The sequence below is a fragment of the Lissotriton vulgaris genome, chromosome 5, assembly GCF_964263255.1.
Source record: "Lissotriton vulgaris chromosome 5, aLisVul1.2, whole genome shotgun sequence".
Lineage (NCBI taxonomy): Eukaryota > Metazoa > Chordata > Amphibia > Caudata > Salamandridae > Lissotriton > Lissotriton vulgaris.
This window is the reverse complement of record NC_141693.1, coordinates 727,520,002-727,592,090: the sequence shown is the minus strand read 5'-3', so window position 1 is coordinate 727,592,090 and position 72,089 is coordinate 727,520,002.

Here is a 72,089-nt window from a genome sequence, read left to right as displayed (position 1 = left end):
TCTGATGAAAAACGATGACTCCGGAGCTGTTGAACGTTCCCAAAATGTTCAATATGGATGAAATTTTTAACATTTAATCTTTTGACTCTAAATGACTGTTGGGTGTGAATTATGACTTTTTCAACTAAAATAAGTGTGTTTAAAGTCATTTCTGTGCCTGAAATTGGTCAAAATTAAAGCTTTTGAGCAAGCAAAACTCTGTAAAAATGGCAATTTTGGTCACTGTGAGGGTTTAAAAAGTGGTTATTCAACATGAGGCACGATCCAATTGACATTTTGAATCATTTTTGGTACAGTCCCAAAAATCAATTTTCTGATGAAAAACTATGACTTTCGACCTGTCGAACGTTCCCAAAATGGTCAATATGGATGAATTTTTAACATTTAATCTTTTGACTCTATATGACTGTTGGATGTGAATTATGACTTTTTCAACTAAAATAAGTGTGTTTAAAGTTATTTCTGTGCCTGAAATTAGAATAAATTGAAGCTTTTGAGTAAGCAAAACTCTGTAAAAATGGCAATTTCGGTCACTGTGAGGGTTTAAAAAGTGGTAATTCAACATAAGGGACGATCCAATTGACATTTTGAATCATTTTTGGTACAGTCCAAAAAACTATTTTCTGATGAAAAACGATGACTCGGCACCTGTCGAACGTTCCCAAAATGGTCAATATGGATGAAATTTTAACATTTAATCTTTTGACTCTAAATAACTTTGGGATGTGAATTGAGACTTTTTCAACTAAAATAAGTGTGTTTAAAGTCATTTCTGTGCCTGAATTTGGACAAAATTGAAGCTTTTGAGTAAGCAAAACTCTGTAAAAATGGCAATTTTGGTCACTGTGAGGGTTTAAAAAGTGGTTATTCAACATGAGGCATGATCCAATTGACATTTTGAATCATTTTTGGTACAGTCCAAAAAATCCATTTTCTGATTCAAAACGAGGACTTCGGACCTGTCGAACTTTCCCAAAATGATCAATATGGATAAATTTTAACATTTAATCTTTTGACTCTAAATGACTGTTGGATGTGAATTATGACTTTTTCAACTAAAATAAGTGTGTCTAAAGTCATTTCTGTTGCCTACGTTGGTCAAAATTGAAGCTTTTGAGTAAGCAAAACTGTAAAAATGGCAATTTTGGTCACTGTGAAAGTTTAAAAAGTGGTTATTCAAAACGAGGCATGATCCAATTGACATTTTGAATCATTTTTGGTACAGTCCAAAAAATCAAGTTTCTGATGAAAAACGATTATTCCGGATCGGTCGAACGTTCCCAAAATGGTCAGTATGGATGAAATTTTTACATTTAATCTTGTGACTCTAAATAACTGTTGGATGTGAATTATTACTTTTTCAACTAAAATAAGTGTGTTTAAAGTTATTTCTGTGCCTGAAATTAGAATAAATTGAAGCTTTTGAGTAAGCAAAACTCTGTAAAAATGGCAATTTCGGTCACTGTGAGGGTTTAAAAAGTGGTTATTCAACATAAGGGACGATCCAATCGACATTTTGAATCATTTTTGGTACAGTCCAAAAAACAATTTTCTGATGAAAAACGATGACTCGGCACCTGTCGAACGTTCCCAAAATGGTCAATATGGATGAAATTTTAACATTTAATCTTTTGACTCTAAATAACTTTGGGATGTGAATTGAGACTTTTTCAACTAAAATAAGTGTGTTTAAAGTCATTTCTGTGCCTGAATTTGGACAAAATTGAAGCTTTTGAGTAAGCAAAACTCTGTAAAAATGGCAATTTTGGTCACTGTGAGGGTTTAAAAAGTGGTTATTCAACATGAGGCATGATCCAATTGACATTTTGAATAATTTTTGGTACAGTCCCAAAAATCAATTTTCTGATGAAAAACTATGACTTCCGACCTGTCGAACGTTCCCAAAATGGTCAATATGGATGAAATTTTAACATATAATCTTTTGACTCTATATGACTGTTGGATGTGAATTATGACTTTTTCAACTAAAATAAGTGTGTTTAAAGTTATTTCTGTGCCTGAAATTAGAATAAATTGAAGCTTTTGAGTAAGCAAAACTCTGTAAAAATGGCAATTTCGGTCACTGTGAGGGTTTAAAAAGTGGTTATTCAACATAAGGGACGATCCAATTGACATTTTGAATCATTTTTGGTACAGTCCAAAAAATCAATTTTCTGATGAAAAACGAGGACTTCGGACCTGTCGAACTTTCCCAAAATGATCAATATGGATACATTTTAACATTTAATCTTTTGACTCTAAATGACTGTTGGGTGTGAATTATGACTTTTTCAACTAAAATAATTGTGTCTAAAGTCATTTCTGTTGCCTACGTTGGTCAAAATTGAAGCTTTTGAGTAAGCAAAACTCTGTAAAAATGGCAATTTTGGTCACTGTGAGGGTTTAAAAAGTGGATATTCAACATGAGGCACGATCCAATTGACATTTTGAATCATTTTTGGTACAGTCCAAAAAATCCATTTTCTGATTCAAAACGAGGACTTCGGACCTGTCGAACTTTCCCAAAATGATCAATATGGATAAATTTTAACATTTAATCTTTTGACTCTAAATGACTGTTGGGTGTGAATTATGACTTTTTCAACTAAAATAAGTGTGTCTAAAGTCATTTCTGTTGCCTACGTTGGTCAAAATTGAAGCTTTTGAGTAAGCAAAACTGTAAAAATGGCAATTTTGGTCACTGTGAAAGTTTAAAAAGTGGTTATTCAAAACGAGGCATGATCCAATTGACATTTTGAATCATTTTTGGTACAGTCCAAAAAATCAAGTTTCTGATGAAAAACGATGATTCCGGATCGGTCGAACGTTCCCAAAATGGTCAGTATGGATGAAATTTTTACATTTAATCTTGTGACTCTAAATAACTGTTGGATGTGAATTATTACTTTTTCAATTAATATAAGTGTGTTTAAAGTCATTTCTGTGCCTGAAATTGGACAAAATTGAAGCTTTTGAGTAAGCAAAACTCTGTAAAAATGGCAATTTTGGTCACTGTGAGGGTTTAAAAAGTGGTTATTCAACATGAGGCACGATCCAATTGACATTTTGAATCACTTTTGGTACAGTCAAAAAAACTCAATTTTCTGATGAAAAACGATGACTCCGGAGCTGTTGAACGTTCCCAAAATGTTCAATATGGATGAAATTTTTAACATTTAATCTTTTGACTCTAAATGACTGTTGGGTGTGAATTATGACTTTTTCAACTAAAATAAGTGTGTTTAAAGTCATTTCTGTGCCTGAAATTGGTCAAAATTAAAGCTTTTGAGCAAGCAAAACTCTGTAAAAATGGCAATTTTGGTCACTGTGAGGGTTTAAAAAGTGGTTATTCAACATGAGGCACGATCCAATTGACATTTTGAATCATTTTTGGTACAGTCCCAAAAATCAATTTTCTGATGAAAAACTATGACTTTCGACCTGTCGAACGTTCCCAAAATGGTCAATATGGATGAATTTTTAACATTTAATCTTTTGACTCTATATGACTGTTGGATGTGAATTATGACTTTTTCAACTAAAATAAGTGTGTTTAAAGTTATTTCTGTGCCTGAAATTAGAATAAATTGAAGCTTTTGAGTAAGCAAAACTCTGTAAAAATGGCAATTTCGGTCACTGTGAGGGTTTAAAAAGTGGTAATTCAACATAAGGGACGATCCAATTGACATTTTGAATCATTTTTGGTACAGTCCAAAAAACTATTTTCTGATGAAAAACGATGACTCGGCACCTGTCGAACGTTCCCAAAATGGTCAATATGGATGAAATTTTAACATTTAATCTTTTGACTCTAAATAACTTTGGGATGTGAATTGAGACTTTTTCAACTAAAATAAGTGTGTTTAAAGTCATTTCTGTGCCTGAATTTGGACAAAATTGAAGCTTTTGAGTAAGCAAAACTCTGTAAAAATGGCAATTTTGGTCACTGTGAGGGTTTAAAAAGTGGTTATTCAACATGAGGCATGATCCAATTGACATTTTGAATCATTTTTGGTACAGTCCAAAAAATCCATTTTCTGATTCAAAACGAGGACTTCGGACCTGTCGAACTTTCCCAAAATGATCAATATGGATAAATTTTAACATTTAATCTTTTGACTCTAAATGACTGTTGGATGTGAATTATGACTTTTTCAACTAAAATAAGTGTGTCTAAAGTCATTTCTGTTGCCTACGTTGGTCAAAATTGAAGCTTTTGAGTAAGCAAAACTGTAAAAATGGCAATTTTGGTCACTGTGAAAGTTTAAAAAGTGGTTATTCAAAACGAGGCATGATCCAATTGACATTTTGAATCATTTTTGGTACAGTCCAAAAAATCAAGTTTCTGATGAAAAACGATTATTCCGGATCGGTCGAACGTTCCCAAAATGGTCAGTATGGATGAAATTTTTACATTTAATCTTGTGACTCTAAATAACTGTTGGATGTGAATTATTACTTTTTCAACTAAAATAAGTGTGTTTAAAGTTATTTCTGTGCCTGAAATTAGAATAAATTGAAGCTTTTGAGTAAGCAAAACTCTGTAAAAATGGCAATTTCGGTCACTGTGAGGGTTTAAAAGTGGTTATTCAACATAAGGGACGATCCAATCGACATTTTGAATCATTTTTGGTACAGTCCAAAAAACAATTTTCTGATGAAAAACGATGACTCGGCACCTGTCGAACGTTCCCAAAATGGTCAATATGGATGAAATTTTAACATTTAATCTTTTGACTCTAAATAACTTTGGGATGTGAATTGAGACTTTTTCAACTAAAATAAGTGTGTTTAAAGTCATTTCTGTGCCTGAATTTGGACAAAATTGAAGCTTTTGAGTAAGCAAAACTCTGTAAAAATGGCAATTTTGGTCACTGTGAGGGTTTAAAAAGTGGTTATTCAACATGAGGCATGATCCAATTGACATTTTGAATAATTTTTGGTACAGTCCCAAAAATCAATTTTCTGATGAAAAACTATGACTTCCGACCTGTCGAACGTTCCCAAAATGGTCAATATGGATGAAATTTTAACATATAATCTTTTGACTCTATATGACTGTTGGATGTGAATTATGACTTTTTCAACTAAAATAAGTGTGTTTAAAGTTATTTCTGTGCCTGAAATTAGAATAAATTGAAGCTTTTGAGTAAGCAAAACTCTGTAAAAATGGCAATTTCGGTCACTGTGAAGGTTTAAAAAGTGGTTATTCAACATAAGGGACGATCCAATTGACATTTTGAATCATTTTTGGTACAGTCCAAAAAATCAATTTTCTGATGAAAAACGAGGACTTCGGACCTGTCGAACTTTCCCAAAATGATCAATATGGATAAATTTTAACATTTAATCTTTTGACTCTAAATGACTGTTGGGTGTGAATTATGACTTTTTCAACTAAAATAATTGTGTCTAAAGTCATTTCTGTTGCCTACGTTGGTCAAAATTGAAGCTTTTGAGTAAGCAAAACTCTGTAAAAATGGCAATTTTGGTCACTGTGAGGGTTTAAAAAGTGGATATTCAACATGAGGCACGATCCAATTGACATTTTGAATCATTTTTGGTACAGTCCAAAAAATCCATTTTCTGATTCAAAACGAGGACTTCGGACCTGTCGAACTTTCCCAAAATGATCAATATGGATACATTTTAACATTTAATCTTTTGACTCTAAATGACTGTTGGGTGTGAATTATGACTTTTTCAACTAAAATAAGTGTGTCTAAAGTCATTTCTGTTGCCTACGTTGGTCAAAATTGAAGCTTTTGAGTAAGCAAAACTGTAAAAATGGCAATTTTGGTCACTGTGAAAGTTTAAAAAGTGGTTATTCAAAACGAGGCATGATCCAATTGACATTTTGAATCATTTTTGGTACAGTCCAAAAAATCAAGTTTCTGATGAAAAACGATGATTCCGGATCGGTCGAACGTTCCCAAAATGGTCAGTATGGATGAAATTTTTACATTTAATCTTGTGACTCTAAATAACTGTTGGATGTGAATTATTACTTTTTCAATTAATATAAGTGTGTTTAAAGTCATTTCTGTGCCTGAAATTGGACAAAATTGAAGCTTTTGAGTAAGCAAAACTCTGTAAAAATGGCAATTTTGGTCACTGTGAGGGTTTAAAAAGTGGTTATTCAACATGAGGCACGATCCAATTGACATTTTGAATCACTTTTGGTACAGTCAAAAAAACTCAATTTTCTGATGAAAAACGATGACTCCGGAGCTGTTGAACGTTCCCAAAATGTTCAATATGGATGAAATTTTTAACATTTAATCTTTTGACTCTAAATGACTGTTGGGTGTGAATTATGACTTTTTCAACTGAAATAAGTGTGTTTAAAGTCATTTCTGTGCCTGAAATTGGACAAAATTGAAGCTTTTGAGTAAGCAAAACTCTGTAAAAATGGCAATTTTGGTCACTGTGAGGGTTTAAAAAGTGGTTATTCAACATGAGGCACGATCCAATTGACATTTTGAATCATGTTTGGTACAGACCAAAAAATCAATTTTCTGATACAAAACGAGGACTTCGGACCTGTCGAACTTTCCCAAAATTATCAATATGGATGAAATTTTAACATTTAATCTTTTGACTCTAAATGACGATTGGATGTGAATTATGACTTTTTCAACTAAAATAAGTGTGTTTAAAGTAATTTCTGTGCCTGAAATTGGACAAAATTGAAGCTTTTGAGTAAGCAAAACTCTGTAAAAATGGCAATTTTCGTCACTGTGAGGGTTTAAAAAGTGGTTATTCAACATGAGGCATGATCCAATTGACATTTTGAATCATTTTTGGTACAGTCCCAAAAATCAATTTTCTGATGAAAAACTATGACTTCCGACCTGTCAAACGTTCCCAAAATGGTCAATATGGATGAAATTTTAACATTTAATCTTTTGACTCTATATGACTGTTGGATGTGAATTATGACTTTTTCAACTAAAATAAGTGTGTTTAAAGTTATTTCTGTGCCTGAAATTAGAATAAATTGAAGCTTTTGAGTAAGCAAAACTCTGTAAAAATGGCAATTTCGGTCACTGTGAGGGTTTAAAAAGTGGTTATTCAACATAAGGGACGATCCAATTGACATTTTGAATCATTTTTGGTACAGTCCAAAAAACAATTTTCTGATGAAAAACGATGACTCGGCACCTGTCGAACGTTCCCAAAATGGTCAATATGGATGAAATTTTAACATTTAATCTTTTGACTCTAAATAACTTTTGGATGTGAATTGAAACTTTTTCAACTAAAATAAGTGTGTTTAAAGTCATTTCTGTGCCTGAATTTGGACAAAATTGAAGCTTTTGAGTAAGCAAAACTCTGTAAAAATGGCAATTTTGGTCACTGTGAGGGTTTAAAAAGTGGTTATTCAACATGAGGCATGATCCAATTGACATTTTGAATCATTTTTGGTACAGTCCCAAAAATCAATTTTCTGATGAAAAACTATGACTTCCGACCTGTCGAACGTTCCCAAAATGGTCAATATGGATGAAATTTTAACATTTAATCTTTTGACTCTATATGACTGTTGGATGTGAATTATGACTTTTTCAACTAAAATAAGTGTGTTTAAAGTCATTTCTGTTGCCTACGTTGGTCAAAATTGAAGCTTTTGAGTAAGCAAAACTGTAAAAATGGCAATTTTGGTCACTGTGAAAGTTTAAAAAGTGGTTATTCAAAACGAGGCATGATCCAATTGACATTTTGAATCATTTTTGGTACAGTCCAAAAAATCAAGTTTCTGATGAAAAACGATGATTCCGGATCGGTCGAACGTTCCCAAAATGGTCAGTATGGATGAAATTTTTACATTTAATCTTGTGACTCTAAATAACTGTTGGATGTGAATTATTACTTTTTCAATTAATATAAGTGTGTTTAAAGTCATTTCTGTGCCTGAAATTGGACAAAATTGAAGCTTTTGAGTAAGCAAAACTCTGTAAAAATGGCAATTTTGGTCACTGTGAGGGTTTAAAAAGTGGTTATTCAACATGAGGCACGATCCAATTGACATTTTGAATCATTTTTGGTACAGTCAAAAAAAGCTCAATTTTCTGATGAAAAACGATGACTCCGGAGCTGTTGAACGTTCCCAAAATGTTCAATATGGATGAAATTTTTAACATTTAATCTTTTGACTCTAAATGACTGTTGGGTGTGAATTATGACTTTTTCAACTGAAATAAGTGTGTTTAAAGTCATTTCTGTGCCTGAAATTGGACAAAATTGAAGCTTTTGAGTAAGCAAAACCTGTCGAACGTTCCCAAAATGGTCAATATAGATGAAATTTTAACATTTAATCTTTTGACTCTATATGACTGTTGGATGTAAATTATGAATTTTTCAACTAAAATAAGTGTGTTTAAAGTTATTTCTGTGCCTGAAATTAGAATAAATTGAAGCTTTTGAGTAAGCAAAACTCTGTAAAAATGGCAATTTCGGTCACTGTGAGGGTTTAAAAAGTGGTTATTCAACATAAGGGACGATCCAATTGACATTTTGAATCATTTTTGGTACAGTCCAAAAAACAATTTTCTGATGAAAAACGATGACTCAGCACCTGTCGAACGTTCCCAAAATGGTCAATATGGATGAAATTTTAACATTTAATCTTTTGACTCTAAATAACTTTTGGATGTGAATTGAGACTTTTTCAACTAAAATAAGTGTGTTTGAAGTCATTTCTGTGCCTGAATTTGGACAAAATTGAAGCTTTTGAGTAAGCAAAACTCTGTAAAAATGGCAATTTTGGTCACTGTGAGGGTTTAAAAAGTGGTTATTCAACATGAGGCATGATCCAATTGACATTTTGAATCATTTTTGGTACAGTCTCAAAAATCAATTTTCTGATGAAAAACTATGACTTCCGACCTGTCGAACGTTCCCAAAATGGTCAATATGGATGAAATTTTAACATTTAATCTTTTGACTCTATATGACTGTTGGATGTGAATTATGACTTTTTCAACTAAAATAAGTGTGTTTAAAGTCATTTCTGTGCCTAAATTGGTCAAAATTGAAGCTTTTGAGTAAGCAAAACTATAAAAATGGCAATTTTGGTCACTGTAAAAGTTTAAAAAGTGGTTATTCAAAACAAGGCATGATCCAATTGACATTTTGAATCATTTTTGTTACATTCCAAAAAATCATGTTTTTGATGAAAACGATGATTTCGGACCGGTCGAACGTTCCCAAAATGGTCAATATGGATGAAATTTTAACATTTAATCTTGTGACTCTAAATGACTGTTGGATGTGAATTATGACTTTTTCAACTAAAATAAGTGTGTTTAAAGTCATTTCTGTGCCTAAAAATCGGACAAAATTGAAGCTTTTGAGTAAGCAAAACTCTGTAAAAATAGCAATTTTGGTCACTGTGAGGGTTTAAAAAGTGGTTATTCAACATGAGGCACGATCCAATTGACATTTTGAATCATTTTTGGTACAGTCCAAAAAATCAATTTTCTGATGAAAAACGATGACTCCGGAGCTGTTGAACGTTCCCAAAATGGTCAATATGGATGAAATTTTTAACATTTAATCTTTTGACTCTAAATGACTGTTGGGTGTGAATTATGACTTTTTCAACTAAAATAAGTGTGTTTAAAGTCATTTCTGTGTCTGAAATCGTTCAAAATTGAAGCTTTTGAGTAAGCAAAACTGTAAAACTGGCAATTTAGGTCACTATGAGGGTTTAAAAAGTGGTTATTCAACATGAGGCATGATCCAATTGACACTTTGAATCATTTTTGGTACAGTCCAAAAAATCAACTTTCCGATGAAAAACGATGACTCCGGACATGTCAAACGTTCCCAAAATGGTCAATATGGATGAAATTTTAACATTTAGGGGCATATTATCAAGGGGGTTTATCTCCGCTTTTTTGGCTTTAAAAGCCAAGAAAGCGGAGATAAAATTATCTCCCTATTACCAAGCTGTCGCTAACACCAGTTAGTGACAGCTAATAGGAGATAGCGACCATCTTGGGCCTTGCTTTGCATGTCAGTGATATTTATCACTAATGACATGCAAAGTGGGCGTGCCAAGATGTTAGCGACTGGAAACAGTCCCTAACATCGCTATCTCCTATTACCAACTTTTGGAGATATTCGCGCTAAGCGCGAATATCTCCAAAAGCTAACACCTGCCCTGAGCAGTTCTTAGCCATGTTATCCAATGGGAGGTGGATAACATGGCTAAGAGCATTTGCTCGATAATGCATGAATATCGCTGACTTTTCAGCGATATTCATGCATTTCGGCCGTTTTTTATCGCATTTGCGATAAACCTTGTTAATAGCAAGGTTTATCTGCGATAAAAATCGCCGATGTGCGGCGATAATTTTTGTCTCTAAACAAGTTAGAGACAAAAATTATCGCTAGTTGTTGGTAATATGCCCCTTAATCTTTTGACTCTGTATGACTGTTGGATGTGAATTATGACTTTTTCAACTAAAATAAGTGAGTTTAAAGTTATTCCTGCGCCTGAAATTGGTCACAATTGAAGCTTTTGAGTAAGCAAAACTCTGTAAAAATGGCAATTTTGGTCACTGTGAGGGTATAAAAACTGGTTATTCAACATGAGGCTTGATCCAATTGACATTTGAATCATTTTTGGTACAGTCCAAAAAATCAATTTTCTGATACAAAACGATGACTCCGGACCTGTTGAACATTCCCAAAATGGTCAATATGGATGAAATTTTAACATTTAATCTTTTGACCCTAAACGACTGTTGGAAGTGAATTATGACTTTTTCAACTACAAAAAGTTTGTTTACAGTCATTTATGTGTCTGAAATTGGTCAAAATTGAAGCTTTTGAGTAATCAAAACTATAAAAATGGCAATTTAAGCCACTTTGAGGGTTTAAAAAGTGGTTATTCAACATGAGGCACGATACAATTGACATTTTGAATCATTTTTTGTGCAGTCCAAAAAATCAATTTTCTGATGAAAAACTATGACTCCGCTCCCAAAATGGTCAATATGGATGACATTTTTACATTTAATCTTTTGTCTCTAAATGACTGTTGGATGTGAATTATGACTTTTTCATCTAAAATAAGTGTGCTTAAAGTCATTTCTGTGTCCCCGAAATTGGTCAAAATTGAAGCTTTTGAGTAGCGCAAAACTATAAAAATGGCGATTTAGGTCACTATGAGGGTTAAAAAGTGGTTATTCAACATGAGGCATGATCCAATTGACATTTTGAATCATTTTTGGTACAGTCCAAAAAATAAATTTTCTGATGAAAAACGTTCCCAAAATGGTCAATATGGATGAAATTTTAACATTTAATCTTTTGACTCTATATGACTGTTGGATGTGAACTAAAATAAGTGTGTCTAAAGTCATTTCTGTTGCCTACGTTGTTCAAAATTGAAGCTTTTGAGAAAGCAAAACTGTAAAAATGGCAATTTTGGACACTGTGAAAGTTTAAAAAGTGGTTATTCAAAACGAGGCATGATCCAATTGACATTTTGAATCATTTTTGGTACAGTCCAAAAAATCAAGTTTCTGATGAAAAACGAGGATTCCGGACCGGTCGAACGTTCCCAAAATGGTCAATATGGATGAAATTTTAACATTTAATCTTGTGACTCTAAATAACTGTTGGATGTGAATTATTACTTTTTCAACTAATATAAGTGTGTTTAAAGTCATTTCTGTGCCTGAAATTGGACAAAATTGAAGCTTTTGAGTAAGCAAAACTCTGTAAAAATGGCAATTTTGGTCACTGTGAGGGTTTAAAAAGTGGTTATTCAACATGAGGCACGATCCAATTGACATTTTGAATCATTTTTGGTACAGTCAAAAAAACTCAATTTTCTGATGAAAAACGATGACTCCGGAGCTGTTGAACGTTCCCAAAATGTTCAATATGGATGAAATTTTTAACATTTAATCTTTTGACTCTAAATGACTGTTGGGTGTGAATTATGACTTTTTCAACTAAAATAAGTGTGTTTAAAGTCATTTCTGTGCCTGAAATTGGTCAAAATTAAAGCTTTTGAGCAAGCAAAACTCTGTAAAAATGGCAATTTTGGTCACTGTGAGGGTTTAAAAAGTGGTTATTCAACATGAGGCACGATCCAATTGACATTTTGAATCATTTTTGGTACAGTCCCAAAAATCAATTTTCTGATGAAAAACTATGACTTTCGACCTGTCGAACGTTCCCAAAATGGTCAATATGGATGAATTTTTAACATTTAATCTTTTGACTCTATATGACTGTTGGATGTGAATTATGACTTTTTCAACTAAAATAAGTGTGTTTAAAGTTATTTCTGTGCCTGAAATTAGAATAAATTGAAGCTTTTGAGTAAGCAAAACTCTGTAAAAATGGCAATTTCGGTCACTGTGAGGGTTTAAAAAGTGGTAATTCAACATAAGGGACGATCCAATTGACATTTTGAATCATTTTTGGTACAGTCCAAAAAACTATTTTCTGATGAAAAACGATGACTCGGCACCTGTCGAACGTTCCCAAAATGGTCAATATGGATGAAATTTTAACATTTAATCTTTTGACTCTAAATAACTTTGGGATGTGAATTGAGACTTTTTCAACTAAAATAAGTGTGTTTAAAGTCATTTCTGTGCCTGAATTTGGACAAAATTGAAGCTTTTGAGTAAGCAAAACTCTGTAAAAATGGCAATTTTGGTCACTGTGAGGGTTTAAAAAGTGGTTATTCAACATGAGGCATGATCCAATTGACATTTTGAATCATTTTTGGTACAGTCCAAAAAATCCATTTTCTGATTCAAAACGAGGACTTCGGACCTGTCGAACTTTCCCAAAATGATCAATATGGATAAATTTTAACATTTAATCTTTTGACTCTAAATGACTGTTGGATGTGAATTATGACTTTTTCAACTAAAATAAGTGTGTCTAAAGTCATTTCTGTTGCCTACGTTGGTCAAAATTGAAGCTTTTGAGTAAGCAAAACTGTAAAAATGGCAATTTTGGTCACTGTGAAAGTTTAAAAAGTGGTTATTCAAAACGAGGCATGATCCAATTGACATTTTGAATCATTTTTGGTACAGTCCAAAAAATCAAGTTTCTGATGAAAAACGATTATTCCGGATCGGTCGAACGTTCCCAAAATGGTCAGTATGGATGAAATTTTTACATTTAATCTTGTGACTCTAAATAACTGTTGGATGTGAATTATTACTTTTTCAACTAAAATAAGTGTGTTTAAAGTTATTTCTGTGCCTGAAATTAGAATAAATTGAAGCTTTTGAGTAAGCAAAACTCTGTAAAAATGGCAATTTCGGTCACTGTGAGGGTTTAAAAAGTGGTTATTCAACATAAGGGACGATCCAATCGACATTTTGAATCATTTTTGGTACAGTCCAAAAAACAATTTTCTGATGAAAAACGATGACTCGGCACCTGTCGAACGTTCCCAAAATGGTCAATATGGATGAAATTTTAACATTTAATCTTTTGACTCTAAATAACTTTGGGATGTGAATTGAGACTTTTTCAACTAAAATAAGTGTGTTTAAAGTCATTTCTGTGCCTGAATTTGGACAAAATTGAAGCTTTTGAGTAAGCAAAACTCTGTAAAAATGGCAATTTTGGTCACTGTGAGGGTTTAAAAAGTGGTTATTCAACATGAGGCATGATCCAATTGACATTTTGAATAATTTTTGGTACAGTCCCAAAAATCAATTTTCTGATGAAAAACTATGACTTCCGACCTGTCGAACGTTCCCAAAATGGTCAATATGGATGAAATTTTAACATATAATCTTTTGACTCTATATGACTGTTGGATGTGAATTATGACTTTTTCAACTAAAATAAGTGTGTTTAAAGTTATTTCTGTGCCTGAAATTAGAATAAATTGAAGCTTTTGAGTAAGCAAAACTCTGTAAAAATGGCAATTTCGGTCACTGTGAGGGTTTAAAAAGTGGTTATTCAACATAAGGGACGATCCAATTGACATTTTGAATCATTTTTGGTACAGTCCAAAAAATCAATTTTCTGATGAAAAACGATGACTCGGCACCTGTCGAACGTTCCCAAAATGGTCAATATGGATGAAATTTTAACATTTAATCTTTTGACTCTAAATAACTTTTGGATGTGAATTGAGACTTTTTCAACTAAAATAAGTGTGTTTAAAGTCATTTCTGTGCCTAAAATTGGTCAAAATTGAAGCTTTTGAGTAAGCAAAACTCTGTAAAAATGGCAATTTTGGTCACTGTGAGGGTTTAAAAAGTGGATATTCAACATGAGGCACGATCCAATTGACATTTTGAATCATTTTTGGTACAGTCCAAAAAATCCATTTTCTGATTCAAAACGAGGACTTCGGACCTGTCGAACTTTCCCAAAATGATCAATATGGATAAATTTTAACATTTAATCTTTTGACTCTAAATGACTGTTGGGTGTGAATTATGACTTTTTCAACTAAAATAAGTGTGTCTAAAGTCATTTCTGTTGCCTACGTTGGTCAAAATTGAAGCTTTTGAGTAAGCAAAACTGTAAAAATGGCAATTTTGGTCACTGTGAAAGTTTAAAAAGTGGTTATTCAAAACGAGGCATGATCCAATTGACATTTTGAATCATTTTTGGTACAGTCCAAAAAATCAAGTTTCTGATGAAAAACGATGATTCCGGATCGGTCGAACGTTCCCAAAATGGTCAGTATGGATGAAATTTTTAACATTTAATCTTTTGACTCTAAATGACTGTTGGGTGTGAATTATGACTTTTTCAACTACAATAAGTGTGTTTAAAGTCATGTCTGTGCCTGAAATTGGTCAAAATTGAAGCTTTTGAGTAAGCAAAACTCTGTAAAAATGGCAATTTTGGTCACTGTGAGGGTTTAAAAAGTGGTTATTCAACATGAGGCATGATCCAATTGACATTTTGAATCATTTTTGGTACAGTCCCAAAAATCAATTTTCTGATGAAGAACTATGACTTCCGACCTGTCGAACGTTCCCAAAATGGTCAATATGGATGAAATTTTAACATTTAATCTTTTGACTCTATATGACTGTTGGGTGTGAATTATGACTTTTTCAACTGAAATAAGTGTGTTTAAAGTCATTTCTGTGCCTGAAATTGGACAAAATTGAAGCTTTTGAGTAAGCAAAACTCTGTAAAAATGGCAATTTTGGTCACTGTGAGGGTTTAAAAAGTGGTTATTCAACATGAGGCACGATCCAATTGACATTTTGAATCATGTTTGGTACAGACCAAAAAATCAATTTTCTGATACAAAACGAGGACTTCGGACCTGTCGAACTTTCCCAAAATTATCAATATGGATGAAATTTTAACATTTAATCTTTTGACTCTAAATGACGATTGGATGTGAATTATGACTTTTTCAACTAAAATAAGTGTGTTTAAAGTAATTTCTGTGCCTGAAATTGGACAAAATTGAAGCTTTTGAGTAAGCAAAACTCTGTAAAAATGGCAATTTTCGTCACTGTGAGGGTTTAAAAAGTGGTTATTCAACATGAGGCATGATCCAATTGACATTTTGAATCATTTTTGGTACAGTCCCAAAAATCAATTTTCTGATGAAAAACTATGACTTCCGACCTGTCAAACGTTCCCAAAATGGTCAATATGGATGAAATTTTAACATTTAATCTTTTGACTCTATATGACTGTTGGATGTGAATTATGACTTTTTCAACTAAAATAAGTGTGTTTAAAGTTATTTCTGTGCCTGAAATTAGAATAAATTGAAGCTTTTGAGTAAGCAAAACTCTGTAAAAATGGCAATTTCGGTCACTGTGAGGGTTTAAAAAGTGGTTATTCAACATAAGGGACGATCCAATTGACATTTTGAATCATTTTTGGTACAGTCCAAAAAACAATTTTCTGATGAAAAACGATGACTCGGCACCTGTCGAACGTTCCCAAAATGGTCAATATGGATGAAATTTTAACATTTAATCTTTTGACTCTAAATAACTTTTGGATGTGAATTGAAACTTTTTCAACTAAAATAAGTGTGTTTAAAGTCATTTCTGTGCCTGAATTTGGACAAAATTGAAGCTTTTGAGTAAGCAAAACTCTGTAAAAATGGCAATTTTGGTCACTGTGAGGGTTTAAAAAGTGGTTATTCAACATGAGGCATGATCCAATTGACATTTTGAATCATTTTTGGTACAGTCCCAAAAATCAATTTTCTGATGAAAAACTATGACTTCCGACCTGTCGAACGTTCCCAAAATGGTCAATATGGATGAAATTTTAACATTTAATCTTTTGACTCTATATGACTGTTGGATGTGAATTATGACTTTTTCAACTAAAATAAGTGTGTTTAAAGTCATTTCTGTTGCCTACGTTGGTCAAAATTGAAGCTTTTGAGTAAGCAAAACTGTAAAAATGGCAATTTTGGTCACTGTGAAAGTTTAAAAAGTGGTTATTCAAAACGAGGCATGATCCAATTGACATTTTGAATCATTTTTGGTACAGTCCAAAAAATCAAGTTTCTGATGAAAAACGATGATTCCGGATCGGTCGAACGTTCCCAAAATGGTCAGTATGGATGAAATTTTTACATTTAATCTTGTGACTCTAAATAACTGTTGGATGTGAATTATTACTTTTTCAATTAATATAAGTGTGTTTAAAGTCATTTCTGTGCCTGAAATTGGACAAAATTGAAGCTTTTGAGTAAGCAAAACTCTGTAAAAATGGCAATTTTGGTCACTGTGAGGGTTTAAAAAGTGGTTATTCAACATGAGGCACGATCCAATTGACATTTTGAATCATTTTTGGTACAGTCAAAAAAAGCTCAATTTTCTGATGAAAAACGATGACTCCGGAGCTGTTGAACGTTCCCAAAATGTTCAATATGGATGAAATTTTTAACATTTAATCTTTTGACTCTAAATGACTGTTGGGTGTGAATTATGACTTTTTCAACTGAAATAAGTGTGTTTAAAGTCATTTCTGTGCCTGAAATTGGACAAAATTGAAGCTTTTGAGTAAGCAAAACCTGTCGAACGTTCCCAAAATGGTCAATATGGATGAAATTTTAACATTTAATCTTTTGACTCTATATGACTGTTGGATGTAAATTATGAATTTTTCAACTAAAATAAGTGTGTTTAAAGTTATTTCTGTGCCTGAAATTAGAATAAATTGAAGCTTTTGAGTAAGCAAAACTCTGTAAAAATGGCAATTTCGGTCACTGTGAGGGTTTAAAAAGTGGTTATTCAACATAAGGGACGATCCAATTGACATTTTGAATCATTTTTGGTACAGTCCAAAAAACAATTTTCTGATGAAAAACGATGACTCAGCACCTGTCGAACGTTCCCAAAATGGTCAATATGGATGAAATTTTAACATTTAATCTTTTGACTCTAAATAACTTTTGGATGTGAATTGAGACTTTTTCAACTAAAATAAGTGTGTTTGAAGTCATTTCTGTGCCTGAATTTGGACAAAATTGAAGCTTTTGAGTAAGCAAAACTCTGTAAAAATGGCAATTTTGGTCACTGTGAGGGTTTAAAAAGTGGTTATTCAACATGAGGCATGATCCAATTGACATTTTGAATCATTTTTGGTACAGTCTCAAAAATCAATTTTCTGATGAAAAACTATGACTTCCGACCTGTCGAACGTTCCCAAAATGGTCAATATGGATGAAATTTTAACATTTAATCTTTTGACTCTATATGACTGTTGGATGTGAATTATGACTTTTTCAACTAAAATAAGTGTGTTTAAAGTCATTTCTGTGCCTAAAATTGGTCAAAATTGAAGCTTTTGAGTAAGCAAAACTCTGTAAAAATGGCAATTTTGGTCACTGTGAGGGTTTAAAAAGTGGTTATTCAACATGAGGCACGATCCAATTGACATTTTGAATCATTTTTGGTACAGTCCAAAAAATCAATTTTCTGATGAAAAACGATGACTTCGGAGCTGTTGATCGTTCCCAAAATGTTCAATATGGATGAAATAATTTAACATTTAATCTTTTGACTCTAAATGACTGTTGGGTGTGAATTATGACTTTTTCAACTAAAATAAGTGTGTTTAAAGTAATTTCTGTGCCTGAAATTGGACAAAATTGAAGCTTTTGAGTAAGCAAAACTCTGTAAAAATGGCAATTTTGGTCACTGTGAGGGTTTAAAAAGTGGTTATTCAACATGAGGCATGATCCAATTGACATTTTGAATCTTTTTTGGTACAGTCCCAAAAATCAATTTTCTGATGAAAAAATATGACTTCGGACCTGTCGAACGTTCCCAAAATGGTCAATATGGATGAAATTTTAACATTTAATCTTTTGACTCTATATGACTGTTGGATGTGAATTATGACTTTTTCAACTAAAATAAGAGATTTTAAAGTTATTTCTGTGCCTGAAATTGGTCACAATTGAAGCTTTTGAGTAAGCAAAACTCTGTAAAAATGGCAATTTTGGTCACTGTGAGGGTTAATAAGTGGTTATTCAACATGAGGCACAAACCAATTCACATTTTGAATCATTTTTGGTACAGTCTAAAAAATCAATTTTCTGATGAAAAACGATGACTCCGGACCTGTCTAACGTTCCCAATATGGTCAATATGGATGAAATTTGAACATTTAATCTTTTGACTGTTGGATGTGAATTATGACTTTTTCAACTACAATAAGTTTGTTTAAAGTCATTTCTGTGTCTGAATTTGGTCAAAATTGAAGCTTTTGAGTAATCAAAACTGTAAAAATGGCAATTTAGGTCACTATGTGGGTTAAAAAGTGGTTATTCAACATGAGGCATGATCCAATTGACATTTTGAATCATTTTTGGTACAGTCCAAAAAATCAATTTTCTGATGAAAAACGTTCCCAAAATGGTCAATATGGATGAAATTTTAACATTTAATCTTTTGACTCTATATGACTGTTGGATATGAATTATGACTTTTTCAACTGAAATAAGTGTGTTTAAAGTTATTTCTGTGCCTGAAATTGGAATAAATTGAAGCTTTTGCGTAAGCAAAACTCTGTAAAAATGGCAATTTTGGTCACTGTGAGGGTTTAAAAAGTGGTTATTCAACATAAGGGACGATCCAATTGACATTTTTGGTACAGTCCAAAAAATCAATTTTCTGATGAAAAACGATGACTCCGGACCTGTCTAACGTTCCCAAAAATGGTCAATATGGATGAAATTTGAACATTTAATGTTTTGACTGTTGGATGTGAATTATGACTTTTTCAACTAAAATAAGTGTGTTTAAAGTCATGTCTGTGCCTGAAATTGGTCAAAATTGAAGCTTTTGAGTAAGCAAAACTCTGTAAAAATGGCAATTTTGATCACTGTGAGGGTTTAAAAAGTGGTTATTCAACATGAGGCATGATCCAATTGACATTTTGAATACTTTTTGGTACAGTCCCAAAAATCCATTTTCTGATGAAAAACTATGACTTCCGACCTGTCGAACGTTCCCAAAATGGTCAATATGGATGAAATTTTAACATTTAATCTTTTGACTCTATATGACTGTTGGATGTGAATTATGACTTTTTCAACTAAAATAAGTGTGTTTAAAGTTATTTCTGTGCCTGAAATTAGAATAAATTGAAGCTTTTGAGTAAGCAAAACTCTGTAAAAATGGCAATTTCGGTCACTGTGAGGGTTTAAAAAGTGGTTATTCAACATAAGGGACGATCCAATTGACATTTTAAATCATTTTTGGTACAGTCAAAAAAACTCAATTTTCTGATGAAAAACGATGACTCCGCAGCTGTTGAACGTTCCCAAAATGTTCAATATGGATGACATTTTTAACATTTAATCTTTTGACTCTAAATGACTGTTGGGTGTGAATTATGACTTTTTCAACTAAAATAAGTGTGTTTAAAGTAATTTCTGTGCCTGAAATTGGACAAAATTGAAGCTTTTGAGTAAGCAAAACTCTGTAAAAATGGCAATTTTGGTCACTGTGAGGGTTTAAAAAGTGGTTATTCAACATGAGGCATGATCCAATTGACATTTTGAATCTTTTTTGGTACAGTCCCAAAAATCATTTTTCTGATGAAAAAATATGACTTCGGACCTGTCGAACGTTCCCAAAATGGTCAATATGGATGAAATTTTAACATTTAATCTTTTGACTCTATATGACTGTTGGATGTGAATTATGACTTTTTCAACTAAAATAAGAGAGTTTAAAGTTATTTCTGTGCCTGAAATTGGTCACAATTGAAGCTTTTGAGTAAGCAAAACTCTGTAAAAATGGCAATTTTGGTCACTGTGAGGGTTTAAAAAGTGGTTATTCAACATGAGGCACGATCCAATTGACATTTTGAATCATTTTTGGTACAGTCTAAAAAATCAATTTTCTGATGAAAAACGATGACTCCGGACCTGTCTAACGTTCCCAATATGGTCAATATGGATGAAATTTGAACATTTAATCTTTTGACTGTTGGATGTGAATTATGACTTTTTCAACTACAATAAGTTTGTTTAAAGTCATTTCTGTGTCTGAATTTGGTCAGAATTGAAGCTTTTGAGTAATCAAAACTGTAAAAATGGCAATTTAGGTCACTATGTGGGTTAAAAAGTGGTTATTCAACATGAGGCATGATCCAATTGACATTTTGAATCATTTTTGGTACAGTCCAAAAAATCAATTTTCTGATGAAAAACGTTCCCAAAATGGTCAATATGGATGAAATTTTAACATTTAATCTTTTGACACTATATGACTGTTGGATATAAATTATGACTTTTTCAACTGAAATAAGTGTGTTTAAAGTTATTTCTGTGCCTGAAATTGGAATAAATTGAAGCTTTTGAGTAAGCAAAACTCTGTAAAAATGGCAATTTTGGTCACTGTGAGGGTTTAAAAAGTGGTTATTCAACATAAGGGACGATCCAATTGACATTTTTGGTACAGTCCAAAAAATAAATTTTCTGATGAAAAACGATGACTCCGGACCTGTCTAACGTTCCCAAAAATGGTCAATATGGATGAAATTTGAACATTTAATCTTTTGACTGTTGGATGTGAATTATGACTTTTTCAACTAAAATAAGTGTGTTTAAAGTCATGTCTGTGCCTGAAATTGGTCAAAATTGAAGCTTTTGAGTAAGCAAAACTCTGTAAAAATGGCAATTTTGGTCACTGTGAGGGTTTAAAAAGTGGTTATTCAAAACGAGGCATGATCCAATTGACATGTTGAATCATTTTTGGTACAGTCCAAAAAATCAAGTTTCTGATGAAAAACGATGATTCCGGACCAGTCGGACGTTCCCAAAATGTTCAATATGGATGAAATTTTAACATTTAATCTTGTGACTCTAAATGACTGTTGGATGTGAATTATGACTTTTTCAACTAAAATAAGTGTGTTTAAAGTCATTTCTGTGCCTGAAATTGGACAAAATTGAAGCTTTTGAGTAAGCAAAATTCTGTAAAAATGGCAATTTTGGTCACTTTGAGGGTTTAAAAAGTGGTTATTCAACATGAGGCACGATCCAATTGACATTTTGAATCATTTTTGGTACAGTCCAAAAAACTCAATTTTCTGATGAAAGACGATGACTCCGGACCTGTTGAACGTTCCCAAAATGGTCAATATGGATGAAATTTTTAACATTTAATCTTTTGACTCTAAATGACTGTTGGGTGTGAATTATGACTTTTTCAACTAAAATAAGTGTGTTTAAAGTCATTTCTGGGCCTGAAATTGGACAAAATTGAATCTTTTGAGTAAGCAAAACTCTGTAAAAATGGCAATTTTGGTCACTGTGAGGGTTTAGACAGTGGTTATTCAACATGAGGCACGATCCAATTGACATTTTGAATCTTTTTTGGTACAGTCGCAAAAATCAATTTTCTGATGAAAAACTATGACTTTGGACCTGTCGAACGTTCCCAAAATGGTGAATATAGGTGAAATTTTAACATTTAATCTTTTGACTCTAAATGACTGTTGGATGTGAATTATGACTTTTTCAACTAAAATAAGTGTGTTTAAAGTCATTTCTGTGTCTGAAACTGGTCAAAATTAAAGCTTTTGAGTAAGCAAAACTGTAAAAATGGCAATTTAGGTCACTATGAGGGTTTAAAAAGTGGGTATTCACATGAGGCTTGATCCAATTGAAATTTCGAATCATTTTTGGGACAGTCCAAAAAATCAATTTTCTGATGAAAAACGATGACTCCGGACCTGTTGAACGTTCCCAAAATGGTCAATATGGATGAAATTTTAACATTTAATCTTTTGACTCTAAACGACTGTTGGAAGTGAATTATGACTTTTTCAACTACAATAAGTTTGTTTAAAGTCATTTCTGTGTCTGAAATTGGTCAAAATTGAAGCTTTTGAGTAATCAAAACTGTAAAAATGGCAATTAAGCCACTTTGAGGGTTTAAAAAGTGGTTATTCAACATGAGGCACGATCCAATTGACATTTTGAATAAGGGTGGGCGTAAAATCCGTTTTGCAGGCGAATTTGCGGAATTTCCACGATTGCGCGATCCGCGAATCTCGCGAAATCACGGTAAAATCCGCGAATCAGCGGGGACGAATTTTCAGCCAAGCAAGGGTTACAGCAGCAGGTGCAAAAGTTGAACCTAATTTCTTTGTAACCTTTTCCAAAAGGGTTACAAACAAATTAACTTCAACTTGGACACCTGCTGCTAATTGCTTCCTGGCGCCTTGTTGCCTACTTGCAACTATTCTCTGACCCTGCTCTGACCCTTGAAGCAGGGTCAGAGAATAGTTACAAGTAGGCAACGAGGCACCTGTTTAAGGAATTAAACCTCATCAGGGAGCACTTACAGATATAAAAAACAGGAAAAAGGGAGAGTATGGCAAATACACCCATTTTGAGTTGTCAGGAGGGGTTAAACTAAAAGAGACCTTTACAGCACAATTTTCATATGCATTTTGCTAAAAATAAAGAGCTGTATGTTCTGTAGGGGCAACTCAGGAATCTGGCCCTTCAGAGATCCGGCCTCTCTTTCTTTCTCTCATTCTCTCTCTCCCTCTCTCTTTCCCTCTCTATCTATCTATAGAGAGGGATGATCTATCTATCTATCTATCTATCTCTTCTCCCTCTCCCATAAACGACTGCATCTGTAACTTCGCTATGCAAGCGGCTCGCGAAGACGCAAAAAGCCCCGCGAACACGCAAAAACCCCCACGAACACGCAAAAAAAAAATTCGCACAAATTCGCGAATTTTGCGGATTCCGAATTCGCAAATCCACAAATTCGCGGATCGCGGATTCACAAAATTCGCCCATGCCTAATTTTGAATCATTTTTGGTACAGTCCAAAAAATCAATTTTCTGATACAAAACGAGGACTTCGGACCTGTCCAACTTTCCCAAAATTATCAATATGGTTGAAATTTTAACATTTAATCTTTTGACTCTAAATGACTGTTGGATGTGAATTATGACTTTTTCAACTAAAATAAGTGTGTTTAAAGTCATTTCTGTGCCTAAATTGGTCAAAATTGAAGCTTTTGAGTAAGCAAAACTATAAAAATGGCAATTTTGGTCACTGTAAAAGTTTAAAAAGTGGTTATTCAAAACAAGGCATGATCCAATTGACATTTTGAATCATTTTTGTTACATTCCAAAAAATCATGTTTTTGATGAAAACGATGATTTCGGACCGGTCGAACGTTCCCAAAATGGTCAATATGGATGAAATTTTAACATTTAATCTTGTGACTCTAAATGACTGTTGGATGTGAATTATGACTTTTTCAACTAAAATAAGTGTGTTTAAAGTCATTTCTGTGCCTAAAAATCAGACAAAATTGAAGCTTTTGAGTAAGCAAAACTCTGTAAAAATGGCAATTTTGGTCACTGTGAGGGTTTAAAAAATGGTTATTCAACATGAGGCACGATCCAATTGACATTTTGAATCATTTTTGGTACAGTCCAAAAAATCAATTTTCTGATGAAAAACGATGACTCCGGAGCTGTTGAACGTTCCCAAAATGGTCAATATGGATGAAATTTTTAACATTTAATCTTTTGACTCTAAATGACTGTTGGGTGTGAATTATGACTTTTTCAACTAAAATAAGTGTGTTTAAAGTCATTTCTGTGTCTGAAATCGTTCAAAATTGAAGCTTTTGAGTAAGCAAAACTGTAAAACTGGCAATTTAGGTCACTATGAGGGTTTAAAAAGTGGTTATTCAACATGAGGCATGATCCAATTGACACTTTGAATCATTTTTGGTACAGTCCAAAAAATCAACTTTCCGATGAAAAACGATGACTCCGGACATGTCAAACGTTCCCAAAATGGTCAATATGGATGAAATTTTAACATTTAGGGGCATATTATCAAGGGGGTTTATCTCCGCTTTTTTGGCTTTAAAAGCCAAGAAAGCGGAGATAAAATTATCTCCCTATTACCAAGCTGTCGCTAACACCAGTTAGTGACAGCTAATAGGAGATAGGGACCATCTTGGGCCTTGCTTTGCATGTCAGTGATATTTATCACTAATGACATGCAAAGTGGGCGTGCCAAGATGTTAGCGACTGGAAACAGTCCCTAACATCGCTATCTCCTATTACCAACTTTTGGAGATAATTATGACTTTTTCAACTACAAAAAGTTTGTTTACAGTCATTTCTGTGTCTGAAATTGGTCAAAATTGAAGCTTTTGAGTAATCAAAACTGTAAAAATGGCAATTTAAGCCACTTTGAGGGTTTAAAAAGTGGTTATTCAACATGAGGCACGATACAATTGACATTTTGAATCATTTTTTTTGCAGTCCAAAAAATCAATTTTCTGATGAAAAACTATGACTCCGCTCCCAAAATGGTCAATATGGATGACATTTTTACATTTAATCTTTTGTCTCTAAATGACTGTTGGATGTGAATTATGACTTTTTCATCTAAAATAAGTGTGCTTAAAGTCATTTCTGTGTCCCCGAAATTGGTCAAAATTGAAGCTTTTGAGTAGCGCAAAACTATAAAAATGGCGATTTAGGTCACTATGAGGGTTAAAAAGTGGTTATTCAACATGAGGCATGATCCAATTGACATTTTGAATCATTTTTGGTACAGTCCAAAAAATCAATTTTCTGATGAAAAACGTTCCCAAAATGGTCAATATGGATGAAATTTTAACATTTAATCTTTTGACTCTATATGACTGTTGGATGTGAACTAAAATAAGTGTGTCTAAAGTCATTTCTGTTGCCTACGTTGTTCAAAATTGAAGCTTTTGAGAAAGCAAAACTGTAAAAATGGCAATTTTGGACACTGTGAAAGTTTAAAAAGTGGTTATTCAAAACGAGGCATGATCCAATTGACATTTTGAATCATTTTTGGTACAGTCCAAAAAATCAAGTTTCTGATGAAAAACGATGATTCCGGACCGGTCTAACGTTCCCAAAATGGTCAATATGGATGAAATTTTAACATTTAATCTTGTGACTCTAAATAACTGTTGGATGTGAATTATTACTTTTTCAACTAATATAAGTGTGTTTAAAGTCATTTCTGTGCCTGAAGTTGGACAAAATTGAAGCTTTTGAGTAAGCAAAACTCTGTAAAAATGGCAATTTTGGTCACTGTGAGGGTTTAAAAAGTGGTTATTCAACATGAGGCACGATCCAATTGACATTTTGAATCATTTTTGGTACAGTCAAAAAAACTCAATTTTCTGATGAAAAACGATGACTCCGGAGCTGTTGAACGTTCCCAAAATGTTCAATATGGATGAAATTTTTAACATTTAATCTTTTGACTCTAAATGACTGTTGGGTGTGAATTATGACTTTTTCAACTAAAATAAGTGTGTTTAAAGTCATTTCTGTGCCTGAAATTAGTCAAAATTAAAGCTTTTGAGCAAGCAAAACTCTGTAAAAATGGCAATTTTGGTCACTGTGAGGGTTTAAAAAGTGGTTATTCAACATGAGGCACGATCCAATTGACATTTTGAATCATTTTTGGTACAGTCCCAAAAATCAATTTTCTGATGAAAAACTATGACTTTCGACCTGTCGAACGTTCCCAAAATGGTCAATATGGATGAAATTTTAACATTTAATCTTTTGACTCTATATGACTGTTGGATGTGAATTATGACTTTTTCAACTAAAATAAGTGTGTTTAAAGTTATTTCTGTGCCTGAAATTAGAATAAATTGAAGCTTTTGAGTAAGCAAAACTCTGTAAAAATGGCAATTTCGGTCACTGTGAGGGTTTAAAAAGTGGTAATTCAACATAAGGGACGATCCAATTGACATTTTGAATCATTTTTGGTACAGTCCAAAAAACAATTTTCTGATGAAAAACGATGACTCGGCACCTGTCGAACGTTCCCAAAATGGTCAATATGGATGAAATTTTAACATTTAATCTTTTGACTCTAAATAACTTTGGGATGTGAATTGAGACTTTTTCAACTAAAATAAGTGTGTTTAAAGTCATTTCTGTGCCTGAATTTGGACAAAATTGAAGCTTTTGAATAAGCAAAACTCTGTAAAAATGGCAATTTCGGTCACTGTGAGGGTTTAAAAAGTGGTTATTCAACATAAGGGACGATCCAATTGACATTTTGAATCATTTTTGGTACAGTCCAAAAAATCAATTTTCTGATGAAAAACGATGACTCGGCACCTGTCGAACGTTCCCAAAATGGTCAATATGGATGAAATTTTAACATTTAATCTTTTGACTCTAAATAACTTTTGGATGTGAATTGAGACTTTTTCAACTAAAATAAGTGTGTTTAAAGTCATTTCTGTGCCTAAAATACGTCAAAATTGAAGCTTTTGAGTAAGCAAAACTCTGTAAAAATGGCAATTTTGGTCACTGTGAGGGTTTAAAAAGTGGATATTCAACATGAGGCACGATCCAATTGACATTTTGAATCATTTTTGGTACAGTCCAAAAAATCCATTTTCTGATTCAAAATGAGGACTTCGGACCTGTCGAACTTTCCCAAAATGATCAATATGGATAAATTTTAACATTTAATCTTTTGACTCTAAATGACTGTTGGATGTGAATTATGACTTTTTCAACTAAAATAAGTGTGTCTAAAGTCATTTCTGTTGCCTACGTTGGTCAAAATTGAAGCTTTTGAGTAAGCAAAACTGTAAAAATGGCAATTTTGGTCACTGTGAAAGTGTAAAAAGTGGTTATTCAAAACGAGGCATGATCCAATTGACATTTTGAATCATTTTTGGTACAGTCCAAAAAATCAAGTTTCTGATGAAAAACGATGATTCCGGATCGGTCGAACGTTCCCAAAATGGTCAGTATGGATGAAATTTTTACATTTAATCTTGTGACTCTAAATAACTGTTGGATGTGAATTATTACTTTTTCAATTAATATAAGTGTGTTTAAAGTCATTTCTGTGCCTGAAATTGGACAAAATTGAAGCTTTTGAGTAAGCAAAACTCTGTAAAAATGGCAATTTTGGTCACTGTGAGGGTTTAAAAAGTGGTTATTCAACATGAGGCACGATCCAATTGACATTTTGAATCATTTTTGGTACAGTCAAAAAAACTCAATTTTCTGATGAAAAACGATGACTCCGGAGCTGTTGAACGTTCCCAAAATGTTCAATATGGATGAAATTTTTAACATTTAATCTTTTGACTCTAAATGACTGTTGGGTGTGAATTATGACTTTTTCAACTGAAATAAGTGTGTTTAAAGTCATTTCTGTGCCTGAAATTGGACAAAATTGAAGCTTTTGAGTAAGCAAAACTCTGTAAAAATGGCAATTTTGGTCACTGTGAGGGTTTAAAAAGTGGTTATTCAACATGAGGCACGATCCAATTGACATTTTGAATCATGTTTGGTACAGACCAAAAAATCAATTTTCTGATACAAAACGAGGACTTCGAGCCTGTCGAACTTTCCCAAAATGATCAATATGGATGAAATTTTAACATTTAATCTTTTGACTCTAAATGACGATTGGATGTGAATTATGACTTTTTCAACTAAAATAAGTGTGTTTAAAGTAATTTCTGTGCCTGAAATTGGACAAAATTGAAGCTTTTGAGTAAGCAAAACTCTGTAAAAATGGCAATTTTCGTCACTGTGAGGGTTTAAAAAGTGGTTATTCAACATGAGGCATGATCCAATTGACATTTTGAATCATTTTTGGTACAGTCCCAAAAATCAATTTTCTGATGAAAAACTATGACTTCCGACCTGTCGAACGTTCCCAAAATGGTCAATATGGATGAAATTTTAACATTTAATCTTTTGACTCTATATGACTGTTGGATGTGAATTATGACTTTTTCAACTAAAATAAGTGTGTTTAAAGTTATTTCTGTGCCTGAAATTAGAATAAATTGAAGCTTTTGAGTAAGCAAAACTCTGTAAAAATGGCAATTTTCCGTCACTGTGAGGGTTTAAAAAGTGGTTATTCAACATAAGGGACGATCCAATTGACATTTTGAATCATTTTTGGTACAGTCCAAAAAACAGTTTTCTGATGAAAAACGATGACTGGGCACCTGTCGAACGTTCCCAAAATGGTCAATATGGATGAAATTTTAACATTTAATCTTTTGACTCTAAATAACTTTTGGATGTGAATTGAAACTTTTTCAACTAAAATAAGTGTGTTTAAAGTCATTTCTGTGCCTGAATTTGGACAAAATTGAAGCTTTTGAGTAAGCAAAACTCTGTAAAAATGGCAATTTTGGTCACTGTGAGGGTTTAAAAAGTGGTTATTCAACATGAGGCATGATCCAATTGACATTTTGAATCATTTTTGGTACAGTCCCAAAAATCAATTTTCTGATGAAAAACTATGACTTCCGACCTGTCGAACGTTCCCAAAATGGTCAATATGGATGAAATTTTAACATTTAATCTTTTGACTCTATATGACTGTTGGATGTGAATTATGACTTTTTCAACTAAAATAAGTGTGTTTAAAGTCATTTCTGTTGCCTACGTTGGTCAAAATTGAAGCTTTTGAGTAAGCAAAACTGTAAAAATGGCAATTTTGGTCACTGTGAAAGTTTAAAAAGTGGTTATTCAAAACGAGGCATGATCCAATTGACATTTTGAATCATTTTTGGTACAGTCCAAAAAATCAAGTTTCTGATGAAAAACGATGATTCCGGATCAGTCGAACGTTCCCAAAATGGTCAGTATGGATGAAATTTTTACATTTAATCTTGTGACTCTAAATAACTGTTGGATGTGAATTATTACTTTTTCAATTAATATAAGTGTGTTTAAAGTCATTTCTGTGCCTGAAATTGGACAAAATTGAAGCTTTTGAGTAAGCAAAACTCTGTAAAAATGGCAATTTTGGTCACTGTGAGGGTTTAAAAAGTGGTTATTCAACATGAGGCACGATCCAATTGACATTTTGAATCATTTTTGGTACAGTCAAAAAAACTCAATTTTCTGATGAAAAACGATGACTCTGGAGCTGTTGAACGTTCCCAAAATGTTCAATATGGATGAAATTTTTAACATTTAATCTTTTGACTCTAAATGACTGTTGGGTGTGAATTATGACTTTTTCAACTGAAATAAGTGTGTTTAAAGTCATTTCTGTGCCTGAAATTGGACAAAATTGAAGCTTTTGAGTAAGCAAAACTCTGTAAAAATGGCAATTTTGGTCACTGTGAGGGTTTAAAAAGTGGTTATTCAACATGAGGCACGATCCAATTGACATTTTGAATCATGTTTGGTACAGACCAAAAAATCAATTTTCTGATACAAAACGAGGACTTCGAGCCTGTCGAACTTTCCCAAAATGATCAATATGGATGAAATTTTAACATTTAATCTTTTCACTCTAAATGACGATTGGATGTGAATTATGACTTTTTCAACTAAAATAAGTGTGTTTAAAGTAATTTCTGTGCCTGAAATTGGACAAAATTGAAGCTTTTGAGTAAGCAAAACTCTGTAAAAATGGCAATTTTCGTCACTGTGAGGGTTTAAAAAGTGGTTATTCAACATGAGGCATGATCCAATTGACATTTTGAATCATTTTTGGTACAGTCCCAAAAATCAATTTTCTGATGAAAAACTATGACTTCCGACCTGTCGAACGTTCCCAAAATGGTCAATATGGATGAAATTTTAACATTTAATCTTTTGACTCTATATGACTGTTGGATGTGAATTATGACTTTTTCAACTAAAATAAGTGTGTTTAAAGTTATTTCTGTGCCTGAAATTAGAATAAATTGAAGCTTTTGAGTAAGCAAAACTCTGTAAAAATGGCAATTTTCCGTCACTGTGAGGGTTTAAAAAGTGGTTATTCAACATAAGGGACGATCCAATTGACATTTTGAATCATTTTTGGTACAGTCCAAAAAACAATTTTCTGATGAAAAACGATGACTGGGCACCTGTCGAACACTCCCAAAATGGTCAATATGGATGAAATTTTAACATTTAATCTTTTGACTCTAAATAACTTTTGGATGTGAATTGAAACTTTTTCAACTAAAATAAGTGTGTTTAAAGTCATTTCTGTGCCTGAATTTGGACAAAATTGAAGCTTTTGAGTAAGCAAAACTCTGTAAAAATGGCAATTTTGGTCACTGTGAGGGTTTAAAAAGTGGTTATTCAACATGAGGCATGATCCAATTGACATTTTGAATCATTTTTGGTACAGTCCCAAAAATCAATATTCTGATGAAAAACTATGACTTCCGACCTGTCGAACGTTCCCAAAATGGTCAATATGGATGAAATTTTAACATTTAATCTTTTGACTCTATATGACTGTTGGATGTGAATTATGACTTTTTCAACTAAAATAAGTGTGTTTAAAGTCATTTCTGTTGCCTACGTTGGTCAAAATTGAAGCTTTTGAGTAAGCAAAACTGTAAAAATGGCAATTTTGGTCACTGTGAAAGTTTAAAAAGTGGTTATTCAAAACGAGGCATGATCCAATTGACATTTTGAATCATTTTTGGTACAGTCCAAAAAATCAAGTTTCTGATGAAAAACGATGATTCCGGATCGGTCGAACGTTCCCAAAATGGTCAGTATGGATGAAATGTTTACATTTAATCTTGTGACTCTAAATAACTGTTGGATGTGAATTATTACTTTTTCAATTAATATAAGTGTGTTTAAAGTCATTTCTGTGCCTGAAATTGGACAAAATTGAAGCTTTTGAGTAAGCAAAACTCTGTAAAAATGGCAATTTTGGTCACTGTGAGGGTTTAAAAAGTGGTTATTCAACATGAGGCACGATCCAATTGACATTTTGAATCATTTTTGGTACAGTCAAAAAAACTCAATTTTCTGATGAAAAACGATGACTCCGGAGCTGTTGAACGTTCCCAAAATGTTCAATATGGATGAAATTTTTAACATTTAATCTTTTGACTCTAAATGACTGTTGGGTGTGAATTATGACTTTTTCAACTGAAATAAGTGTGTTTAAAGTCATTTCTGTGCCTGAAATTGGACAAAATTGAAGCTTTTGAGTAAGCAAAACTCTGTAAAAATGGCAATTTTGGTCACTGTGAGGGTTTAAAAAGTGGTTATTCAACATGAGGCACGATCCAATTGACATTTTGAATCATGTTTGGTACAGACCAAAAAATCAATTTTCTGATACAAAACGAGGACTTCGGACCTGTCGAACTTTCCCAAAATGATCAATATGGATGAAATTTTAACATTTAATCTTTTGACTCTAAATGACGATTGGATGTGAATTATGACTTTTTCAACTAAAATAAGTGTGTTTAAAGTAATTTCTGTGCCTGAAATTGGACAAAATTGAAGCTTTTGAGTAAGCAAAACTCTGTAAAAATGGCAATTTTCGTCACTGTGAGGGTTTAAAAAGTGGTTATTCAACATGAGGCATGATCCAATTGACATTTTGAATCATTTTTGGTACAGTCCCAAAAATCAATTTTCTGATGAAAAACTATGACTTCCGACCTGTCGAACGTTCCCAAAATGGTCAATATGGATGAAATTTTAACATTTAATCTTTTGACTCTATATGACTGTTGGATGTAAATTATGACTTTTTCAACTAAAATAAGTGTGTTTAAAGTTATTTCTGTGCCTGAAATTAGAATAAATTGAAGCTTTTGAGTAAGCAAAACTCTGTAAAAATGGCAATTTCGGTCACTGTGAGGGTTTAAAAAGTGGTTATTCAACATAAGGGACGATCCAATTGACATTTTGAATCATTTTTGGTACAGTCCAAAAAACAATTTTCTGATGAAAAACGATGACTGGGCACCTGTCGAACGTTCCCAAAATGGTCAATATGGATGAAATTTTAACATTTAATCTTTTGACTCTAAATAACTTTTGGATGTGAATTGAAACTTTTTCAACTAAAATAAGTGTGTTTAAAGTCATTTCTGTGCCTGAATTTGGACAAAATTGAAGCTTTTGAGTAAGCAAAACTCTGTAAAAATGGCAATTTTGGTCACTGTGAGGGTTTAAAAAGTGGTTATTCAACATGAGGCATGATCCAATTGACATTTTGAATCATTTTTGGTACAGTCCCAAAAATCAATTTTCTGATGAAAAACTATGACTTCCGACCCGTCGAACGTTCCCAAAATGGTCAATATGGATGAAATTTTAACATTTAATCTTTTGACTCTATATGACTGTTGGATGTGAATTATGACTTTTTCAACTAAAATAAGTGTGTTTAAAGTCATTTCTGTTGCCTACGTTGGTCAAAATTGAAGCTTTTGAGTAAGCAAAACTGTAAAAATGGCAATTTTGGTCACTGTGAAAGTTTAAAAAGTGGTTATTCAAAACGAGGCATGATCCAATTGACATTTTGAATCATTTTTGGTACAGTCCAAAAAATCAAGTTTCTGATGAAAAACGATGATTCCGGATCGGTCGAACGTTCCCAAAATGGTCAGTATGGATGAAATTTTTACATTTAATCTTGTGACTCTAAATAACTGTTGGATGTGAATTATTACTTTTTCAATTAATATAAGTGTGTTTAAAGTCATTTCTGTGCCTGAAATTGGACAAAATTGAAGCTTTTGAGTAAGCAAAACTCTGTAAAAATGGCAATTTTGGTCACTGTGAGGGTTTAAAAAGTGGTTATTCAACATGAGGCACGATCCAATTGACATTTTGAATCATTTTTGGTACAGTCAAAAAAACTCAATTTTCTGATGAAAAACGATGACTCCGGAGCTGTTGAACGTTCCCAAAATGTTCAATATGGATGAAATTTTTAACATTTAATCTTTTGACTCTAAATGACTGTTGGGTGTGAATTATGACTTTTTCAACTGAAATAAGTGTGTTTAAAGTCATTTCTGTGCCTGAAATTGGACAAAATTGAAGCTTTTGAGTAAGCAAAACTCTGTAAAAATGGCAATTTTGGTCACTGTGAGGGTTTAAAAAGTGGTTATTCAACATGAGGCACGATCCAATTGACATTTTGAATCATGTTTGGTACAGACCAAAAAATCAATTTTCTGATACAAAACGAGGACTTCGGACCTGTCGAACTTTCCCAAAATGATCAATATGGATGAAATTTTAACATTTAATCTTTTGACTCTAAATGACGATTGGATGTGAATTATGACTTTTTCAACTAAAATAAGTGTGTTTAAAGTAATTTCTGTGCCTGAAATTGGACAAAATTGAAGCTTTTGAGTAAGCAAAACTCTGTAAAAATGGCAATTTTCGTCACTGTGAGGGTTTAAAAAGTGGTTATTCAACATGAGGCATGATCCAATTGACATTTTGAATCATTTTTGGTACAGTCCCAAAAATCAATTTTCTGATGAAAAACTATGACTTCCGACCTGTCGAACGTTCCCAAAATGGTCAATATGGATGAAATTTTAACATTTAATCTTTTGACTCTATATGACTGTTGGATGTAAATTATGACTTTTTCAACTAAAATAAGTGTGTTTAAAGTTATTTCTGTGCCTGAAATTAGAATAAATTGAAGCTTTTGAGTAAGCAAAACTCTGTAAAAATGGCAATTTCGGTCACTGTGAGGGTTTAAAAAGTGGTTATTCAACATAAGGGACTATCCAATTGACATTTTGAATCATTTTTGGTACAGTCCAAAAAACAATTTTCTGATGAAAAACGATGACTGGGCACCTGTCGAACGTTCCCAAAATGGTCAATATGGATGAAATTTTAACATTTAATCTTTTGACTCTAAATAACTTTTGGATGTGAATTGAAACTTTTTCAACTAAAATAAGTGTGTTTAAAGTCATTTCTGTGCCTGAATTTGGACAAAATTGAAGCTTTTGAGTAAGCAAAACTCTGTAAAAATGGCAATTTTGGTCACTGTGAGGGTTTAAAAAGTGGTTATTCAACATGAGGCATGATCCAATTGACATTTTGAATCATTTTTGGTACAGTCCCAAAAATCAATTTTCTGATGAAAAACTATGACTTCCGACCCGTCGAACGTTCCCAAAATGGTCAATATGGATGAAATTTTAACATTTAATCTTTTGACTCTATATGACTGTTGGATGTGAATTATGACTTTTTCAACTAAAATAAGTGTGTTTAAAGTCATTTCTGTTGCCTACGTTGGTCAAAATTGAAGCTTTTGAGTAAGCAAAACTGTAAAAATGGCAATTTTGGTCACTGTGAAAGTTTAAAAAGTGGTTATTCAAAACGAGGCATGATCCAATTGACATTTTGAATCATTTTTGGTACAGTCCAAAAAATCAAGTTTCTGATGAAAAACGATGATTCCGGATCGGTCGAACGTTCCCAAAATGGTCAGTATGGATGAAATTTTTACATTTAATCTTGTGACTCTAAATAACTGTTGGATGTGAATTATTACTTTTTCAATTAATATAAGTGTGTTTAAAGTCATTTCTGTGCCTGAAATTGGACAAAATTGAAGCTTTTGAGTAAGCAAAACTCTGTAAAAATGGCAATTTTGGTCACTGTGAGGGTTTAAAAAGTGGTTATTCAACATGAGGCACGATCCAATTGACATTTTGAATCATTTTTGGTACAGTCAAAAAAACTCAATTTTCTGATGAAAAACGATGACTCCGGAGCTGTTGAACGTTCCCAAAATGTTCAATATGGATGAAATTTTTAACATTTAATCTTTTGACTCTAAATGACTGTTGGGTGTGAATTATGACTTTTTCAACTGAAATAAGTGTGTTTAAAGTCATTTCTGTGCCTGAAATTGGACAAAATTGAAGCTTTTGAGTAAGCAAAACTCTGTAAAAATGGCAATTTTGGTCACTGTGAGGGTTTAAAAAGTGGTTATTCAACATGAGGCACGATCCAATTGACATTTTGAATCATGTTTGGTACAGACCAAAAAATCAATTTTCTGATACAAAACGAGGACTTCGGACCTGTCGAACTTTCCCAAAATGATCAATATGGATGAAATTTTAACATTTAATCTTTTGACTCTAAATGACGATTGGATGTGAATTATGACTTTTTCAACTAAAATAAGTGTGTTTAAAGTAATTTCTGTGCCTGAAATTGGACAAAATTGAAGCTTTTGAGTAAGCAAAACTCTGTAAAAATGGCAATTTTCGTCACTGTGAGGGTTTAAAAAGTGGTTATTCAACATGAGGCATGATCCAATTGACATTTTGAATCATTTTTGGTACAGTCCCAAAAATCAATTTTCTGATGAAAAACTATGACTTCCGACCTGTCGAACATCCCAAAATGGTCAATATGGATGAAATTTTAACATTTAATCTTTTGACTCTATATGACTGTTGGATGTAAATTATGACTTTTTCAACTAAAATAAGTGTGTTTAAAGTTATTTCTGTGCCTGAAATTAGAATAAATTGAAGCTTTTGAGTAAGCAAAACTCTGTAAAAATGGCAATTTCGGTCACTGTGAGGGTTTAAAAAGTGGTTATTCAACATAAGGGACGATCCAATTGACATTTTGAATCATATGGCTGAGATACCCGCCACCCCCTCTCAACACAAATCCCAAAGGATGGGAAACCGGAAACAATTCTGAAGTTTTTGGAAGACGGGAGGGAGTGACCCTCCCGGCCGTATTTATTAAAATATGAAACAAAATTAAAACAAAATTAACAGTTTCATATTATGTACAATTTCATAACCACATTGCGATGTTTGGCTAACCTTAACATATTCTCTAATACAAAGGTCCTCCTAGCCGAACTAACATCCTACAAAACATTTACTTGAAATTTTGAAATTGTACATCCTAACGTTTAAGGGCCAACGGCAAGGTCGTAACCGGTGTCAAGATCCCTAACCCAGAAATATCCCCCTCACTTGTGAGGGGCGGCACAGAGGCGTACCTCAAGTGCAACTTACCAATTTCCCTTGACTTGACGGGGGCCCCCATAAAACTCGACGCCACTTAAAGGTCGTACGAGGACTCGTGTGAGGTATTTAGAAGGTAGCGTAGACCCCCCCCCAAACCCCACACAACTTACCACATCTGCCGTCGCAGACGTCCTGGCCCCGGGAAATTCCCCAGGAGGGGGCTGTAACCCCTCCTACCCAGGAAGGGGTCTTGACCGCCTTTCCTTTCCTTTCGGCGACCCATCCTTAGAAGGGACCGCCTCCCCGTTGAGGGGCCAATGGCCACCTCCCCCGCGCGCTCCCATCCGTAATGGGTGACGCCCACTCATAGGGATCTTCCAATTAGTGCTCACCGATCATGACCTTACCGCCCGACCAAAATAAATACGACAATGCTAACTAAATTACAAATGACTAATTCTAAAAGACAGTAGCAACAACAACTTTATTAAATGCATGCTTACTCAGGGACACTAAAGCAGAATTACTTTATTTGCGAAACATAACACCAATCGACCATTCTTTATTGCATACTCAAAGTCATCACGATAATACGACAACCTGCAAACGAAAAAATCAGAATTAACATCAAACTTTATTCAAAACCAATCGCTGTCTTCAGGGGCTGGTGGGTGGGTCAAAATTGGCTCTTCGTTCCGTCTCGAGCTCACGTGCAGCGAGGAGGTGCAGCTTCAGAGCACAGGAACAAGAGGATTCCTTCTGGTCTTACTTCTCCTTTTATCCGTCTTCAGGGCGGGCGTAAACCCGCCCCTGCCTGCCCAAGGGCGTGGCCAGCCGCGTCCGTGTCTAGCCCAACCCACTCTAGGGCGGGAAAAGTCGCGCCCCGGCTACGCCGCTTCGGGCATACCAGCCGAGACTCGCCTCCCGCCCAAGATGGCTTCCCGGGGGGATCGTGGTACTCTGCCATACGTTCGGGGGGACCGAATGGTCGCCCCTTTCCATATGGCTGAGATACCCGCCACCCCCTCTCAACACAAATCCCCAAGGATGGGAAACCGGAAACAATTCTGAAGTTTTTGGAAGACGGGAGGGAGTGACCCTCCCGGCCGTATTTATTAAAATATGAAACAAAATTAAAACAAAATGAACAGTTTCATATTATGTACAATTTCATAACCACATTGCGATGTTTGGCTAACCTTAACATATTCTCTAATACAAAGGTCCTCCTAGCCGAACTAACATCCTACAAAACATTTACTTGAAATTTTGAAATTGTACATCCTAACGTTTAAGGGCCAACGGCAAGGTCGTAACCGGTGTCAAGATCCCTAACCCAGAAATATCCCCCTCACTTGTGAGGGGCGGCACAGAGGCGTACCTCAAGTGCAACTTACCAATTTCCCTTGACTTGACGGGGGCCCCCATAAAACTCGACGCCACTTAAAGGTCGTACGAGGACTCGTGTGAGGTATCTAGAAGGTAGCGTAGACCCCCCCCCAAACCCCACACAACTTACCACATCTGCCGTCGCAGACGTCCTGGCCCCGGGAAATTCCCCAGGAGGGGGCTGTAACCCCTCCTACCCAGGAAGGGGTCTTGACCGCCTTTCCTTTCCTTTCGGCGACCCATCCTTAGAAGGGACCGCCTCCCCGTTGAGGGGCCAATGGCCACCTCCCCCGCGCGCTCCCATCCGTAATGGGTGACGCCCACTCATAGGGATCTTCCAATTAGTGCTCACCGATCATGACCTTACCGCCACAGGACCGGATAGTTGACCGGCTATCCGGACCCCCCACAACACTTCTACCTAAAGGTCATGTTTTAACGTCTTTAGCCAAGCTATGAAGTCTCCTATGAGTAACTCATTCCCCACCCGAGACAAATGCACACCATCCCTCAAATACATACTGTCCCCATTAATACAACCATGCGAAATAGAATGCAGTGTACTGGAACGGAACAACCTACTCACTTTGTTATTAATTTTCCTTACAGAATGATTCAAAGCTGAAACAGAAAAAGCCCCCTGCCACACTTTTCGTGGGATCATATGGGACCACGCAATCGTGCACCCTGGAACTCTCCTTGCTAACCAACTTACAGTGGAAAGCATTGCCTCAAGGAGAAGTCGTCTACCAGTGGTGACCAAATCATTGCCCCCAAGATGTACTATGACTACAGACGGCGGTGACCTCATCCGCCCTAGCAAACCCTCGAAAAACGATTGAAACTGGTCAATACAGAGACCGCCCCTTCCGTAGAAGGACACACTGTACCCGTATTCCCCAGCCACGTGAATCATGTCACCTGTCTTGAATACGTCCGCGGCACGCCTCACGTATGAGTGGCCCACGACCCACACCTCCCTTTTCACAGCCGGTGATGTCTGACCGCTGGCCCGGTGTTGGGTCGACTGCATAGTCCGCCCCGCCTCGTAGGCTTGCGTAACTGAAAACCAAACAAACAAGAAGCGTGAGTACATCATTACAGCTTCACAACATGTGCAAACGCACATACCTCTTATAACAATTGGAGGACCAACGCCCCACCCGTTTAACTTGTTCCACATTCAGACCCCTGGCTGTAGCCTCTGTAGCAGCCCCTATCCGAAAGGAATGGGTCCCAAACTCGCCCGGGTTCAAGCCCGCAGCTGTAATCGACATCGCAAGCACCCGCTGAAACTGAAACCTTGTCAGTGGGGTGGCGTCAGCGTGTCTCAACAAGGTCCCCCCCCATGATGCCACCCTTCGTGTTAAATAATCCTCTAAACACTTCACCGGGCACATGGAGGACCCGGGAATCCTGCGTATGATTATGCAGTCACCCATCCCACTCTGATCGGTCTTGGACCTCACAAACGAGACAGTCATTGTCTCCCCTCTGATCTGTACGTGCTCTGCGCACAGCCCTCCCGTCACATCCTGCTTGTTCCTTGCCACTAATTCGCTTACCCGCATAGCCCCATGAAATGCCAGCGTAAAAGCGGCTCGGAATAACACTGTCTCAAACTGAGATGAACAAGTTGCAGGGAGTCTGGATAATAACTGGGCCAACCTATCCAAACCTATCGGGCGCCTTTCATCTACTCTGCGACCCTCAAGGCGTTGCCACCCACGTAGCGCTTTTTGTACAACGAAAGACGCTGTCGGGTCCTGGATCCCATGAGCCCTAGCAACAAAGGAAATGGCAGCCCGATGCCTCTGGGCCGTGGCCACCGATTTCCCAGCCAGATGTAAAGACATCAGAAAGTTCACTACCCATTCCTCCTGACCCCAAAGCTCCTCTCTAGCAGTCCCCAAGAAGGCAAAATAGGACCGGAACGCCCCTTCATATGCCTTCCTTGTCCTGGGTGCTAAACTCTCTCCCACGAGGTTACGAAGTTCGGGGCACCGAGAGACCAGAGAACTTCGGGAAAGGGTGCCGGCTCCGGGTCCGCTGTGGGAAGAAAACCCCAGAAAGCCTGCATACGAAAACGAGAAAGGGCATCAGCCGCCTGATTCATTACCCCAGGGACATGTTTTGCCTTGAATAGCACATTCAGTTGCATACACAGTAATACGATTTCTTTGAGCAGCCTCAAAATCCATTTGCATCGTGCTGCCTGGCTATTGATACACTCAACCACGGTCATATTGTCAGACCAGAATACCACAGAGTGATCTCTGAACCCTTCGGGCCATGTTCTCAGGGCCACCAAAATGGGGAAAAGTTCCAGGAAAGCAATGTTACTTGTCAGTCCACTGTCATGCCACCATGCCGGCCACTTTTGTGCAGACCATCGAGTGCCAAAAATGGCACCAAAACCTATGCTCCCTGCCGAATCTGTCCACAGCCCCAGCTCCTCAGAGGACACGGCCGGTTTGCTCCAGACAACTCGACCATTGAAATCCGCCAGAAATGCCAACCAAATGCGCATGTCCTGGCGGACCTCTGCCGAGAGCCTTGTGCGATGATGGCCCTCCTTCAGGCCGACCATGGCTTGAGCGATTGAGCCGGAAAAGGGACGGGCCATTGGTATAACTCTCAGGGCAAAATTCAACTGTCCCACTAACTGCTGTAATTGATGCAGCTTAACCTTAGATTCACTTATACACATTTGCAGGGATGACCTGAACCTTAACACTTTGTCACCTGGTAAACGGAAACAACCTTCTCCGGAGTCCAACTCGATCCCCAGAAACTCGAGGCAAGTCGAAGGACCAACAGTCTTACCTGGTGCCAATGGCACGCCAAACTGATTCATTAAGACACAAAATGCAGCCAAAGCCTGCCCACATTCCGGATCCCCGGCTGCCCCCAGGAACAAAAAATCATCAAGATAATGCATCACATGTTGGAAACCCGTCTTCTTTGTGAAGACCCATTGTAGGAAACTACTGAATTTCTCGAAATAGGCACAAGATATAGAGCACCCCATCGGCATACACCTATCCATGTAATAATGACCCTGAAACATGAAACCTAGGAGACGCTGATCGTCTGGGTGTACCGGGAGCAACCGGAACCCTGACTCGATATCAGATTTTGCCATCAGCGCACCGGGCCCCAGGCGATTCAAAATGGCTACGGCCTCATCGAAGGATGCGTACAGCACCGAACACACTTCCGGGTCTATCGCTTCGTTTACGGAAGCACCACGTGGGGCTGATAAATTATGTATCAGCCGAAACTCCCCCGGGTCCTTCTTGGGGACCACCCCTAAAGGAGAACAAACAAAGTTAGCCACCGGGGGTACACTAAACGGACCGGCGACTCGACCTCGAGTCACCTCCTTCCGGATCTTTTCCTGTACCACGGTCGTATGCTGCAAGACCGATATCTGATTTTTACATTTCTCTATTCCTTGAAAGTCCCCCACTGGGATGCGGAAACCATATGAAAAACCGTTTCGTAACACCCCAGCGGAAGTACGATCCGGGTATTCGCTGAGCCAGGGAATCATTGCCAAGGTATCAATCGGGGTAGGTAAAGGCGCCCCTCGGACTATGTTAGACCTGTTTGGCGCTTCCTCTACCCCCGTTATCACCCGTTTTGGCTCTACACGTGGACTCAGGATGGGATGATTGCCCACACCCACTACATTCGTGTCTAAATTTGCACGACCCCTGGGGCCTAGTACATTTACCCCTGTTAAAATTCCAACAGACCCCCCTTTTACCTGTATTGCCGGTAGGCCTCGAGTGACTGTCGGTACCCGTACCTGATCGAAAGGGCGTCCCCGCATATTGGCGGGAGGGTTCGCCAACGCTACTCCCTACCAATGGCAATTTCAACATACCAGTATCCTCCATTTTGGACCAGGACACAGAATCATAACAATCCCAAGTTAAATTCTTATTGTGTTCTTTTGCCTTTCTGAACAGATTATCATAGCAGAACCAATGATTACCCTCGTGTGATACAGAGTACCCCATGATCCGTGACTGATAAATCGGCAATTCGGGTAGCAATTCGGGCCTTCGTTCCCCCAAGATCGATGTAAAAATCCCCCACGCTTTGCCCCAATTGCCAATGTTTTCATTTACCTTAAAGGCGGCCATCTTTGCGCGCCAAACACTCGGATGCATGAGGTCTTTCTGGCCCTTAACATGCTCCATCTCATAATGATCAGTAAGCAACGAGAAGATGTTTACATACTCCCCAGCCCATATCTTTTCTTTAATAGCTACAGGGACATGCTGACCCAACTTTTCCCTTCGAGAGGGTGCTGACTCATCCTTCGCAATCGGCAATGGCCGCTTACCTGAACCGGACGCTGTCTCTGCGACTGAACCAGTCCCCTGTGACTTCTCTACTGCCGCAGCCGGCGTGGATACCTTCGCTGCTTCCCGAGTTTCACGCAGTTGCTTCATCAAGACCTGCGCGTCGGCAGCCGTGGCGCCCTCGGTACCTTTACCCAACCACGCTGCTAATTGTGCTGCCAGTTCGGGCGGCATATCTTCCCCGGACACGGGAGTGACCACTACGGGAATCGGGTTCCCTTCTTCCGGCACGGGAGTGGGTGCTTCGAGCGGGGTACTGGGACCCGGGATGTCTCCCCCAGCTGCTCCCCTCCTGGGCCTCTTGCCTTTTCCTCCCGGGGCTGCTCCCGCCAAAGGACGTTTCGGCCCCCCTTCCTCGTCTTTATCCATTCGCCTCTTCAGGTCGGTCACCTCTTTCATGAGAACACGCAGCATCTGGTCGGTAGTCATTCGCTTTCCCGCCTTCTTCGGCATTCTCCGACAGAGTATCTGAAAAACAAACAAGAACGATTACAACGCTCAAAATTGGCTCTTCGTTCCGTCTCGAGCTCACGTGCAGCGAGGAGGTGCAGCTTCAGAGCACAGGAACAAGAGGATGCCTTCTGGTCTTACTTCTCCTTTTATCCGTCTTCAGGGCGGGCGTAAACCCGCCCCTGCCTGCCCAAGGGCGTGGCCAGCCGCGTCCGTGTCTAGGCCAACCCACTCTAGGGCAGGAAAAGGCGCGCCCCGGCTACGCCGCTTCGGGCATACCAGCCGAGACTCGCCTCCCGCCCAAGATGGCTTCCCGGGGGGATCGTAGTACTCTGCCATACGTTCGGGGGGACCGAATGGTCGCCCCTTTCCATTTTTGGTACAGTCCAAAAAACAATTTTCTGATGAAAAACGATGACTCGGCACCTGTCGAACGTTCCCAAAATGGTCAATATGGATGAAATTTTAACATTTAATCTTTTGACTCTAAATAACTTTTGGATGTGAATTATGACTTTTTCAACTAAAATAAGTGTGTTTAAAGTCATTTCTGTGCCTAAAATTGGTCAAAATTGAAGCTTTTGAGTAAGCAAAACTCTGTAAAAATGGCAATTTTGGTCACTGTGAGGGTTTAAAAAGTGGTTATTCAACATGAGGCACGATCCAATTGACATTTTGAATCATTTTTGGTACAGTCCAAAAAATCAATTTTCTGATGAAAAACGATGACTTCGGAGCTGTTGATCGTTCCCAAAATGTTCAATATGGATGAAATAATTTAACATTTAATCTTTTGACTCTAAATGACTGTTGGGTGTGAATTATGACTTTTTCAACTAAAATAAGTGTGTTTAAAGTAATTTCTGTGCCTGAAATTGGACAAAATTGAAGCTTTTGAGTAAGCAAAACTCTGTAAAAATGGCAATTTTGGTCACTGTGAGGGTTTAAAAAGTGGTTATTCAACATGAGGCATGATCCAATTGACATTTTGAATCTTTTTTGGTACAGTCCCAAAAATCAATTTTCTGATGAAAAAATATGACTTCGGACCTGTCGAACGTTCCCAAAATGGTCAATATGGATGAAATGTTAACATTTAATCTTTTGACTCTATATGACTGTTGGATGTGAATTATGACTTTTTCAACTAAAATAAGAGATTTTAAAGTTATTTCTGTGCCTGAAATTGGTCACAATTGAAGCTTTTGAGTAAGCAAAACTCAGTAAAAATGGCAATTTTGGTCACTGTGAGGGTTTAAAAAGTGGTTATTCAACATGAGGCACGATCCAATTCACATTTTGAATCATTTTTGGTACAGTCTAAAAAATCAATTTTCTGATGAAAAACAATGACTCCGGACCTGTCTAACGTTCCCAATATGGTCAATATGGATGAAATTTGAACATTTAATCTTTTGACTGTTGGATGTGAATTATGACTTTTTCAACTAAAATAAGTGTGTTTAAAGTAATTTCTGTGCCTAAATTGGTCAAATTTGAAGCTTTTGAGTAAGCAAAACTCTGTAAAAATGGCAATTTTGGTCACTGTGAGGGTTTAAAAAGTGGTTATTCAACATGAGGCACGATCCAATTGACATTTTGAATCATTTTTGGTACAGTCAAAAAAACTCAATTTTCTGATGAAAAACGATGACTCCGGAGCTGTTGAACGTTACCAAAATGTTCAATATGGATGAAATTTTTAACATTTAATCTTTTGACTCTAAATGACTGTTGGGTGTGAATTATGACTTTTTCAACTGAAATAAGTGTGTTTAAAGTCATTTCTGTGCCTGAAATTGGACAAAATTGAAGCTTTTGAGTAAGCAAAACTCTGTAAAAATGGCAATTTTGGTCACTGTGAGGGTTTAAAAAGTGGTTATTCAACATGAGGCACGATCCAATTGACATTTTGAATCATGTTTGGTACAGACCAAAAAATCAATTTTCTGATACAAAACGAGGACTTCGGACCTGTCGAACTTTCCCAAAATGATCAATATGGATGAAATTTTAACATTTAATCTTTTGACTCTAAATGACGATTGGATGTGAATTATGACTTTTTCAACTAAAATAAGTGTGTTTAAAGTAATTTCTGTGCCTGAAATTGGACAAAATTGAAGCTTTTGAGTAAGCAAAACTCTGTAAAAATGGCAATTTTCGTCACTGTGAGGGTTTAAAAAGTGGTTATTCAACATGAGGCATGATCCAATTGACATTTTGAATCATTTTTGGTACAGTCCCAAAAATCAATTTTCTGATGAAAAACTATGACTTCCGACCTGTCGAACATCCCAAAATGGTCAATATGGATGAAATTTTAACATTTAATCTTTTGACTCTATATGACTGTTGGATGTAAATTATGACTTTTTCAACTAAAATAAGTGTGTTTAAAGTTATTTCTGTGCCTGAAATTAGAATAAATTGAAGCTTTTGAGTAAGCAAAACTCTGTAAAAATGGCAATTTCGGTCACTGTGAGGGTTTAAAAAGTGGTTATTCAACATAAGGGACGATCCAATTGACATTTTGAATCATTTTTGGTACAGTCCAAAAAACAATTTTCTGATGAAAAACGATGACTCGGCACCTGTCGAACGTTCCCAAAATGGTCAATATGGATGAAATTTTAACATTTAATCTTTTGACTCTAAATAACTTTTGGATGTGAATTGAGACTTTTTCAACTAAAATAAGTGTGTTTAAAGTCATTTCTGTGCCTGAATTTGGACAAAATTGAAGCTTTTGAGTAAGCAAAACTCTGTAAAAATGGCAATTTTGGTCACTGTGAGGGTTTAAAAGGTGGTTATTCAACATGAGGCATGATCCAATTGACATTTTGAATCATTTTTGGTACAGTCCCAAAAATCAATTTTCTGATGAAAAACTATGACTTCCGACCTGTCGAACGTTCCCAAAATGGTCAATATGGATGAAATTTTAACATTTAATCTTTTGACTCTATATGACTGTTGGATGTGAATTATGACTTTTTCAACTAAAATAAGTGTGTTTAAAGTCATTTCTGTGCCTAAAATTGGTCAAAATTGAAGCTTTTGAGTAAGCAAAACTCTGTAAAAATGGCAATTTTGGTCACTGTGAGGGTTTAAAAAGTGGTTATTCAACATGAGGCACGATCCAATTGACATTTTGAATCATTTTTGGTACAGTCCAAAAAATCAATTTTCTGATGAAAAACGATGACTTCGGAGCTGTTGATCGTTCCCAAAATGTTCAATATGGATGAAATAATTTAACATTTAATCTTTTGACTCTAAATGACTGTTGGGTGTGAATTATGACTTTTTCAACTAAAATAAGTGTGTTTAAAGTAATTTCTGTGCCTGAAATTGGACAAAATTGAAGCTTTTGAGTAAGCAAAACTCTGTAAAAATGGCAATTTTGGTCACTGTGAGGGTTTAAAAAGTGGTTATTCAACATGAGGCATGATCCAATTGACATTTTGAATCTTTTTTGGTACAGTCCCAAAAATCAATTTTCTGATGAAAAAATATGACTTCGGACCTGTCGAACGTTCCCAAAATGGTCAATATGGATGAAATTTTAACATTTAATCTTTTGACTCTATATGACTGTTGGATGTGAATTATGACTTTTTCAACTAAAATAAGAGATTTTAAAGTTATTTCTGTGCCTGAAATTGGTCACAATTGAAGCTTTTGAGTAAGCAAAACTCAGTAAAAATGGCAATTTTGGTCACTGTGAGGGTTTAAAAAGTGGTTATTCAACATGAGGCACGATCCAATTCACATTTTGAATCATTTTTGGTACAGTCTAAAAAATCAATTTTCTGATGAAAAACAATGACTCCGGACCTGTCTAACGTTCCCAATATGGTCAATATTGATGAAATTTGAACATTTAATCTTTTGACTGTTGGATGTGAATTATGACTTTTTCAACTAAAATAAGTATGTTTAAAGTAATTTCTGTGCCTAAATTGGTCAAATTTGAAGCTTTTGAGTAAGCAAAACTCTGTAAAAATGGCAATTTTGGTCACTGTGAGGGTTTAAAAAGTGGTTATTCAACATGAAGCACGATTCAATTGACATTTTGAATCATTTTTGGTACAGTCTAAAAAATCAATTTTCTGATGAAAAACGATGACTCCGGACCTGTCTAACGTTCCCAATATGGTCAATATGGATGAAATTTGAACATTTAATCTTTTGACTGTTGGATGTGAATTATGACTTTTTCAACTACAATAAGTTTGTTTAAAGTCATTTCTGTGTCTGAATTTGGTCAAAATTGAAGCTTTTGAGTAATCAAAACTGTAAAAATGGCAATTTAGGTCACTATGTGGGTTAAAAAGTGGTTATTCAACATGAGGCATGATCCAATTGACATTTTGAATCATTTTTGGTACAGTCCAAAAAATCAATTTTCTGATGAAAAACGTTCCCAAAATGGTCAATATGGATGAAATTTTAACATTTAATCTTTTGACTCTATATGACTGTTGGATATGAATTATGACTTTTTCAACTGAAATAAGTGTGTTTAAAGTTATTTCTGTGCCTGAAATTGGAATAAATTGAAGCTTTTGCGTAAGCAAAACTCTGTAAAAATGGCAATTTTGGTCACAGTGAGGGTTTAAAAAGTGGTTATTCAACATAAGGGACGATCCAATTGACATTTTTGGTACAGTACAAAAAATCAATTTTCTGATGAAAAACGATGACTCCGGACCTGTCTAACGTTCCCAAAAATGGTCAATATGGATGAAATTTGAACATTTAATCTTTTGACTGTTGGATGTGAATTATGACTTTTTCAACTAAAATAAGTGTGTTTAAAGTCATGTCTGTGCCTGAAATTGGTCAAAATTGAAGCTTTTGAGTAAGCAAAACTCTGTAAAAATGGCAATTTTGGTCACTGTGAGGGTTTAAAAAGTGGTTATTCAACATGAGGCATGATCCAATTGACATTTTGAATAATTTTTGGTACAGTCCCAAAAATCAATTTTCTGATGAAAAACTATGACTTCCGACCTGTCGAACGTTCCCAAAATGGTCAATATGGATGAAATTTTAACATTTAATCTTTTGACTCTATATGACTGTTGGATGTGAATTATGACTTTTTCAACTAAAATAAGTGTGTTTAAAGTTATTTCTGTGCCTGAAATTAGAATAAATTGAAGCTTTTGAGTAAGCTAAACTCTGTAAAAATGGCAATTTCGGTCACTGTGAGGGTTTAAAAAGTGGTTATTCAACATAAGGGACGATCCAATTGACATTTTTGGTAAAGTCCAAAAAATCAATTTTCTGATGAAAAACGATGACTCCGGACCTGTCTAACGTTCCCAAAAATGGTCAATATGGATGAAATTTGAACATTTAATCTTTTGACTGTTGGATGTGAATTATGACTTTTTCAACTAAAATAAGTGTGTTTAAAGTCATGTCTGTGCCTGAAATTGGTCAAAATTGAAGCTTTTGAGTAAGCAAAACTCTGTAAAAATGGCAATTTTGGTCACTGTGAGGGTTTAAAAAGTGGTTATTCAACATGAGGCATGATCCAATTGACATTTTGAATAATTTTTGGTACAGTCCCAAAAATCAATTTTCTGATGAAAAACTATGACTTCCGACCTGTCGAACGTTCCCAAAATGGTCAATATGGATGAAATTTTAACATTTAATCTTTTGACTCTATATGACTGTTGGATGTGAATTATGACTTTTTCAACTAAAATAAGTGTGTTTAAAGTTATTTCTGTGCCTGAAATTAGAATAAATTGAAGCTTTTGAGTAAGCAAAACTCTGTAAAAATGGCAATTTCGGTCACTGTGAGGGTTTAAAAAGTGGTTATTCAACATAAGGGACGATCCAATTGACATTTTTGGTACAGTCCAAAAAATCAATTTTCTGATGAAAAACGATGACTCCGGACCTGTCTAACGTTCCCAAAAATGGTCAATATGGATGAAATTTGAACATTTAATCTTTTGACTGTTGGATGTGAATTATGACTTTTTCAACTAAAATAAGTGTGTTTAAAGTCATGTCTGTGCCTGAAATTGGTCAAAATTGAAGCTTTTGAGTAAGCAAAACTCTGTAAAAATGGCAATTTTGGTCACTGTGAGGGTTTAAAAAGTGGTTATCCAACATGAGGCACGATCCAATTGACATTTTGAATCATTTTTGGTACAGTCCAAAAAATCAATTTTCTGATACAAAACGAGGACCACGGACCTGTCAAACTTTCCTAAAATGATCAATATGGATGAAATTTTAACATTTAATCTTTTGACTCTAAATGACTGTTGGATGTCAATTATGACTTTTTCAACTAAAATAAGTGTGTCTAAAGTAATTTCTGTGCCTAAGTTGGTCAAAATTGAAGCTTTTGAGTAAGCAAAACTGTAAAAATGGCAATTTTGGTCACTGTGAAAGTTTAAAAAGTGGTTATTCAAAACGAGGCATGATCCAATTGACATTTTGAATCATTTTTGGTACAGTCCAAAAAATCAAGTTTCTGATGAAAAACGATGATTCGGACCGGTCGGACGTTCCCAAAATGGTCAATATGGATGAAATTTTTACATTTAATCTTGTGACTCTAAATGACTGTTGGATGTGAATTATGACTTTTTCAAATAAAATAAGTGTGTTTAAAGTCATTTCTGTGCCTGAAATCGGACAAAATTGAAGCTTTTGAGTAAGCAAAACTCTGTAAAAATGGCAATTTTGGTCACTTTGAGGGTTTAAAAAGTGGTTATTCAACATGAGGCACGATCCAATTGACATTTTGAATCATTTTTGGTACAGTCCAAAAAACTCAATTTTGTGATGAAAAACGATGACTCCGGAGCTGTTGAACGTTCCCAAAATGTTCAATATGGATGACATTTTTAACATTTAATCTTTTGACTCTAAATGACTGTTGGGTGTGAATTATGACTTTTTCAACTAAAATAAGTGTGTTTAAAGTCATTTCTGTGCCTGAAATTGGACAAAATTTAAGCTTTTGAGTAAGCAAAACCCTGTAAAAATGGCAATTTTGGTCACTGTGAGGGTTTAAAAAGTGGTTATTCAACATGAGGCATGATCCAATTGACATTTTGAATCTTTTTTGGTACAGTCCCAAAAATCAATTTTCTGATGAAAAACTATGACTTCGGACCTGTCGAACGTTCCCAAAATGGTCAATATGGATGAAATTTTAACATTTAATCTTTTGACTCTATATGACTGTTGGATGTGAATTATGACTTTTTCAACTAAAATAAGTGTGTTTAAAGTTATTTCTGTGCCGGAAATTAGAATAAATTGAAGATTTTGAGTAAGCAAAACTCTGTAAAAATGGCAATTTTGGTCACTGTGAGGGTTTAAAAAGTGGTTATTCAACATGAGGCACGATCCAATTGACATTTTGAATCATTTTTGGTACAGTCCAAAAAATCAAGTTTCTGATGAAAAACGATGATTCCGGACCGGTCGAACGTTCCCAAAATGGTCAATATGGATGAAATTTTAACATTTAATCTTGCGACTCTAAATAACCGTTGGATGTAAATTATGACTTTTTCAACTAAAATAAGTGTGTTTAAAGTCATTTCTGTGCCTGAAATTGGACAAAATTGAAGCTTTTGAATAAGCAAAACTCTGTAAAAATGGCAATTTTGGTCACTGTGAGGGTTTAAAAAGTGGTTATTCAACATGAGGCATGATCCAATTGACATTTTGAATCATTTTTGGTACAGTCAAAAAAACTCAATTTTCTGATGAAAAACGATGACTCCGGAGCTGTTGAACGTTCCCAAAATGTTCAATATGGATGAAATTTTTAACATTTATTCTTTTGACTCTAAATGACTGTTGGGTGTGAATTATGACTTTTTCAACTAAAATAAGTGTGTTTAAAGTCATTTCTGTGCCTGAAATTGGACAAAATTGAAGCTTTTGAGTAAGCAAAACTCTGTAAAAATGGCAATTTTGGTCACTGTGAGGGTTTAAAAAGTGGTTATTCAACATGAGGCCTGATCCAATTGACATTTTGAACCATTTTTGGTACAGTCAAAAAAACTCAATTTTCTGATGAAAAACGATGACTCCGGAGCTGTTGAACGTTCCCAAAATGTTCAATATGTATGAAATTTTTAACATTTAATCTTTTGACTCTAAATGACTGTTGGGTGTGAATTATGACTTTTTCAACTAAAATAAGTGTGTTTAAAGTCATTTCTGTGCCTGAAATTGGTCAAAATTAAAGCTTTTGAGTAAGCAAAACTCTGTAAAAATGTCAATTTTGGTCACTGTGAGGGTTTAAAAAGTGGTTATTCAACATGAGGCACGATCCAATTGACATTTTGAATCATGTTTGGTACAGACCAAAAAATCAATTTTCTGATACAAAACGAGGACTTCGGACCTGTCGAACTTTCCCAAAATGATCAATATGGATGAAATTTTAACATTTAATCTTTTGACTCTAAATGACTGTTTGATGTGAATTATGACTTTTTCATGTAAAATAAGTGTGTTTAAAGTCATTTCTGTGCCTGAAATTGGACAAAATTGAAGCTTTTGAGTAAGCAAAACTCTGTAAAAATGGCAATTTTGGTCACTGTGAGGGTTTAAAAAGTGGTTATTCAACATGAGGCATGATCCAATTGACATTTTGAATCTTTTTTGGTACAGTCCCAAAAATCTATTTTCTGATGAAAAACTATGACTTCGGACCTGTCGAACGTTCCCAAAATGGTCAATATGGATGAAATTTTAACATTTAATCTTTTGACTCTATATGACTGTTGGATGTGAATTATGACTTTTTCAACTAAAATAAGTGTGTTTAAAGTAATTTCTGTGCCTGAAATTGGACAAAATTGAAGCTTTTGAGTAAGCAAAACTCTGTAAAAATGGCAATTTTGGTCACTGTGAGGGTTTAAAAAGTGGTTATTCAACATGAGGCACGATCCAATTGACATTTTGAATCATGTTTGGTACAGACCAAAAAATCAATTTTCTGATACAAAACGAGGACTTCGGACCTGTCGAACTTTCCCAAAATGATCAATATGGATGAAATTTTAACATTTAATCTTTTGACTCTAAATGACTATTGGATGTGAATTATGACTTTTTCAACTAAAATAAGTGTGTTTAAAGTCATTTCTGTGCCTGAAATCGGACAAAATTGAAGCTTTTGAGTAAGCAAAACTCTGTAAAAATGGCAATTTTGGTCACTGTGAGGGTTTAAAAAGTGGTTATTCAACATGAGGCATGATCCAATTGACATTTTGAATCATTTTTGGTACAGTCCCAAAAATCAATTTTCTGATGAAAAACTATGACTTCCGACCTGTCGAACGTTCCCAAAATGGTCAATATGGATGAAATTTTAACATTTAGGGCCAGATGTATCAAGGCTTTTGCGACTCGCAAAGGCTGAAAATCGCAGAATTTCGGCCTTTGCGACTCGCAAACGGCCGTTTTGCGATATTTCACATGTATGAAATAATCGCAATTTATTTAATCGCAATTATTTGCGATTCCTTCTTTTGCATAGCATTTAAGGAATCGCAAATTTTGCGATTCCTTAAATGATATGTATGACACATTTTTGGTGTGCGAATTTGTGTTAAAAAATCGCATTTTACCATCAACTTGTAGTTGGTGGTAAATTGCGATTTTTTCAAAAATGCCCTAATTGGCATTTGTAAGGGTGGCATGTGACACTCATACATGCCCATAGGGCATGTATGTGTGCCACATGCACACACATGTAGATTTGAGGGGTGCAGCAGGGTGTCTTTGAGACACCCCTGCACCCTTGAAATAATTCTCAAATTGCGATTAGCAAATTGCGAATTCGCAATTTGAGAATTACTGCACAATCATTCCTATGGGCCTCCTGGCCCATAGAAATGAATGGGAAAATTATTCCTTAATTGCGATTAGCAATTTGCTAATCGCAATTAAGGAATTTTAAGGAATCGCTAAAAAATAGCGAAATTCTACATACATACCATTTTGCACTTCTCAAATAGCGATTCCTTAACAATCGCTATTAGAGAAGTTCAAAATGGTTTCTTGATACATCTGCCCCTTAATCTTTTGACTCTATATGACTGTTGGATGTGAATTATGACTTTTTCAACTAAAATAAGTGTGTTTAAAGTTATTTCTGTGCCTAAAATTAGAATAAATTGAAGCTTTTGAGTAAGCAAAACTCTGTAAAAATGGCAATTTCGGTCACTGTGAGGGTCTAAAAAGTGGTTATTCAACATAAGGGACGATCCAATTGACATTTTGAATCATTTTTGGTACAGTCCAAAAAACAATTTTCTGATGAAAAATGATGACTCGGCACCTGTCGAACGTTCCCAAAATGGTCAATATGGATGAAATTTTAACATTTAATCTTTTGACTCTAAATAACTTTTGGATGTGAATTGAGACTTTTTCAACTAAAATAAGTGTGTTTAAAGTCATTTCTGTGCCTGAATTTGGACAAAATTGAAGCTTTTGAGTAAGCAAAACTCTGTAAAAATGGCAATTTTGGTCACTGTGAGGGTTTAAAAAGTGGTTATTCAACATGAGGCATGATCCAATTGACATTTTGAATCATTTTTGGTACAGTCCCAAAAATCAATTTTCTGATGAAAAACTATGACTTCCGACCTGTCGAACGTTCCCAAAATGGTCAATATGGATGAAATTTTTAACATTTAATCTTTTGACTCTATATGACTGTTGGATGTGAATTATGACTTTTTAGAACTAAAATAAGTGTGTTTAAAGTTATTTCTGTGCCTGAAATTAGAATTAATTGAAGCTTTTGAGTAAGCAAAACTCTGTAAAAATGGCAATTTCGGTCACTGTGAGGGTTTAAAAAGTGGTTATTCAACATAAGGGACGATCCAATTGGCATTTTGAATCATTTTTGGTACAGTCAAAAAAACTCAATTTTCTGATGAAAAACGATGACTCCGGAGCTGTTGAACGTTCCCAAAATGTTCAATATGGATGAAATTTTTAACATTTAATTTTTTGACTCTAAATGACTGTTGGGTGTGAATTATGACTTTTTCAACTAAAATAAGTGTGTTTAAAGTAATTTCTGTGCCTGAAATTGGACAAAATTGAAGCTTTTGAGTAAGCAAAACTCTGTAAAAATGGCAATTTTGGTCACTGTGAGGGTTTAAAAAGTGGTTATTCAACATGAGGCACGATCCAATTGACATTTTGAATCATGTTTGGTACAGACCAAAAAATCAATTTTCTGATACAAAACGAGGACTTCGGACCTGTCGAACTTTCCCAAAATGATCAATATGGATGAAATTTTAACATTTAATCTTTTGACTCTAAATGACTATTGGATGTGAATTATGACTTTTTCAACTAAAATAAGTGTGTTTAAAGTCATTTCTGTGCCTGAAATTGGACAAAATTGAAGCTTTTGAGTAAGGAAAACTCTGTAAAAATGGCAATTTTGGTCACTGTGAGGGTTTACAAAATTGGTTATTCAACATGAGGCATGATCCAATTGACATTTTGAATCATTTTTGGTACAGTCCCAAAAATCAATTTTCTGATGAAAAACTATGACTTCGGACCTGTCGAACGTTCCCAAAATGGTCAATATGGATGAAATTTTAACATTTAATCTTTCGACTCTAAATGACTGTTGGATGTGAATTATGACTTTTTCAACTAAAATAAGTGAGTTTAAAGTTATTTCTGTGCCTGAAATTGGTCACAATTGAAGCTTTTGAGTAAGCAAAACTCTGTAAAAATGGCAATTTTGGTCACTGTGAGGGTTTAAAAAGTGGTTATTCAACATGAGGGACGATCCAATTGACATTTTTGGTACAGTCCAAAAAATCAATTTTCTGATGAAAAACAATGACTCCGGACCTGTCTAACGTTCCCAAAATGGTCAATATGGATGAAATTTGAACATTTAATCTTTTGACTGTTGGATGTGAATTATGACTTTTTCAACTAAAATAAGTGTGTTTAAAGTCATGTCTGTGCCTGAAATTGGTCAAAATTGAAGCTTTTGAGTAAGCAAAACTCTGTAAAAATGGCAATTTTGGTCACTGCGAGGGTTTAAAAAGTGGTTATCCAACATGAGGCACGATCCAATTGACATTTTGAATCATTTTTGGTACAGTCCAAAAAATCAATTTTCTGATACAAAACGAGGACTTCGGACCTGTCAAACTTTCCCAAAATGATCAATATGGATGAAATTTTAACATTTAATCTTTTGACTCTAAATGACTGTTGGATGTGAATTAAGACTTTTTCAACTAAAATAAGTGTGTCTAAAGTCATTTCTGTGCCTAAGTTGGTCAAAATTGAAGCTTTTGAGTAAGCAAAACTGTAAAAATGGCAATTTTGGTCACTGTGAAAGTTTAAAAAGTGGTTATTCAAAATGAGGCATGATCCAATTGACATTTTGAATCATTTTTGGTACAGTCCAAAAAATCAAGTTTCTGATGAAAAACGATGATTCCGGACCGGTCGGACGTTCCCAAAATGGTCAATATGGATGAAATTTTAACATTTAATCTTGTGACTCTAAATGACTGTTGGATGTGAATTATGACTTTTTCAACTAAAATAAGTGTGTCTAAAGTCATTTCTGTTGCCTACGTTGGTCAAAATTGAAGCTTTTGAGTAAGCAAAACTGTAAAAATGGCACTTTTGGTCACTGTGAAAGTTTAAAAAGTGGTTATTCAAAACGAGGCATGAACCAATTGACATTTTGAATCATTTTTGGTACAGCCCAAAAAATCAAGTTTCTGATGAAAAACGATGATTCCGGACCAGTCGAACGTTCCCAAAATGGTCAATATGGATGAAATTTTAACATTTAATCTTGTGACTCTAAATAACTGTTGGATGTGAATTATGACTTTTTCAAGTAAAATAAGTGTGTTTAAAGTCATTTCTGTGCCTGAAATTGGACAATATTGAAGCTTTTGAGTAAGCAAAACTCTGTAAAAATGTCAATTTTGGCCACTGTGAGGGTTTAAAAAGTGGTTATTCAACATAAGCCATGATCCAATTGACATTTTGAATCTTTTTTGGTACAGTACCAAAAATCAATTTTCTGATAAAAAACTTTGACTTCGGACCTGTCGAACGTTCCAAAAATGGTCAATATGGATGAAATTTTAACATTTAATCTTTTCACTCTAAATGACTGTTGGATGTGAATATTGCTGAGATACCCGCCACCCCCTCTCAACACAATCCCCAAGGATGGGAAACCGGAAACAGTTCTGAAGTCTTTGGAAGACGGGAGGGAGTAACCCTCCCGGCCGTATTTATTAAAATATGAAACAAAATTAAAACCTTAAATAAACAGTTTCATATTATGTACAATTTCATTACCACATTGCGATGTTTGGCTAACCTTAACAGATTCTCTAATACAAAGGTTCTCCTAGCCGAACTAACATCCTACAAAACATTTACTTGAAATTTTGAAATTGTACATCCTAACGTTTAAGGGCCAACGGCAAGGTCGTAACCGGTGTCAAGATCCCTAACCCAGAAATATCGCCCTCACTTGTGAGGAGCGGCCCAGAGGCGTACCTCAAGTGCAATTACCAATTTCCCTTGACTTGACGGGGGCCCCAATAAAACTTGACGCCACTTAGAGGTCGTACGAGGACTCGTGTGAGGTATCTAGAAGGTAGCGTAGACCCCCCCCCAAACCCCACACAACTTACCACATCTGCCGTCGCAGACGTCCTGGCCCCGGGAAATTCCCCAGGAGGGGGCTGTAACCCCTCCTACCCAGGAAGGGGCCTTGACCGCCTTTCCCTTTCTTTCGGCGACCCATCCTTAGAAGGGACCGCCTCCCCGTTGAGGGGCCAATGGCCACCTCCCCCGAGCGCTCCCATCCGTGCTGGGTGACGCCCACTCATAGGGATCTTCCAATTACCAATTAGTGCTCACCGATCATGACCTTACCGCCCGACCAAAATAAATACGACAATGCTAACTAAATAACTAAACTAAAAAAGACAGTAGCAACTACAATTTTATTAAAGCATGCTTATCAATGAACACTAAAGCAGAATTTCTTTATTTGCGAAACGTAACACAAATCGACCATTCTTTATTACATAATCAAAATCATCACGATAAAACCACAACCTGTAAACGAAAATCAGAGTTATCCATCAACTTTATTCAAAACCACTTGCTGTCCTCAGGGGCTGGTGGGTGGGTCAAAATTGGCTCTTCGTTCCGTCTCGAGCTCACGTGCAGCGAGGAGGTGCAGTTTCAGAGCACAGGAACAAGAGGATGCCTTCGGATCTTGCTTCTCCTTTTATCCGTCTTCAGGGCGGGCGTAAACCCGCCCCTGCCTGCCCCTAGGGCGTGGCCAGCCGCGTCAGTGTCTAGGCCAACCCACTCTAGGGCGGGAAAAGGCGCGCCCCGGCTACGCCGCTTCGGGCATACCAGCCGAGACTCGCCTCCCGCCCAAGATGGCTTCCCGGGGGGATCGTGGTACTCTGCCATACGTTCGGGGGGACCGAGTGGTCGCCCCTTTCCATATGGCTGAGATACCCGCCACCCCCTCTCAACACAATCCCCAAGGATGGGAAACCGGAAACAGTTCTGAAGTCTTTGGAAGACGGGAGGGAGTAACCCTCCCGGCCGTATTTATTAAAATATGAAACAAAATTAAAACCTTAAATAAACAGTTTCATATTATGTACAATTTCATTACCACATTGCGATGTTTGGCTAACCTTAACAGATTCTCTAATACAAAGGTTCTCCTAGCCGAACTAACATCCTACAAAACATTTACTTGAAATTTTGAAATTGTACATCCTAACGTTTAAGGGCCAACGGCAAGGTCGTAACCGGTGTCAAGATCCCTAACCCAGAAATATCGCCCTCACTTGTGAGGAGCGGCCCAGAGGCGTACCTCAAGTGCAATTACCAATTTCCCTTGACTTGACGGGGGCCCCAATAAAACTCGACGCCACTTAGAGGTCGTACGAGGACTCGTGTGAGGTATCTAGAAGGTAGCGTAGACCCCCCCCAAACCCCACACCCCACACAACTTACCACATCTGCCGTCGCAGACGTCGTGGCCCCGGGAAATTCCCCAGGAGGGGGCTGTAACCCCTCCTACCCAGGAAGGGGCCTTGACCGCCTTTCCCTTTCTTTCGGCGACCCATCCCAGTGTGTTTAAAGTCATTTCTGTGCCTGAAATTGGACAAAATTGAAGCTTTTGAGTAAACAAAACTCTGTAAAAATTGCAATTTTGGTCACTCTGAGGGTTTAAAAAGTGGTTATTCAACATGAGGCACGATCCAATTGACATTTTGAATCATTTTTGGTACAGTCAAAAAACTCAATTTTCTGATGAAAAACGATGACTCCGGAGCTGTTGAACGTTCCCAAAATGTTCAATATGGATGACATTTTTAACATTTAATCTTTTGACTCTAAATGACTGTTGGGTGTGAATTATGACTTTTTCAACTGAAATAAGTGTGTTTAAAGTCATTTCTGTGCCTGAAATTGGACAAAATTGAAGCTTTTGAGTAAGCAAAACTCTGTAAAAATGGCAATTTTGGTCACTGTGAGGGTTTAAAAAGTGGTTATTCAACATGAGGCACGATCCAATTGACATTTTGAATCATATTTGGTACAGACCAAAAAATCAATTTTCTGATACAAAACGAGGACTTCGGACCTGTCGAACTTTCCCAAAATGATCAATATGGATGAAATTTTAACATTTAATCTTTTGACTCTAAATGACGATTGGATGTGAATTATGACTTTTTCAACTAAAATAAGTGTGTTTAAAGTAATTTCTGTGCCTGAAATTGGACAAAATTGAAGCTTTTGAGTAAGCAAAACTCTGTAAAAATGGCAATTTTGGTCACTGTGAGGGTTTAAAAAGTGGTTATTCAACATGAGGCACGATCCAATTGACATTTTGAATCATTTTTGGTACAGTCCAAAAAATCAATTTTCTGATGAAAAACGATGACTTCGGAGCTGTTGATCGTTCCCAAAATGTTCAATATGGATGAAATAATTTAACATTTAATCTTTTGACTCTAAATGACTGTTGGGTGTGAATTATGACTTTTTCAACTAAAATAAGTGTGTTTAAAGTAATTTCTGTGCCTGAAATTGGACAAAATTGAAGCTTTTGAGTAAGCAAAACTCTGTAAAAATGGCAATTTTGGTCACTGTGAGGGTTTAAAAAGTGGTTATTCAACATGAGGCACGATCCAATTCACATTTTGAATCATTTTTGGTACAGTCTAAAAAATCAATTTTCTGATGAAAAACAATGACTCCGGACCTGTCTAACGTTCCCAATATGGTCAATATGGATGAAATTTGAACATTTAATCTTTTGACTGTTGGATGTGAATTATGACTTTTTCAACTAAAATAGGTGTGTTTAAAGTCATTTCTGTGCCTAAATTGGTCAAATTTGAAGCTTTTGAGTAAGCAAAACTCTGTAAAAATGGCAATTTTGGTCACTGTGAGGGTTTAAAAAGTTTTTATTCAACATGAGGCACGATCCAATTGACATTTTGAATCATTTTTGGTACAGTCTAAAAAATCAATTTTCTGATGAAAAACGATGACTCCGGACCTGTCTAACGTTCCCAATATGGTCAATATGGATGAAATTTGAACATTTAATCTTTTGACTGTTGGATGTGAATTATGACTTTTTCAACTACAATAAGTTTGTTTAAAGTCATTTCTGTGTCTGAATTAGGTCAAAATTGAAGCTTTGAGTAATCAAAACTGTAAAAATGGCAATTTAGGTCACTATGTGGGTTAAAAAGTGGTTATTCAACATGAGGCATGATCCAATTGACATTTTGAATCATTTTTGGTACAGTCCAAAAAATCAATTTTCTGATGAAAAACGTTCCCAAAATGGTCGATATGGATGAAATTTTAACATTTAATCTTTTGACTCTATATGACTGTTGGATGTGAATTATGACTTTTTCAACTAAAATAAGTGTGTTTAAAGTTATTTCTGTGCCTGAAATTAGAATAAATTGAAGCTTTTGAGTAAGCAAAACTCTGTAAAAATGGCAATTTCGGTCACTGTGAGGGTTTAAAAAGTGGTTATTCAACATAAGGGACGATCCAATTGACATTTTTGGTACAGTCCAAAAAATCAATTTTCTGATGAAAAACGATGACTCCGGACCTGTCTAACGTTCCCAAAAATGGTCAATATGGATGAAATTTTTACATTTAATCTTGTGACTCTAAATGACTGTTGGATGTGAATTATGACTTTTTCAACTAAAATAAGTGTGTTTAAAGTCATTTCTGTGCCTGAAATTGGACAAAATTGAAGCTTTTGAGTAAGCAAAACTCTGTAAAAATGGCAATTTTGGTCACTGTGAGGGTTTAAAAAGTGGTTATTCAACATGAGGCACGATCCAATTGACATTTTGAATCATTTTTGGTACAGTCCAAAAAATCAAGTTTCTGATGAAAAACGATGATTCCCGACCGGTCGAACGTTCCCAAAATGGTCAATATGGATGAAATTTTAACATTTAATCTTACGACTCTAAATAACTGTTGGATGTGAATTATAACTTTTTCAACTAAAATAAGTGTGTTTAAAGTCATTTCTGTGCCTGAAATTGGACAAAATTGAAGCTTTTGAGTAAGCAAAACTCTGTAAAAATGGCAATTTTGGTCACTGTGAGGGTTTAAAAAGTGGTTATTCAACATGAGGCATGATCCAATTGACATTTTGAATCATTTTTGGTACAGTCAAAAAAACTCAATTTTCTGATGAAAAACGATGACTCCGGAGCTGTTGAACGTTCCCAAAATGTTCAATATGGATGAAATTTTTAACATTTATTCTTTTGACTCTAAATGACTGTTGGGTGTGAATTATGACTTTTTCAACTAAAATAAGTGTGTTTAAAGTCATTTCTGTGCCTGAAATTGGACAAAATTGAAGCTTTTGAGTAAGCAAAACTCTGTAAAAATGGCAATTTTGGTCACTGTGAGGGTTTAAAAAGTGGTTATTCAACATGAGGCAGGATCCAATTGACATTTTGAATCATTTTTGGTACAGTCAAAAAAACTCAATTTTCTGTTGAAAAACGATGACTCCGGAGCTGTTGAACGTTCCCAAAATGTTCAATATGGATGAAACTTTTTAACATTTAATCTTTTGACTCTAAATGACTGTTGGGTGTGAATTATGACTTTTTCAACTAAAATAAGTGTGTTTAAAGTCATTTCTGTGCCTGAAATTGGTCAAAATTAAAGCTTTTGAGTAAGCAAAACTCTGTAAAAATGTCAATTTTGGTCACTGTGAGGGTTTAAAAAGTGGTTATTCAACATGAGGCACGATCCAATTGACATTTTGAATCATGTTTGGTACAGACCAAAAAATCAATTTTCTGATACAAAACGAGGACTTCGGACCTGTCGAACTTTCCCAAAATGATCAATATGGATGAAATTTTAACATTTAATCTTTTGACTCTAAATGACTGTTTGATGTGAATTATGACTTTTTCATGTAAAATAAGTGTGTTTAAAGTCATTTCTGTGCCTGAATTTGGACAAAATTGAAGCTTTTGAGTAAGCAAAACTCTGTAAAAATGGCAATTTTGGTCACTGTGAGGGTTTAAAAAGTGGTTATTCAACATGAGGCATGATCCAATTGACATTTTGAATCATTTTTGGTACAGTCCCAAAAATCAATTTTCTGATGAAAAACCATGACTTCCGACCTGTCGAACGTTCCCAAAATGGTCAATATGGATGAAATTTTAACATTTAATCTTTTGACTCTATATGACTGTTGGATGTGAATTATGACTTTTTCAACTAAAATAAGTGTGTTTAAAGTTATTTCTGTGCCTGAAATTAGAATAAATTGAAGCTTTTGAGTAAGCAAAACTCTGTAAAAATGGCAATTTCGGTCACTGTGAGGGTTTAAAAAGTGGTTATTCAACATAAGGGACGATCCAATTGGCATTTTGAATCATTTTTGGTACAGTCAAAAAAACTCAATTTTCTGATGAAAAACGATGACTCCGGAGCTGTTGAACGTTCCCAAAATGTTCAATATGGATGACATTTTTAACATTTAATCTTTTGACTCTAAATGACTGTTGGGTGTGAATTATGACTTTTTCAACTAAAATAAGTGTGTTTAAAGTAATTTCTGTGCCTGAAATTGGACAAAATTGAAGCTTTTGAGTAAGCAAAACTCTGTAAAAATGGCAATTTTGGTCACTGTGAGGGTTTAAAAAGTGGTTATTCAACATGAGGCACGATCCAATTGACATTTTGAATCATGTTTGGTACAGACCAAAAAATCAATTTTCTGATACAAAACGAGGACTTCGGACCTGTCGAACTTTCCCAAAATGATCAATATGGATGAAATTTTAACATTTAATCTTTTGACTCTAAATGACTATTGGATGTGAATTATGACTTTTTCAACTAAAATAAGTGTGTTTAAAGTCATTTCTGTGCCTGAAATTGGACAAAATTGAAGCTTTTGAGTAAGCAAAACTCTGTAAAAATGGCAATTTTGGTCACTGTGAGGGTTTACAAAATTGGTTATTCAACATGAGGCATGATCCAATTGACATTTTGAATCATTTTTGGTACAGTCCCAAAAATCAATTTTCTGATGAAAAACTATGACTTCGGACCTGTCGAACGTTCCCAAAATGGTCAATATGGATGAAATTTTAACATTTAATCTTTTCACTCTATATGTCTGTTGGGTGTGAATTATGACTTTTTCAACTAAAATAAGTGTGTTTAAAGTCATTTCTGTGCCTGAAATTAGAATAAATTGAAGCTTTTGAGTAAGCAAAACTCTGTAAAAATTGCAATTTCGGTCACTGTGAGGGTTTAAAAAGTGGTTATTCAACATAAGGGACGATCCAATTGACATTTTGAATCATTTTTGGTACAGTCCAAAAAATCAATTTCCTGATGAAAAACGATGACTCGGCACCTGTTGAACGTTCCCAAAATGGTCAATAAGGATGAAATTTTAACATTTAATCTTTTCACTCTATATGTCTGTTGGGTGTGAATTATGACTTTTTCAACTAAAATAAGTGTGTTTAAAGTCATTTCTGTGCCTGAAATTAGAATAAATTGAAGCTTTTGAGTAAGCAAAACTCTGTAAAAATTGCAATTTCGGTCACTGTGAGGGTTTAAAAAGTGGTTATTCAACATAAGGGACGATCCAATTGACATTTTGAATCATTTTTGGTACAGTCCAAAAAATCAATTTTCTGATGAAAAACGATGACTCGGCACCTGTTGAACGTTCCCAAAATGGTCAACATGGATGAAATTTTAACATTTAATCTTTTGACTCTAAAAACTTTTGGATGTGAATTGAGACTTTTCCAACTAAAATAAGTCTGTTTAAAGTCATTTCTGTTGCCTACGTTGGTCAAAATTGAAGCTTTTGAGTAAGCAAAACTGTAAAAATGCCAATTTTGGTCACTGTGAAAGTTTAAAAAGTGGTTATTCAAAACGAGGCATGATCCAATTGACATTTTGAATCATTTTTGGTACAGTCCAAAAAATCAAGTTTCTGATGAAAAACGATGATTCCGGATCGGTTGAACGTTCCCAAAATGGTCAGTATGGATGAAATTTTTACATTTAATCTTGTGAATCTAAATATCTGTTGGATGTGAATTATTACTTTTTCAATTAATATAAGTGTGTTTAAAGTCATTTCTGTGCCTGAAATTGGACAAAATTGAAGCTTTTGAGTAAGCAAAACTCTGTAAAAATGGCAATTTTGGTCACTGTGAGGGTTTAAAAAGTGGTTATTCAACATGAGGCACGATCCAATTGACATTTTGAATCATTTTTGGTACAGTCAAAAAAACTCAATTTTCTGATGAAAAACGATGACTCCGGAGCTGTTGAACGTTCCCAAAATGTTCAATATGGATGAAATTTTTAACATTTAATCTTTTGACTCTAAATGACTGTTGGGTGTGAATTATGACTTTTTCAACTGAAATAAGTGTGTTTAAAGTCATTTTTCTGTGCCTGAAATTGGACAAAATTGAAGCTTTTGAGTAAGCAAAACTCTGTAAAAATGGCAATTTTGGTCACTGTGAGGGTTTAAAAAGTGGTTATTCAACATGAGGCACGATCCAATTGACATTTTGAATCATGTTTGGTACAGACCAAAAAATCAATTTTCTGATACAAAACGAGGACTTCGGACCTGTCGAACTTTCCCAAAATGATCAATATGGATGAAATTTTAACATTTAATCTTTTGACTCTAAATGACGATTGGATGTGAATTATGACTTTTTCAACTAAAATAAGTGTGTTTAAAGTAATTTCTGTGCCTGAAATTGGACAAAATTGAAGCTTTTGAGTAAGCAAAACTCTGTAAAAATGGCAATTTTCGTCACTGTGAGGGTTTAAAAAGTGGTTATTCAACATGAGGCATGATCCAATTGACATTTTGAATCATTTTTGGTACAGTCCCAAAAATCAATTTTCTGATGAAAAACTATGACTTCCGACCTGTCGAACGTTCCCAAAATGGTCAATATGGATGAAATTTTAACATTTAATCTTTTGACTCTATATGACTGTTGGATGTGAATTATGACTTTTTCAACTAAAATAAGTGTGTTTAAAGTTATTTCTGTGCCTGAAATTAGAATAAATTGAAGCTTTTGAGTAAGCAAAACTCTGTAAAAATGGCAATTTCGGTCACTGTGAGGGTTTAAAAAGTGGTTATTCAACATAAGGGACGATCCAATTGACATTTTGAATCATTTTTGGTACAGTCCAGAAAACAATTTTCTGATGAAAAACGATGACTCGGCACCTGTCGAACGTTCCCAAAATGGTCAATATGGATGAAATTTTAACATTTAATCTTTTGACTCTAAATAACTTTTGGATGTGAATTGAGACTATTTCAACTAAAATAAGTGTGTTTAAAGTCATTTCTGTGCCTGAATTTGGACAAAATTGAAGCTTTTGAGTAAGCAAAACTCTGTAAAAATGGCAATTTTGGTCACTGTGAGGGTTTAAAAAGTGGTTATTCAACATGAGGCACGATCCAATTGACATTTTGAATCATTTTTGGTACAGTCAAAAAAACTCAATTTTCTGATGAAAAACGATGACTCCGGAGCTGTTGAACGTTCCCAAAATGTTCAATATGGATGACATTTTTAACATTTAATCTTTTGACTCTAAATGACTGTTGGGTGTGAATTATGACTTTTTCAACTAAAATAAGTGTGTTTAAAGTAATTTCTGTGCCTGAAATTGGACAAAATTGAAGCTTTTGAGTAAGCAAAACTCTGTAAAAATGGCAATTTTGGTCACTGTGAGGGTTTAAAAAGTGGTTATTCAACATGAGGCACGATCCAATTGACATTTTGAATCATGTTTGGTACAGACCAAAAAATCAATTTTCTGATACAAAACGAGGACTTCGGACCTGTCGAACTTTCCCAAAATGATCAATATGGATGAAATTTTAACATTTAATCTTTTGACTCTAAATGACTATTGGATGTGAATTATGACTTTTTCAACTAAAATAAGTGTGTTTAAAGTCATTTCTGTGCCTGAAATTGGACAAAATTGAAGCTTTTGAGTAAGCAAAACTCTGTAAAAATGGCAATTTTGGTCACTGTGAGGGTTTACAAAATTGGTTATTCAACATGAGGCATGATCCAATTGACATTTTGAATCATTTTTGGTACAGTCCCAAAAATCAATTTTCTGATGAAAAACTATGACTTCGGACCTGTCGAACGTTCCCAAAATGGTCAATATGGATGAAATTTTAACATTTAATCTTTTCACTCTATATGTCTGTTGGGTGTGAATTATGACTTTTTCAACTAAAATAAGTGTGTTTAAAGTCATTTCTGTGCCTGAAATTAGAATAAATTGAAGCTTTTGAGTAAGCAAAACTCTGTAAAAATTGCAATTTCGGTCACTGTGAGGGTTTAAAAAGTGGTTATTCAACATAAGGGACGATCCAATTGACATTTTGAATCATTTTTGGTACAGTCCAAATAATCAATTTTCTGATGAAAAACGATGACTCGGCACCTGTTGAACGTTCCCAAAATGGTCAACATGGATGAAATTTTAACATTTAATCTTTTGACTCTAAAAACTTTTGGATGTGAATTGAGACTTTTCCAACTAAAATAAGTCTGTTTAAAGTCATTTCTGTGCCTAAAATTGGTCAAAATTGAAGCTTTTGAGTAAGCAAAACTCTGTAAAAATGGCAATTTTGGTCACTGTGAGGGTTTAAAAAGTGGTTATTCAACATGAGACACGATCCAATTGACATTTTGAATCATTTTTGGTACAGTCCCAAAAATCAATTTTCTGATGAAAAACTATGACTTCCGACCTGTCGAACGTTCCCAAAATGGTCAATATGGATGAAATTTTAACATTTAATCTTTTGACTCTATATGACTGTTGGATGTGAATTATGACTTTTTCAACTAAAATAAGTGTGTTTAAAGTCATTTCTGTTGCCTACGTTGGTCAAAATTGAAGCTTTTGAGTAAGCAAAACTGTAAAAATGCCAATTTTGGTCACTGTGAAAGTTTAAAAAGTGGTTATTCAAAACGAGGCATGATCCAATTGACATTTTGAATCATTTTTGGTACAGTCCAAAAAATCAAGTTTCTGATGAAAAACGATGATTCCGGATCGGTTGAACGTTCCCAAAATGGTCAGTATGGATAAAATTTTTACATTTAATCTTGTGAATCTAAATATCTGTTGGATGTGAATTATTACTTTTTCAATTAATATAAGTTTGTTTAAAGTCATTTCTGTGCCTGAAATTGGACAAAATTGAAGCTTTTGAGTAAGCAAAACTCTGTAAAAATGGCAATTTTGGTCACTGTGAGGGTTTAAAAAGTGGTTATTCAACATGAGGCACGATCCAATTGACATTTTGAATCATTTTTGGTACAGTCAAAAAAACTCAATTTTCTGATGAAAAACGATGACTCCGGAGCTGTTGAACGTTCCCAAAATGTTCAATATGGATGAAATTTTTAACATTTAATCTTTTGACTCTAAATGACTGTTGGGTGTGAATTATGACTTTTTCAACTGAAATAAGTGTGTTTAAAGTCATTTCTGTGCCTGAAATTGGACAAAATTGAAGCTTTTGAGTAAGCAAAACTCTGTAAAAATGGCAATTTTGGTCACTGTGAGGGTTTAAAAAGTGGTTATTCAACATGAGGCACGATCCAATTGACATTTTGAATCATGTTTGGTACAGACCAAAAAATCAATTTTCTGATACAAAACGAGGACTTCGGACCTGTCGAACTTTCCCAAAATGATCAATATGGATGAAATTTTAACATTTAATCTTTTGACTCTAAATGACGATTGGATGTGAATTATGATTTTTCAACTAAAATAAGTGTGTTTAAAGTAATTTCTGTGCCTGAAATTGGACAAAATTGAAGCTTTTGAGTAAGCAAAACTCTGTAAAAATGGCAATTTTCGTCACTGTGAGGGTTTAAAAAGTGGTTATTCAACATGAGGCATGATCCAATTGACATTTTGAATCATTTTTGGTACAGTCCCAAAAATCAATTTTCTGATGAAAAACTATGACTTCCGACCTGTCGAACGTTCCCAAAATGGTCAATATGGATGAAATTTTAACATTTAATCTTTTGACTCTATATGACTGTTGGATGTGAATTATGACTTTTTCAACTAAAATAAGTGTGTTTAAAGTCATGTCTGTGCCTGAAATTGGTCAAAATTGAAGCTTTTGAGTAAGCAAAACTCTGTAAAAATGGCAATTTTGGTCACTGTGAGGGTTTAAAAAGTGGTTATTCAACATGAGGCATGATCCAATTGACATTTTGAATCATTTTTGGTACAGTCCCAAAAATCAATTTTCTGATGAAAAACTATGACTTCCGACCTGTCGAACATTCCCAAAATGGTCAATATGGATGAAATTTTAACATTTAATCTTTTGACTCTATATGACTGTTGGATGTGAATTATGACTTTTTCAACTAAAATAAGTGTGTTTAAAGTTATTTCTGTGCCTGAAATTAGAATAAATTGAAGCTTTTGAGTAAGCAAAACTCTGTAAAAATGGCAATTTCGGTCACTGTGAGGGTTTAAAAAGTGGTTATTCAACATAAGGGACGATCCAATTGACATTTTGAATCATTTTTGGTACAGTCAAAAAAACTCAATTTTCTGATGAAAAACGATGACTCCGGAGCTGTTGAACGTTCCCAAAATGTTCAATATGTATGAAATTTTTAACATTTAATCTTTTGACTCTAAATGACTGTTGGGTGTGAATTATGACTTTTTCAACTAAAATAAGTGTGTTTAAAGTAATTTCTGTGCCTGAAATTGGACAAAATTGAAGCTTTTGAGTAAGCAAAACTCTGTAAAAATGGCAATTTTGGTCACTGTGAGGGTTTAAAAAGTGGTTATTCAACATGAGGCATGATCCAATTGACATTTTGAATCTTTTTTGGTACAGTCCCAAAAATCATTTTTCTGATGAAAAAATATGACTTCGGACCTGTCGAACGTTCCCAAAATGGTCAATATGGATGAAATTTTAACATTTAATCTTTTGACTCTATATGACTGTTGGATGTGAATTATGACTTTTTCAACTAAAATAAGAGAGTTTAAAGTTATTTCTGTGCCTGAAATTGGTCACAATTGAAGCTTTTGTGTAAGCAAAACTCTGTAAAAATGGCAATTTTGGTCACTGTGAGGGTTTAAAAAGTGGTTATTCAACATGAGGCACGATCCAATTCACATTTTGAATCATTTTTGGTACAGTCTAAAAAATCAATTTTCTGATGAAAAACAATGACTCCGGACCTGTCTAACGTTCCCAATATGGTCAATATGGATGAAATTTGAACATTTAATCTTTTGACTGTTGGATGTGAATTATGACTTTTTCAACTAAAATAAGTGTGTTTAAAGTCATTTCTGTGCCTAAATTGGTCAAATTTGAAGCTTTTGAGTAAGCAAAACTCTGTAAAAATGGCAATTTTGGTCACTGTGAGGGTTTAAAAAGTGGTTATTCAACATGAGGCACGATCCAATTGACATTTTGAATCATTTTTGGTACAGTCTAAAAAATCAATTTTCTGATGAAAAACGATGACTCCGGACCTGTCTAACGTTCCCAATATGGTCAATATGGATGAAATTTGAACATTTGGAAAGGGGCGACCACTCGGTCCCCCCGAACGTATGGCAGAGTGCCTCGATCCCCCCGGGAAGCCATTTTTGGGCGGGAGGCGCGTCTCGGCTGGTATGCCCGAAGCGGCGTAGCCGGGGCGCGCTTTTTCCCGCCCTTGAGTGGGCTGGCCTAGACACGGACGCCGCCGGCCACGCCCTCGGGGCAGGCAGGGGCGGGTTTACGCCCGCCCTGAAGATGGATTAAAAGAGACGCAAGACCAGAAGACATCCTCTTGTTCCTGTGCTCTGAAGCTGCACCTCCCCGCTGCACGTGAGCTCGAGACGGAACGAAGAGCCAATTTTGAGCGTTTTAATCGTTCTTGTTTGTTTTTCAGTTACTTTGTTGGAGAATGCCGAAGAAGGTTGGAAAGCGCATGAATACCGACCAGATGCTGCGTGTTCTCATGAAAGAGATGTCCGAGCTAAGGAAGCGGGTGAACAAGAATGAGGAAAGGGGTCCAAAACGTCCTTTGGCGGGAGCAGCCCCGGGAGGGAAAAACAAGAGGCCCAGGAGGGGGGCAGCGGGAGAGGAGATCCCCGGTCCCAGTGCTCCGCTTGAGGCTCCAACTCCCGTGCCAGAGGAGGGGAATCCGATCACCCCCGTGTCCGAGGATGATATGCCGCCCGAGTTGGCAGCACAATTGGCAGCGTGGTTGGGAAAAGGTAACGAGGGCGCCACGGCTGTTGAAGCGCAGGAGCTGATTAAGCAATTGCGTGAGAAACGGGAAGCAGCCAAGGTGCCCGTGCCGGCTGCAGTGGGGGACGAGACACCAGGGACGGTTGCGACCACAGAGGCAGCGTCAGGTGCAGGTAAGCGGCCATTGCCGATCGCGAGGGATGAGTCAACACCCTCTCGGAGAGAAAAATTGGGGCAACATGTTCCCTTGGCAATTAAGGAAAAGATTTGGGCGGGGGAGTATGTGAACATTTTTTCGTTACTTGTTGATCATTATGAGGTGGAGCATGTAAAGAGTCAGAAGGACCTAATGCATCCGAGTGTTTGGCGCGCAAAAATGGCCGCCTTTAAAGTGAATGAGAATATCGCCAATTGGGGCAATGCCTGGGGAATCTTTACATCAATCCTGGGGGAACGTAGGCCTGAGTTGCTTCCCGAGTTCCCAATCTACCAATCACGAATCATGGGGTACTCGACATCGCACCAGGGGAATCATTGGTTTTGTTACGATAATATGTTCAGAAAGGAAAAGGAGCATAATAAAAGTTTAACCTGGGATTGTTATGATGCCTTGACCTGGGATAAAATGAAGGAGTCAGGGATGTTAAAAATGCCGTTGGTGGGAAGTAATGTGGGTGAATCCTCCCGACAATATGCGGGGACGCCCTTTCGATCAGGTTCGGGGACCGACGATCACTCGAAACCTGCCGGCAATACCGGAAGAAAGGGTTTCTGTTTTAATTACAACAGAGGAAAATGTACGAGACCGCAGGGATCGTGTAAATTCAAACATGAATGTAGTGGTTGTGGGTCGTCCCATCCTGAGGCCTCGTGCAGAGCCAGAACGGGTGATAACGGGGGGAGAGGAGGTGCCAAACAGGTCTAATATAGTCTGAGGGGCGCCTTTACCCACTCCCATTGATACCCTGGCAATGATCCCTTGGCTCAGTGATTACCCGGATCGTACTTCTGCTGGGGTGCTGCGAAACGGTTTTTCGTATGGTTTCCGCATCCCGGTAGGGGACTTTCAGGGTGTGGGTAAGTGTAGAAACCAACTTTCCGTCCTGCAGCATACAACCGTAGTACAGGATAAGATCCGAAAGGAGGTGACTCGAGGTCGGGTCGCTGGCCCGTTTAGTGTACCCCCAGTCCAGAATTTTGTTTGTTCTCCCTTAGGGGTAGTCCCCAAGAAAGACCCTGGAGAGTTCCGCCTAATTCATAACTTATCAGCTCCACGAGGTCTTTCAGTAAATGAGGCAATCAATCCAGAAGTGTGTTCGGTGCGGTACGCATCCTTCGATGAGGCCGTAGCCATTTTGAATCGCCTGGGGCCCGGGGCGCTGATGGCGAAGTCAGATATCGAGTCAGCGTTCCGATTGCTCCCGGTACACCCAGACGACCAGCGTCTCCTAGGTTTCATGTTTCAGGGTTGTTATTACATGGATAGGTGTATGCCAATGGGGTGTTCTATATCCTGTGCTTATTTCGAGAAATTCAGTTGTTTTCTACAATGGGTCTTCACAAAGAAAACGGGTTTCCAAGATGTAATGCACTACCTTGATGATTTCTTATTTCTTGGGGCAGCCGGGGGTCTTGAATGTGGCCGGGCCTTGGCCGAATTTTGTGTGTTGATGAAACAGTTAGGCGTGCCATTGGCACCGGGTAAAACAGTGGGTCCTACGACTTGCCTCGAGTTTCTGGGGATCGAGTTGGACTCCATTGAGGGGTGTTTCCGTTTGCCGGCCGAGAAAGTGTTGAAGTTCAGGGCTGCGCTGCAACTGTGTATAAATGCATCAAAAGTTACGCTGCTACAATTACAGCAGGTGGTAGGACAGTTGAATTTTGCTCTGAGGGTGATACCAATGGCCCGCCCCTTTTCCCGTTCAATTGCCCAAGCGATGGTCGGCCTTAAAGAAGGCCATCATCGCACGAGACTATCGGCCGAGATCCGCCAGGACATGCGTATTTGGTTAGCATTCTTGGCGGATTTCAATGGTAGAATCGTCTGGAATAAACCAGCCGTGTCTTCTGAGGAGCTGGGGCTATGGACAGATTCGGCGGGAAGCATAGGTTTTGGCGCCATCTTCGGCACAAAATGGTCGGCACAAAGATGGCCGACTTGGTGGCATGAGAAGGGTCTGACGAGTAACATTGCTTTCCTCGAACTGTTTCCCATCTTGGTGGCCTTGAGAACATGGCCCGATGGGTTCAAAAATCACTCGGTCATATTTTGGTCGGACAATATGACTGTGGTCGAGTGCATCAATAGTCAGGCAGCACGTTGTAAACTGATCTTAAGACTGCTTAAAGAAATTGTTTTACTATGTATGCAATTGAACGTGCTATTCAGAGCGAAACATGTGCCAGGGGTGATGAATCAGGCAGCTGACGCACTGTCTCGTTTTCAAATGCAGGCTTTTTCGGGTTTCCTTCCCTCAGCGGACCCGGAGCCGGCACCCTTTACCGAAGCTCTCTGGTCTCTCGGTGCCCCGAACTTCGTCACCTCGTGGGAGAGAGTCTAGCACCAAGGACGAGGAAGGCATATGAAGGGGCGTTTCGGGCCTATTTAGCCTTTTTGGGGAGTGATAGAGAGCGACTTTGGGGTCATGAGGAATGGGTGGTGAATTTCCTGATGTCCTTACGTAGGG